The sequence below is a fragment of the Pyrus communis genome, chromosome 13 (genome assembly GCF_963583255.1).
Source record: "Pyrus communis chromosome 13, drPyrComm1.1, whole genome shotgun sequence".
NCBI lineage: Eukaryota > Viridiplantae > Streptophyta > Magnoliopsida > Rosales > Rosaceae > Pyrus > Pyrus communis.
Genome location: NC_084815.1, coordinates 19079492 through 19151580, shown reverse-complemented (window position 1 = coordinate 19151580; position 72089 = coordinate 19079492). Strand labels below are relative to the sequence as shown.

Sequence of the window (72089 nt, the reverse complement as noted above, 5' to 3'; positions counted from 1 at the left end):
CAACTCTTAATTAGAAGCAGCAAATACAATTTTCAAACTTTGAGTCATGTTGCCTTTTCAAGCTTTCAATCATGCACTAATGATTCTGGAAAAGCAGTTGTCTCATTGTTTCTTTGAAATATCAGATATTCAATATAACAATGTAAACCTTGCTAATTAATGTTGTTTAAGTACTGATTGTTTCCTCGCTCACCTTGCCATTACCCTAGCGAGCTTCCTCTTGCCGTGTCCACAGCCCACTTCGCCCAGCTCGATTCATCGTCTCAACCACCACCTCAACATCGATCATGTGACCTTCCAGGTTCAATCTCTGTCTTTAGAAATTCAGTTTTTCCTTTCTTTTGATTTATTTTTAAATTTTAAATGTTTTTGTTGATGATTTGGTTTATTGAATTTGACAAAATCAGGTGTTAGATCAAAGTGTACCTTCAACCCTCGAGAAGGTGATCTAGGTGAAGGTTGTAAAAACGAGCATTTGTAAGTCCTATCAATCTTCAATTTTTAGTTTTCTTGCTTTTATTTTAGTTTTTTTATCACTAAGTTTAACTATCAGTGCCCACTACTAATATCTTTGTTTGTTAATTAAAAAATGTGTCCATTCGAATTGCAAAATCTGGAACATTTATTGAAGGAATTCTGATTTCAGCTTTATGGACTTTACAAATCGGAAGCGGAAGAAACAATAAGAAGTTCAAAATGATGCATTTGGCTCCCATTTTTGAGGTTACTACCATGAGCAGGTACAACAGGCAACTGGTCTGCTTAAGAAAAAAGATTTTTTTTTTTCTTAATTTGATAAAAAGTTTGAATTTTAAATTATGGGTTGGATTTAGTTCTTCATTTAATTTGATGGTTTGAATTAAATGGAAGAAGTTTGCTTTCCTTAATGCATAAATTATTGATTGTTTTAGTTAAGATGCTAATTTTGCAGGTATTAACAAACCAGTTCAAGTTGTGCACTGGCTTTAAGCATGGCGGAGGCTGAGAATGTTGATGTGGTTGTGATTGTGGATGCTGACATGATTATCCGCAACCAGATTGTTCCTTAGGAATTTGGTGCTGAGAAAAGCAAGACTCTTGCATCATATTATGGGTATATTACTACTGCGCCTTTTTTCCTTTCATATAAATGATACTAGATATTGTTGGTATTCAAAGGAGTTTGCTAACTCAATACCAAAATATGTGGGTGATAAGTTTACAAACTCTATCACACCTCTCACTTTGCACTCTCAATAAAATTGGACAAGGAAAGAAATAGAGAAAGGAGGGAAGCAACAAGCTTTGGCAAAACACTTGGACTTTGATATATAAAAAAAGGTTTACAAACTGATGGAATAAGAAAGCTTACAAGCTTCTTCACAATTGGAAGTGGGATTCGGATGGGATAATTCTAAAGCCTAGCAAGGAGGCTTATTTATACAAGCAGAAAATGAATAAACAATAAGACAACACATGCAAACAGATCATGTGAACTTTGGACAGCTTGCACACAGCAGCTCACATCTCTGCTGTCTTTCAACACACTTTCAGCTAGCACATGGAGGAAACTTTAGTCTTTGTAGTTGCAGCATGTGTGGATACAACCTGTAAAGAAACTAGCAGCAACCTTTTACAGCCTGTTTTTATTTGAATTTCCAACACGCCCCCTCAAATCAAAACGCCTTCATGCCTAGCATTTCACGTAATAACCAGAATGATTCAACTGGTAGTGGCTTAGTGAAGATGTCAGCCACTTGTTCCTTTGTGTGACAATAGACAAGCTCAATTGTCTTTTGCTTCACATGGTCCCTTAGAAAATGGAACCTGGTATCAATGTGCTTGCTCCTTCCATGTTGAACAGGATTCTTTGCAAGTTTGATTACAAACACGTTATCCACATGAATCACAGTCGATTCCACTTGTGGATGACACACTGACTTCAACAGATTTCTTAACCAAATTGCCTCACACACGGTTGAGGCTACAGCAACGTACTCGGCTTCACACGATGACAAAGCAACAATTGATTGCTTCTTTGAAGTCCATGAGAAAGCTGTTGATCCTAGAAAAAACACATAGCCAGTTATGCTTTTCCTTTCATCTTGGTCACCTCCCCAATCACTATCTGAATAACCAAATAATTTTGCATCTTCACCAAAATTATAAAATAGACCATAGTTTAGAGTACCTCTTATGTACCTCAAAATTCTCTTGGCGGCCAGCCAATGAGACTCCCTTGGTGTTTCCATGTATCGACTCACGAGTCCAACACCATAAACTATATCAGGTCTTGTGATTGTAAGGTACCTTAGGCTTCCAACCAAGCTTTTGTACACAGTTGAGTTTACAAACTCACCTTCTCCTTCCTTAGACAGCTTCAATCCAGTTGCAACTGGAGTGTTGACAATATTGCACTTGTCCATATTGAATTTCTCCAATATATCTCTCATGTACTTTTGTTGAGAAATGTAGATACCATCACTTCCTTGCTTCACTTCAATGCCAAGAAAGTATGACATTAATCCATTGTCAGTCATCTCGAATTCACTGAACATGGATTGCTTGAACTCACAGAACATTGCTTCATTGTTTCCTGTAAACAACAAGTCATCTACATAGAGACAAATAATTAAGAACTCCCCTTTTGCACCATTCTTCATGTAAACTGAATGCTCGTATGGACATTTCTGAAATCCATTTTGGTGAAGGTAGTTGTCAATCCTTGAGTTCCAAGCTCGTGGTGCTTGCTTGAGGCCATACAAAGCCTTCTTCAAACGATACACCTTATCTTCTTTTCCCTGTACTTGGAAGCCTTCTGGTTGTTCCACGTACACTTCTTCCTCAAGAACTCCATTAAGGAAGGCTGACTTGACATCTAGTTGATAAATTTTCCATTTATGATGAGCGGCAAGAGAGATTAGTAATCTTACTGTGTCAAGTCTTGCAAGTGGAGCATAGACTTCATCATAGTCCACTCCATACTTCTGTTTGTAACCCTTTGCTACAAGCCTTGATTTGTATCGATCCACACTCCCATCTGCAGTGCGTTTGATCTTGTAAACCCACTTGACACCAATAGCCTTCTGATTTGGTGGGAGCTTTGTTAACTCCCAAGTGTCATTCTTCTCGATGGCATGGATCTCTTCTTCCATGGCTTTCTTCCAACGATCTTCTTCCACAACTTCATTGAATGAGAGAGGCTCGTGGTCTGCATACAAGCAGAAAAAGTTGGTTTCTTCTTCTTCTTCTTGTCCATATATCTCGGTGAGACTTCTTAGCCTTACTGGAGTTGAGAAGCTGCTTTCTTCACTAGATGTCGGACCACTCCTTGCAGTTCTGTGCAATGGAGTTGTTGTGGTTGTTTGAGCAGGTTGTTGCTCAACAGGTGGTACAACTTCTGGTTCTTCAAAATCAGTGGAAACGATCTTCTCTTTACTGACTTCTTTGTTGTTCCACTTCCATGCCTCTTCTTCACTGAAGATGACATCTCTACTAACCACTAATTTGCCAGTTAGTGGGTTGTAGAGCTTGTATGCCTTGGACTCTTCACTATAGCCCGCAAACACACACTTCTCACCTCTATCATCAAGTTTCCTCCTCTTGGCTTCTGGAACTTGAGCATATGCAACACACCCAAAAATTCTTAGGTGTGTAACATTCGGCTTGTATCCACTCCAAGCCTCTTGTGGTGTCATCCTCTTGACACTCTTTGTTGGACATCGATTCAACAAATAAATCGAACAAGCTACAGCTTCTGCCCATAACTCTTTTGGCAAATTCTTCTCCTTAAGCATGGACCTTGTCATGTCAAGGATGGTTCGATTCTTTCTTTCGGCTATCCCATTTTGCTGTGGGGTATAGGTAGCAGTAAGTTGATGCCTAATTCCTTGCTCCTTGCAGTATGCTTGGAAAGCATTGGAGGTGTACTCTCCACCTCTATCTGATCTCACAGCCACAAGCTTGTGGTTACTTTCAGCCTCTGTGAGTGCCTTGAACTCCTTGAAAATTTTTAGGGCAGCTGACTTCTCCTTGAGAAAATAGACCCAAGTCTTTCTACTGAAATCATCAATGAAGGTAATAAAATACCTATTACCTCCATAAGACATGGGATCCAATGGACCACATATATCTGTGTCCACCAACTGCAGTGGTGCCTTTGCTCTCCATGTATCACCAACAGGGAACGATAGTCGTGCTTGCTTGCCAAGCACACAACCTTCACATACTTGGCGTGTGGCTTCAATTTGGGGTAGACCACGAACCATTCCTCCACTTGACAGCAACTTTAGGCCATTGAAATGAAGATGGCCAAATCGAAGATGCCATTTCCATGACTCATCTTCCATTACACCGATGTTGCAGCTTCCAATCTTTGTGTTCAAATTCAACGGAAACATCCGGTTCTTTGACATTCGAACACGTGCAATAAGCTTTCTCCTTGCATTCCTAAGAGTGAGAAGCATGTTCTCCATATGTATAATGTACCCTTTCTGGAGCAGTTGACCAATGCTTAGAATGTTGCTCTTCATACCTGGTATGTAGTAGGTATCGGAGATGTATTCTTCTTTACCATCCTTCTGGATGATCTTGATCTTCCCTTTGCCTTCAACTGGCAACTTTGAGGAGTCACCAAGACTTACAGATCCATAGGCCCCATCTTTGAGTTCGGCAAAAAACTCATTCTTTCCACACATGTGATTGCTTGCACCAGAGTCCAAATACCAAACATCTTGTTGGCTACTGGAATCATGGTGTGCTAGCAAGACTGTAAGTTCTTCATCAGTATTTCCACTTGATTTTGCCATGTTGACATGCTCACCATTTTTATGTGAACATTCATTGGCATAATGTCCATATTGCTTACAGTTGTGACACTGGATATGCGCTTTTCCACTGCCCACGACCTCCATTTGGTTTGTCAATATTCAACTTTGACTCCAAAGCTTGCTCTAGCGTTGTGGGGTTTGCATTCTTCTGAATGCGTTGCTCGTGAACTAGGAGGGATCCTAGTAGCTCATCTGCGCTCATCACCTCCAAATCCTTGGATTCCTCAATGGCAGTCACCACATGCTCAAACTTAGATGTGAGTGACCGGAGTATCTTCTCCACAACTCATACTTCATCCAGTCTCTCGCCATTTCTCCTCATCTGATTTACTATCACAATGAGCCTTGAGTGATAGTCGGAGATGCACTCCCCTTCATTCATATGAGCAGTTTCAAAATCTGCTCGAAGTGACTGTAACCTCACTTTCTTGACTCGATCTACTCCTTTGTAGATTGTACTGAGTGTATCCCATACTTGCTTGCTCGTTGTTGCTTCTGCAACCTTCTCGAACGTTGAATCTTCCAAACCCTGGTATAGAAGATACAGCGCCTTTTGGTCCTTCTTTCGTAAGTCCTTGAGAGTGTTCCTTTGATCCGCAGTATATACGGCTTCTTGCTCGGCAGTGGGTACAACATACCCACTACTGACAACTTCCCATAGCTCATGTGATCCAAACAATGCTTTGAATTGGATGCACCATCTTTCATAATTTTCTTTCTTCAATGTGGGAACTTGGAGTTGCACTAAGTTGGACGCCATAACTGCTGCACCTGCCAGAATGGTATTCTGGCTCTGATACCAATTGTTGGTATTCAAAGGAGTTTGCTAACTCAATACCAAAATATGTGGGTGATAAGTTTACAAACTCTATCACACCTCTCACTTTGCACTCTCAATAAAATTGGACAAGGAAAGAAATAGAGAAAGGAGGGAAGCAACAAGCTTTGGCAAAACACTTGGACTTTGATATATAAAAAAAGGTTTACAAACTGATGGAATAAGAAAGCTTACAAGCTTCTTCACAATTGGAAGTGGGATTCGGATGGGATAATTCTAAAGCCTAGCAAGGAGGCTTATTTATACAAGCAGAAAATGAATAAACAATAAGACAACACATGCAAACAGATCATGTGAACTTTGGACAGCTTGCACACAGCAGCTCACATCTCTGCTGTCTTTCAACACACTTTCAGCTAGCACATGGAGGAAACTTTAGTCTTTGTAGTTGCAGCATGTGTGGATACAACCTATAAAGAAACTAGCAGCAATCTTTTACAGCCTGTTTTTATTTGAATTTCCAACAGATATTGGTTAAGCATATTATATCAGCCAAGAGCATTATGTCATGTAATTACCTATGATCGTTCGTGCCTTTAGCACGTGTATGTAGGCAATCTGTATATTATTAAATATGTGATACTAATCATTTTCTTTGTTTATTAGAGAATAAAAATGTAAGTGTACTAAACTGGAAGCTCAAATATTGAATAATATAATGAACACCCAAACACATGGTACAATTTGACACATTTTCGAGATTTTCTACATCTTCAACAATGTTTCAAACCCGCAGCAACATGCGATACAATTTGCTAGTATATAGCTAAAAGGCCCAAAGGGAGAAGATGGTTGTTGGAAAAGGGGGAGTTAGAAAATAGACGTGTCTTCAACTTCTGCCGTGAGAAGCACTTTCTTTACGGGCCAAGAGGTGAAGCACTTAGCAATACATAGTACGTTTGTTTCTGCTAAATTCGTATTAAAAGACCAAACAATCTCGACTGAAAAAAGAGGGAAATATTTACACAATGCTAATCATTGACAATTCCAGGAACTAGTGGTACAAAGGAAGCAAAGGTGCAAAGTTTGAGATGAAAAAGATGGTTAGATATCGTGAACGAAATGTGCAATATCGGACGAAACTCCCTGAACGAAATTTTGATCCAGCCTATCTTGCTGTCACACCACCATATCAGAAGAAATAAGTACAGGAAGAGTAAATAAATTCTGGTGATCACGGTTAACTAGGGCAGGGGTTTGTAAAGGAAAATGCAAGGGAGACCATGCTTTTAAAGAAGAAATTTAATCATTACCTGCCACATCATGCGGTCTACAAATTATGATTTAAGTAGAGGGCCTGCAGGAGCCAATTCCTAGTAGCTGCTAATCGTATACGTGAAACCATTTAGAGAAATAAAAGTAAGACTTAAAGAAAAAGTAAAGAGGGAATTGATTTTCTAGAATGTTTCTAATTACAAGATCATGATTCAAAACAGATGTTACTATGGACACACTTGTGTAAGCGTGTATAGATCTTAACAAAAGCATGTTACATGCATACCGAATACTGAAGCCAAAAGAAATGCTATCCAAACCCAAGGGCATCACCAATAGCTTTTGTCTCTGGTGTTTGCAGCAGATAGTAAGCCTACAAGGATTGCAAGTATCACCCGTTAAAACGCTGACAAAACCTTTTAATTTGTGTATCTACGTTCATTCAGGATTACTCGGGTTCTTTATTTTGGAACATTTTTTACACAACACAGGACAACAAAATTATCGCTATCTTAAGAAGGTAAGACGGAACAAGAAGCTCATTTACATGGAAAAAAAAAAACAGAAATGTAGCACTAAAACGAAAGACTTTCTGTTTTGAATTTTGAGATTTCTGTAGTCATAACATATCTTAATTCCCTTAAGTTATATATACAACCCTGCAATTAAGGCCTTTGGCATAGCCTCACCTCCTCCCCATGAACAATAAGGGATGAAGGAAGTTTCAGGGTTCCATGCCCCGTAGATGCAATATTGAAGAAACCTTGCAGTGCATTTTGCAATCATTTGAACATAATAAGAAATTAATTAATATCGTGTTCACATAAACCCACGGGGAATGTCAATGCTAACTGTTAACAATTTAAAGTGCTTGTACAAATTTTTAGTGATAAACTTGAATGTGGTTCCCCAGAATAGTTTATTAAGAGCACGGAAGCTTATCTGCATAAACAAAGTTTTATCTCGTACTAATTAGAAGAACATGCAAACAACGTAACAGATAGATCTAACTGCACTGTTTGTCAACGATGAACATGCATGTCCCTTCTTTCAAGCAACTAAAGCTTTTTACGAAATCTAGAATTCTGTGGTTGTCATGTGCAACACCAGAAGAGGGATCATGGGCTATAAGCAGGACGTGGAGTGTTTTGGAATGCATTTTACATTATGGTGCAGCTGGAAAAGTTTATCGTCATCTTCACTCTTCGTAAGAAGCAAAGAAATCAAATGCACTTTTTCAAGGACCCGGATGACAGTTGCCATTAGAGTTGCTCCTGAAACTCCGCCGAGAAGCGACCCTTCGCTTCCTGTTCTCGAAACTGCGATAAATAAAAAATAACACCATTGCTTAAAAACGTAAAGAAAACAAACAAAAGCATGTATTTTTGCAGAAGAAATTAAGTGCTTAAAGGAAAATGAGCGGCCGCTGAGGAGGAGGAAGCCGGAGTCATCTCCGCCAGCTAATTATGAAGTGCTCAAGAATCGACGACTGCATTTTAGGTTCGGCTTTGAAGCTTGTGTTGCTGACTACCAATTTGCCACTTGCGAAAGGGATCGGGGTTGGAAAATGCGGGAGAGTTGAATGTGGGAATTCTGCGACGGTGTTCGTACAAACAATTTCTAGGTAGCTGGGAGGACAGGGAGACTGGGGAACGGGGGGCGAAGAACGAGGGCGCCAATTTCACTTGGGGTTTGACAGAAGCCCAAAATTTGGTGCGAAGAGGGAATTCCCGGTTGGTAGTTTGATTTACAAGAATGACTTACATAGATCGTATAACATTATTAGATTAAGAAATGAGAGGCTTACATAGATCGTGTGGTATTATTAGATCAAGAAGTCAGGTGGCATAAACTCGTTCTATGTAAGTTATTTTCTTAATTGAATTATTGGTAGTCTCATTAACATAATAAAACGACTATAATGGTGTTGGGATTTATATCATTTTCTGCAACGAAAATGATAAAAAGTGTGGTCGAAAACTTTCAAGTGAGTATAATTTGTTTTATTACAATTAGTACTCTGAAATGTAGAAAGATTTGAATCCGAGACGCAATAAGTTCAAATAGAGGATTCTATCCAAAGTCATTTATATGTTAAGTTTATTGTACGTCAAAATGCATAATAATAATGTAAAACTTTAACCAAAGTACAAAATTCAAATGTGACTTTATTGATAAGATTGAAACTTATGTCTCTGTTTTTTACTTTTATATATCACCAATATTTTTTTTTTTTTTTCCATCATTGATTTTGTTAGTGTTGACCCTAAAAGTTACAAAGCCTACTTGTCGCGCATGCCAAGTAATGAGTTATCTACGTCCTTCTTGTGAATGCAGGCGTGCCAACTCCCAACGGAGCTTTGTCGGGTGAGTAGAATAGATGTAGTGGTGGTGTTGAATGCGTTGTTGACTTCTGCATGAGCGACTACGGGTAAGGAAGGAACACCTCTCAGCCTAGGTTCTAGGAACCTGAAGACAAGTTTGTTTAGTTCATTGCAAAGTTCAGGATCTCCTGCACCAGGTTTGGCTGCCTTAACTATATTCGTGAGAATATAGATACGCCGAATCAGTATCAGGCTATAGGGGCAAAAATCCTCAAAGGAGATGAACGTTGATGAGTTGATTTTATATTATATATTATTTCCTATTCTTGGTATATTTTGGTTATTATTTTGGTGAGATTTTGATGCTTTGTTATATGTTTTTAATGTAGGACATGCAAACTTGTTCTGAGTGTAAAGTAATCAAACGGTGGAATTTTTTAGTGATTCCAATTGGAGCGGGTTCGTGAATCTGTCAAGAAGGTTGTCTCAAAATTTCATAATTTTATCCTGAAACATCTGATCGTGGCGAATTACCAGTGTGCAGTGCTGGCAGATTGAGCTGCAAAGCTTATTTGCAACTTTTGGGCTGGAAGATTATGGATTTTGGACTCGAGCTCTTCTTGGAACTTGAAGAGGGGGTCCTAATCTTTAATTTGAGTCATTTTGGGCCTGTTTTGAAACCATGAAGGTCCATAAACGTGGCTATCTCTTTGCTGGGCAGATTTCCTAGTCTGAATAGGAATGTAATTCCCAATTATCTTTTTATTATTTTATTTCGTAGTTTTTATAAAACCTTTTCTATGAGGGTTTTAAATTGGAGTTGTATAAATAAGGCTTTTTAGCCATTAGGATTTGGGGTAGAAGGCACGCATTATTTTGGAGAACTTCAGAATTTTTACCTACATGGTGTTTTCAAACCTTTTTCTAGTTAATATATTTTCTTTAGTTTTTATAGTTGTTCGTAACTAATTTCCGTTTACTAGGGCGAAGCCACAAGCCTTAACATGAATATGTGATTTTATTAATTTGCTTATGAATGGATGCATGCTTGATTTGAATTATTAATCACCGTAATTAAACTATCTAATTGTCTTAGTGATTCGCGACCATTAGGGTTTTTAGACAAGTAATTTGATGCAATTTCTGTTGGAACATCACCCTCAAAATTGAAGAGGGCTTATTGTGATTAGTAATTGTAAGTCCACTTAAGGCGAACATCACGCTTTTGAGGGTTACATGGTTTTTCAAAGGGTTTTCATAAAGCTTAATGAGTCTTGCATGTTTATATTTGATCTAAACATCACAGACGGGTTGCATGTTAGATATACGTTTTCACTTGAACATCACGAGGAAAATATGTATTAGGAAAATCTAACCTTCAAAGCATGTGTGTAGAAATTCATAAGTAATTGGTAAAATTGCATAGGATTGTAAGGGGACGGCAGAACCCTAGGCTTTTACAATTTGGTTTTCAAAGCATTTTCCTTTGTTTTCTTTACTTTGCTAATTTCTTTAACCTTTTTAATTAAATTCATTTTTATTATTTTTAAATTCAAAATCAACTTTTACCAAACTTTGTTCTAAATAATTAATTAAGAATTAGTTTAAATATAAATTATTCATTCAATTCCTGTGGAAAACGACCTTGCTTGAGCTGCTATACTACGACAACCTTGTACTCTTGCAAGTATTTTGAAGTGTTTTTATCCTTACTTTTGTAGGCAGTAAAAATCCTATCAAGAAATTGGCACCGTCGCTAGGGATTGTTTTAAATAAATTGTGTTTATCATATTCTTAGTTAATTATTTTTGTATATATTCTTTTTATTTGTTGAATTTATTTTTATTTTTGTAGGTTACGTTTTGTTGATTTTGAGAGTTGTGCAAAGATGAGATTCGTGCCTCTTAGATTCGCACCACCACAAGGACTGCCTTTGCGAGAATCATTAACATCAAGGGAATTTTAGCAGAATTATATCACTACAAGGAACTCTCAAAGGCCTAGGTGTGATCCCTCTGCAGAATTTTACAATCCACGATGGACTGAACAGCCTAATTCTATTTGGATGGGTAATCAAGAGCCCTTTGAATAGCCAAGTGTGCCACAAAGATCTTCTCTAGATGACAAACTTGTTGAATTGGCAGAGCGTGTCAGGCAATTTGTTGACAGCATGCCAAATGCCAAGCCATCAATAAAGATAATGGAAGAGCAAGATGGACCACTTGCGTATCAATTCACAGAAAATGAGAACAATCCATATTCAAACTCTTACAATCAGTGGACAGAGCATCCTACTATGTGGGTAAGCAATCAACAAGCTTTTCAGTAGCCCTATGTGCCACAAAAACTTTCTTTGGAGGACCAGATTGCTAAGTTAGAGGAGTCCACCAGGTTGTTTATGGAGAGTACCCCAAAGTTGCAGAAAATAAATTCAATCAACAATCTGGCGCAGCAAATTGGGCAGCTCACGTATCAATTGGCAGAATAAGAGAACGATTCCGATTCAAATCTTCCTACTCAACCAATTGCTAACCATCAAGTTTTAGAGGAGTGCTCTGCATATCAAACATTGAGATGGGGGAAAACCAACGATACTACAATGGAAGAATCTGAAATTGAAGAACCACCAGCCAGTGACACATGCCCAATGGGGGAAATAATGCCTGGTGACCTTGAACTTGTTATTACCCAAGTTATTGTGCCACCTATGCCTTTTTCCTAAAGGTTGTAGCAGACCATGATGGATCAACACACTAAGATTCTATGCAGACACATGCAAAAGTGCACATTACTCTGCCGTAACGAGATGCGCCTGAGAAAGCTCCAAAGCAATTAGTAAATTGAAATTTACTTGAGGCTCCAAGGCAACCCGTTAAGCAGCAAGAATGCATGAATACTCTGACAAATCTGATTAAAGGACATCTGCTTACTGATTAGAAAATTTTAGCGACGATAACGGACAGTGCACCTGCACAGCCCATCAAAGTCAAAGAAATGCCAAACGAGTGTTGCAAATAGGCAAAGATCCATATGGGAAAGAGGAAGCTTATTGATAGCCAAGTTCCTCGTAGAAAATTTCAACCAGTGCGAAAACTATGGGTGTTAAATACACGATTTAAGTCAGTCATTATTATTTTTTATTAATTAGGTAATCTTTTTTAAATATTCTCCTAAAGAATATTCCTTTCTAATTTAAAATGCTCAATCAACATGAGCAAATTTGATCGACATTATCTCTTTTTGATTTTCCTAAAATTGTGGCATATGTTGGATATTTTTTAAAGGTTAATTAAGAAAGTTTCCTAAATTTTAGTAAATTAAAAATGTCTCTAATACCAAACCTAAATATACACTTACGTAGGTCAGTGAACCACAATGATTCGCTTGCCAGCTGTCTCCCTAAAAACACGGCCCACAGGCCGCCCAAAATGGTGGTGCAAAATTAAGTAATTAATTAATTTTAATAATTAATTTAATATTGTGTGAACCCACTAGCTATGGGTGGCGCGTGACACACACACGCTACCTTCTGGCGGTCCGATGCCGTTCTTTTGACCTCCGTTGGATTGAACTCCCTGAGATGAATCCAACATTGTAGCTAACATCCACAAAAGCCTAGTGTTGTACTCGTACTTGCTTAGGCCGAAAGTGGAAGAGATGAACCACTGTTCATCATCTTCTTCCAAAAAATCTGGAATTTCCAGATTTTTCACTCTCGCGAGGCCTGTTTACAGAGGCCATAACTTAGCGAATATGCATCCATTTTATGTACATTTTATGTCGTTAGAAATATTAGATTACCATCTACAATTAAGTCTTCTTTGGTGGATTCCAAAAACAACTCTAACCGCACGAAAAAGGGTAGCAAAAACCTCGAAAATTTTCGTTTTTTATCTATTACGAAACTAGTGTTTCAATTATCTCTCTAACCACTTGGTTTTTCTTTACCAAATTTTAAACATAGTCTCATATGAATGTAAAGAACATAACCCAAGTGTTAAAACCCAAAAAAAATAAGCATGGCAAAAGCGAAAATTTTAAAGACAAGCATTCATGGCATATTCATATATCTATATATATATATATATATATATATATATCTCATGCTTTCAAGGTTTTCATACATGGCATATTCATATATATCTCATGCTTTCATGCGAGGAGTGTGTGAGTGGCTCCGATACCACTGTTGGAAGACTATAAATAAATTCGAAAGGACGTGTGTACCTTTTTATGCATAAGCTTGAATCTCAATACGCCCCTACAAACATGAACAACTGCTCTGTCCCTCCTTGCATGTCTAGAACCTTGCAGGTCGTCGGGTTGGTTATGGTATGTCGAGTTGCCCCTTGGTTTTCGCCTCCCAAGACCTAGAGCCAAAAGTGATAGCTCTAAAGACCTAACTAGAATATTTGAATTGTGGAAAAGTTTGTGTTTCTTTTTTTTTTCTCTCTTCCCCAAAGCTTCCTTATATAGTGGTTGGGAAAAGTGTACAAAGACTGAAAAGCCCATCAAAATCCCAAGTATATTCTAATATGAATGTCTCTTGATTTTCATCTAATTATCACATAGATAATTAGGAGGTTAATATCCTCATGTGGGTAGAATATCCTTTGATATTTATTTATCCCATAATATAAATCCTACATAATGCTTATGGAGGAGTTTCTAATCCCCTCCAGATTACATTTATGGTCCACTCCTTCATAACTTGTCATTAATCTCTTATAACTTGCCTTTAAATTATAATTTTTTTTTTTTTTTACCAAACGATATTTACACTAAGGGTTTGGAGAATGGGTTAAGCCTCACAATAGGTTAACAATCAGCCACAAAATTTTTATCTCTTGGTCCTTTCTTTGTTTTGAAAAAGAACTTTGGCAACTTAAAATTTAAGAAATTATGGGTTGTTTGATAACCATATCGTTTTTTTATTTTGTTTTGTTTTTGGTTTTTAGTTTTTTTTTTAACTGAAAACAAGTTTGAAAATTACTTTCAGTTTTCAAAAAAATAAAAACTAAAAACTGAAAACCAAATTGTCAAAACTCAATAAAGTAGTTTTCACTTTTTAGTTTCAAGTAAAAAATAAAGAAAATAAAAATATAAAAAAAAAATTAAAAATTTTTTTTTAAAAAGGTGAAAACAAAAATTGAAATACAAATAGTTACCAAATGGCTCATTTGGGTTTTAGTTTTAAGTTTTCGTTTTCATTTTTTTAAAACTAAAAACCAAATAGTTTCCAATTTAATAAAAAAAAATGAGATGATTATTAAACAGACCCTTAGACTTGTACAATTCATTTCATCTACGTATTGATAATCTTATCTCATTGTCTTAATAAAAAAAAAAGTAAATTATTTATCTAAGTATTCATGTCCCCCTCCTCTAACAATCAAGGAATGGGGTAGGAAGTTGCTTTAGTTCGTGGTTACGTGATCACCATCAAACCCTAAAATTTATAATATAACATGCTTAAGAGGATTAGGAAACATATGACATAAACACTATATAAATATATCACAACCTCTAACTATTTCAATACAAAATGTCCACATACTTTCATAAATATATTGGTGTCGGGATGTAACCGATAACTACACCAAGAAAACGACGCCGTGCCTGCAGCATCATGTAATTTAAACCCAAAAATAATTAGCCAGACTAATTGTGATTTTTGTGTACCAGGTTCATCTAATTAACAAATCGGAATGGACGTGAAGAAAAAAAATAATAATAATGCAGTTGGTACGTATTTAATTTCTGCAGGGTCATCTGATAATATAATTAATAGTAGCAGTGTTTTGAGGAAGATTTCTAAGAAGAAGAAATTTTTCTTTGTGATCGGAATACGAATGGTAAATTACGTGTTTTTATATAAGTGGTGAGAAATTTTATTTTTTAAATTATTAATTTTTTAACACAAACATCTAATTATTTGTATGATAACATATGATGTATCATCTTTAGTTTCGTTCACACTAAAAAATTTCTTTTCAAGAGGAGCCAAGTCACCGATGAGTATGCAATGGTTGCAGGCCGCATTCAATTAAAAATATAAAATATAGAAGGAAGAAGAAAAAGGGTTGCGAGGATTAGGTTAGACGGCATGAGCAATCGAACGTGTGAATCAAACCAAAAGTTGTCACGCATGTGTGAATCACTGTTTATCATTGATGATATGGAAATTAAGTAGGACCGTATGAGCAACTGACTAACTTTAACACAACTCATAGGGCATAAGCACATTTGGCTCGTGGTTGAATGTTTGACTCATGTCAAACAAACATGAGCAACTGTTTCTGAAATTTATACATGTCTGTCTGGTTATCCATCGCTTATAAAGTATATTAGGTTAATGCATGGTCGCCTGTGTCTAGCACAAGAAATTCTCTAACACACTTATTTTAATTTTAATAGTGTCACCCTCCAACAAACATTTACCACCGTTCAAAAAATATAACTATCCATCCCATAAAAAATTGTTACATGTTAAATGCTAAGGAAATTTTTTTAAAGTGAAACTCTCTATGAACTTTCTGCCACTTTACAGTTTAAACATTAAGAAAACTAACGAAAAGTTCAAAAAAAACTTTAGTTTTAATGAAAAATAACAAATAATGATCGTTAAAAGCGAACAGTATCCGAAGTGTTTTGTTAAAACTCCCTTTAACATTAGTTCTTATGTCAATATTACAAAACATTGTGTAAAAAATCCATAAAGAACCCAATCTTAAAGAAAATCTCCTTAACTTTTCCCTTGTTACATATGAATAAGTGGCATAGGACAGATGCTAGTGCACACACAAACAAGTAAAACATCTATTTATCGTTCTTTCGCTTACGGAATGCAGTGGATGATGTGCCACAAGAATGTCAAATACTCTTGGCTTTACATTATTGGGTTCATGCTATTTTCTTATGAGAAAGAAGTCCCCACTTGTTATGGTTGATTTACATTGACTAAATTATTCAAATTTCGCTGTAATTATCATTCAATAACTTTATTCAGCCTGCAACGTGTATGAATAATTGAAAAGAAAAAATAAACATGTGACATTATTTTTTTTTTTAATGCGATGATTAATTTAAATTATACCCTAACTTTTGAAACAATATGAAGATAATCCACGATGAAGCTACTTTTTACCTAATGTGATATAAAAGTTTGTTTTAATTTAATTTTATGTTAGTGTGTGTTTTATCTTATTTTCCTAGACCTTTTTTTAATTGGATCCTACAACTTAATAATTAGTGAAAACAACGTTGTATATGATGACAAGTTATCTATTTGAGAAATGCTAAAGAACTCTTTCAAAGTGAGGCTTTTTATAAACTCTCTGTCACCTCATGTTTTTTATATAATGTTTTATAATGTTGGCACATGAATTGACGTCCAACTGTAAGGTAACAAAGAGTCCATAAAGGGTCTCCCTTTTGATAACGAAAAGAAACGACCAGAAATTGAAACGGTATGTAAAAGGGAAAAAAAATGTATGTGGACCATACCACTCAATATAAATACATGCAACTAATAAATTTGAAGACATTTTACAGATAATAAAATAAGAGTGTTATTATTTTCATCCCAGTGTTATATCTCTCCATCCACTTTTTAATTACAAGTTTGTTCATTTGCAAAATAATCAATAAAAACCTTAAAAGATATATAATAATAATAATCTCTATTAATTAATGAAACCCTCTTTGTCAACCAAAAGAGGGTGAAAATACTACTTAGTCTTCTATCACACAAAAAAATGATGGGCAAAAATGTAATTTCACAGTCCAAAATTTCCTGTTTTTTTATTGAAACCTCACCTACAGGTGATGTTAAAATACCTTCAATATTAATAAAATAATAAATAAAAAAAAAACCAAAAACAAAAACCTCCCACTCCCCCCACATTCTCTCTCTCCCTCTCTCCTTCTCATTTTCTAAAAAAAAATGTGTTCATACACACAAAGTGTGTAGACAAATGCTAGTAATAATAATAATAATAGGTTAAAAGGTACTAGGAGCCCCTAGACTTACATTATTGCAAAAGGAGTGGAACATATATAAGCCGAATTTGCAAAAAATTCATAAAAGATGAAGATAGTAGAATTTTGGACCAAAATACTGTAGAAGCCATTTCTAATTAAAGAGTAAGAAGCTAGCAATTGATGATAATTGGATATTGATAGTCATTATTAGAGTGCATAATCACACAGCCAAAGAGCATTTGACAAGTCATTTATTTGCTGATTGATTTGTTTGAGAAATAGCATTTCAATTTTTTAAACATAATAGTGGATGGGGAAATAGAATATTAGAGGTTATTTTAAAAATAATAGTTGATGACAAAATAACATTTCAAATTTTTAGCTCTTTATGGTGAGTGAGATGATAATGTGTGCGAGAAAATAGGACACTGGAGTCTTATAGCTATCTAAAATAAAATTATGGAAAGGGATCCTCTCCGAATCCCTTCCTCTTAATCTACAAAGTTTGGAGATCCGGACCATTGAAATTTGGTCTAACGGCTAAAGTTATTATACTTTTAAATTGGACCCCTGTTTGTAGTTATTTGATCAAATTTCAAATATTTGGATCCCTGAACTTGATGGATTAGGAGGAAGAAATCCGAAGTTGATCATTTTCCTAAAATTATAGCTTTTTTTGGTGAATTAAATGAGAGTATTTTGGTAGTTGGAATTAAATGATGACCTTGAAATGTGCAAAATGACTAGGATGACATGAAGCTCTCGCAAAACAAAACCTTGTGCACACGGCAAAACTCAGAAAACATTATAAACAAGGGAACTGGCAAGTAACAGTCGTACCATTTTGACTGGACCACATTATTAAATTCTGATAAGAAAAGAAAAGAAACGACCATAGAATTAAACAATATCGCTAACAATAATTGGATTATTTAAGAAAAAATTCAAACAAATCATCACATGGTGGTTTAATGGTTGGAGATGAATTATAAACCGGTATTTCATACGACATGTTCAGGTTTGATTCCTAATGCTAATAAATCACACGATAGTAAGAGAGGCTAAAATGCTTCGGTGAGTTGCACGATGATGGCTAGGAGAGGCTGAAATGCCTTTATGAGTTGCACGATGGTAGCCAGAAAGAGGCTGAAATGCCTCTGTGAGTCTTTCCCGATCTCTGAAGAGGTAGACTGTCATGATAAAGTCACCAGCTGGTCCATTTTTCTTTTTTTAAAAAGAAAAAAAAATGGGTAAAGTACAAAAAAAACTACCTCAACTATTGGTGTCATAACATTTTCATACCTCATATTTTTAAAATGACAATGTCATACCTCATCTTACGAATTTGTGCCAATGTCATACCTCTGTCAGTTTTTCTGTTAATTTTTCTGTTAAGTGCTGACGTGGCTAGATATTGGGGCCACTCACTAATCCAACTGGATTAAAATATAATTAAATATATTTTTTAATAATTAAAATATAAAAATATAAAAAGATAATTATTTTTTTATATAAAATTGTGGATCCACCCTCTCTCTCCTCTCTCTCTCGCCTTTCTTCTCTCTCTTTCTGGACACCCACCTTGCATCCCCAAAACCTTCCCACCCTTCCTACCCATCCCCCCCAACCTTCCTCCCCCTCACCCTTTCTTCCCCCCGCTCCCATCTTCTCTGCTCAACCTCTCCCTCCAAAAACTCTCCCATCTAGAGCCCTTCGACCTTTCTGTCTCCCACCTCTGCTTCGCCACTCTCCCACCCCGCCACCCCTCCCTTTCAATCACCTACCTTGCCGTCAACCACAACCTCTTATACGTCGCAGCGGGCCACGAGAAATGCCTCTAGATCTCTACTGCGTCGAGCCTGAAGATTTGGCAGGACTCAAATCTCCGCTGCGTCGAGTCGGTCAAGGCGCATGAGGATGCCGTGAATGCGTTGGTAGAGTCGAATGACGTGACGGTGTTTTGGGGATGGAAAGAAAAGAGAGAGGCGAGAGAGATGGGGGGAGAGAGAGATTTAATATAATTTTTTTTAAAATTTTTAATTATTAAAAAATATATTTAATTATATTTTAATCCAGTTGGATTAGTGAGTGGTCCCCATATTTAGCCACGTCAGCACTTAACAGAAAAACTGACGGAGGTATGACATTGACACAAATTCGTAAGATGAGGTATGACATTGTCATTTTAAAAAGATAAGATATGAAAGTGTCGTGACATCAATAACTGAGGTAGTTTTTTGTACTTTACCCAAAAAAAATTCAAATACTTCGTTCGTACAAGTGACTAATTCCACATCTTTTTTACAACTTACTATTCTTACTTTATTTTTATAGTTTAACATAATTCATATCCTAAGTCCGTAAGTTATATTGTTAGTCCATTGTGAAGCTAAGTCTACCCTCCCACTTCTTCACTGTAGATATTATCCTTTATTCAAAATAAACAATCCGCAAGTCATATAGCTGTCAAGAAGTAATGTCTTTGAATAACAGAGGTGATAAATTATCTTTCAAGCACTCTCTAAATATTAAATTGAGAGAAGGAAGAGGGGTTTAAACTCATGATGCAAAAAGTTAAACCGAAGACCTTATAGATTAGGGCAATCCATCACTTGCTAAATACTTTTTTCTTCTGCCAATAGTTATGAAATTCGGCCAAAAAAATATTCCTATTGTAGTTGTCTAAATGTTGTTGGTAAGGAAATGGGAAAATGGGGAGAGATTTTTAGTGTGTTTTTTAACACGACTTGGTACACTAAATGTAATAATACAATTTGTTAAAAATTAAAAATGAAAATTTAATTAATTATATCATGACATATGGTGTACCAGGCGGGTTATTTTCTCGGCACACTAAAATATTTCTCTTGCTTTTCAATTTATGAAATCAATCAATAAAAAAAGGCTAAGATCTTGATTTTGATTGGTGCGAGATCTAAATACACGCTCTTTTTCCTTTTCCTTTTTCAATTCCATATGTGGGAAAGTAGGAAGGAAGTTTGCCCATTTGTTTCTTTTATGTCTAGATCGAGATCACCCCTGCCAGATTGTGCCTCCTTCCATGGCCAAATCTCACCTCAAAGAAGAAGACGAAGTTGTTACAGAAAGACCACACGCTTACAGTTTTGTCTGCTGTTACTCCTACTTCTTCACCTCCATACTTTTGTTTTCCTCACTCTCCACTTTCTCCGAGGCTTCTCGCTCCATCCCAACCACCACCACCAGGTCCACCACCCTCCTTTCTCTCTCCTTCTCTTCCTCTCTCTCCTCCACCAACCCACCGTCAACCTCCCCTTTAAAACCATCTTCCCCCGTTGACACTTCCAAAACCCTCATCACATCTCTCACAATCTCCGCCGCCGCTGCCTTCCTCATTGTTTCAGTCATGGTGGTAATCAGATGTTTCGGATTCAGATCAAAACGCAAGCAAAATCGAATCGACGTCGAGAAGGAGGACCATATTGAAGAAAGTGGGGAGTTTAGCGTGAAGAAATTGAGGTGGGATTGGATAGAGAGATCTACTGATGGCTTCTCCAAGGTGATTGGAACTGGAGGGTTCAGCAATGTGTACTTGGCGCGAAACCCGGACCCTAATTCCAGTGATGGGTTCTGTGCGATTAAGGTCCACAACGGCAGCGAGCGGCTGAGCCGGGTTTTTAAGCAAGAACTCGATATTCTCCTCCGCCTTGAGCACCACCACATCGTCAAGCTTCTTGGCTACTCCGACAACCAAGGTCAGTCCATAAATTAAGGACATGTTCAGGATTGTGCTTAACATGGTTTTTGATAGTCAAACTTGTTTTCGATTGTATTCCCCCCCCCCCCCCCCCCAACACAAAAAGACAAAAAAATGTTTTTGAGTCATAAAAGCATTTTATGAAGGAGCACGTATCAGATGCTCGGATGCTCCTCATAAACCATGAATTGTATTTTCGTTAAGCAGTTGGTTTTTAATAAAATTTCAACGTGTATAATAAATTACTTCGAGCAAAACTGCTTAGAAGTGAGAATGTTTTCTAAGGAAGCAATCTCAGAGTCACTTTGCTAAATGTGTAATTTCTATTAAAATTTTTAAGGTTTATTTGGTATCCTATTTGAAAATTTTTAGAACTTCTCAAAACATTTCTTAAGAATTTTTCTTGAAAACAATTTTCTTTAGGAATCAAAAATTTGTTTGGTATGCGATTGAAAAATTTTAAATTTTACAACTTAAACTGGACAAAGAGATCCAAAAAGATGGGGTCGAAAGAAAAAGAGGAGAGAGGAGGACAGAAAGTAAAAGACAATTGGAGGAAAGAGAAAGAAATGAGAGAATCGGAAGAGATAGAGAGGAAAATGAGTGAAAGAAAGAACCGAGAGAATAAAGAGAGCGGATTCGAGGAAATATGAAAAAGGTTAAAAAAATTAAAAAAAAAAAAAAAGAGAAGGAGGAGTGAGAACGAAGAAAAGAGAGATATATTTGGAGTGAGGGAGAATGGAGAGAAAAGAAAGAAATGAGTTTTAAGTTTAAAAATTCTAAAAACTCATTTTTTGTGTTTTTAGATAATAGATTATATTTTTTGAGTTAATCTTGAGTTCAGTTTTTTAAAATAGTTGTACCAAACAAATTTTTAAAGCCTAAAATTTGAAAATTATTTTTGAATTTAAAAGATTGGATTCAAGTTGTGTATTAAAAAAGCTCTTAGTGATTACTTCTTGAGAAAACTTGCTTGTTAAATAAGCATCTAGTGTATCCTCCACTCAGCAACACGTTAAACATTTTTGTGTCAGATGGGTTGTAGTAGAGTACAATTTTCTTGATATTAATTTGTGATTTATTCTTATTTTCTTTGTGGGTTCAATCCAATTTATTCAAATAATAATATTTTGTATTTTTTTATGTGAAACAGAGGAGGGTGCTCTGGTTTTCGAGTACGTCGCCAACGGAAATCTCCAAGAGAAGCTCCACGGCGGAGACGCCACCTCAGCGCTGCCATGGAAGAACCGAATGGCAATCGCCTTCCAAATCGCACAAGCATTAGAATACCTCCACGAGAAATGCGCCCTCCAAATCGTTCACAAGGACATCAAAGCCTCAAATATCTTGCTCGACGAAAATCTCAACTGCAAGCTCTGCGATTTCGGGTCGGCGAAGATGGGGTTTTCCTCGACGGTCCAACCGCCGTCGTCGATGAGAAATCACGTCTTGACGATGATGGGCTCGCCGGGTTACACGGACCCGCACTACCTCCGAACAGGAATCGCTTCGAAGAAAAACGACGTATACAGCTTCGGCGTTTTGATCTTGGAGCTCGTGACCGGAATGGAGGCATTTTGCTCCGAAAAAGGGCAGTTCTTGACGACGTTGGTGGGGCCCAGGTTGAGGTACGGCGGTTGTGACGCAGCGGAGGTGGCCGAGTTGGTGGACCCGCGGTTGGGCGCTGCGGGGTTTGACGTCGAAGAGGCCAAGACCATGCTTGGTATTTCGGCAACGTGCTTGCGTCAGTCACCGACACTGAGGCCTTCGGCTACTCAAGTGTTGGAGACCATTCGGGAGAAAGTTTCGTCTGTTTCGTTTCTACAGTCAGTGTCTGATGACCCCAAAGAAATTGTATACTAGTTGATTGCTTGATTGATCCCAGCCGTTGATTTGGACGACCTTGTTGAATTGATTGTATAGAAAAGATGTAAAAGAAAGCTGGTTTAATAATGATTTTGATGTAAATTTGTACTGTGTCAAAAAGTTTTAGCAACAAAGAGAAAATTACACACAAAATAATGAGTAACCCTATTCAAAAGCATCTTCATCAAAACTCCACAAATCCTCGATAACTTGTTCAATGATTCGTAATTGAAATGAAAGGAATTAAATTAGGAGAATTGAAATGAATAAAGGTTGGAAGGGGCTGGAGTCAAAATCTTATTCTAGTTGAAGTTGTTTATTCTATTTGTTTGAAATCAGAGTAAAAATGCTACTAATTTGTAGAACAAAGTGTCACTTGCATTTATAGAACAACATTTGTAAAATCTTTTGAAGATGCTTTTAACGCACACATAGTAACATACTTTTTAATACATGTGAGTCTAACATACAATTGTTGGATTTACTTCTGTTCGAAAGCGTCAGCTTTGTGTGCCAAAAAAATAATTGTAAAATTATATGAGCAACATTCATGTGACGTCCAGTGTGAGCAATATCCATCCTCCACAAGATTATACACTATCTCATTATCTTTAAAGTTCACGTGTTTATATTCTCGAAAATCACTTTATAATTTGCATTTTCATTTTCCATTAAATTAAAAATCATTGTATCATAAAATTTGAATTTAAGACCAGGTTATCCAGTTCGAATTTTAGGCCATGATAACTCTCAACTCATCGAATATTCAGTGACACAATTTTTCTCTATAACATAAAAGGGATTGAGATGCATGAAAACAAAAAATTGCAAGTAACTGTTTGAGCCTTAAATAACAATTTGGGTTGAGAATGGGTTAACCCAAGCTGGAAAGTTATAATCCTCAGCTCAGTAAAGATCCTTTACGCCACTGGGCTTTTAGCCCAAGAAATGGTTGATTCAATCAAGTCCTTATGTAAATACGAGTGTGTGAGGATTCATATTATATATGGCTCGGTTGTGTCCTAGGCAAACTGCAATTGTTAATGGTCAGAATAAAGCCATGATTAAATACGAATTATCCCAAGGATCATAATTTATTCCTGATGAGATAAAAATGAAGTAAATACATAATGGGGTCAAGTTTAGAATCCTAGTTCGAACAAAATGAAGTAAATTCTCGTTGAGATTAGACCGAATCAGTTCCAAATGCAGCCTGCAATCACAAATCAAAAACCTAATTAGATAAGTAAAGAAAAATAATAAGAATTAAAAATTGCAATTTTTTTTTCTTTCTGATTTATTTTATTTATTTTTGTAATTAAGAATAAAAGCAGGAAAATAAATTAAACGAAATAAAAAGAAAAGAGTTAGAAAAAAAATTTGGTTGCTTCCCAAAAAAAGCGCTTTAGTTAACGTCTAGAGCTAGACGGATCGGAAGGAAATTGGGAATCGCGTCACTTGTTATTTCAAAGTTAACCACTCTTTAATAACGTCATAGAGCAATGTGCTTCCAAATTTAATGGTTGAATTCTTCTTATACGCCCTTCTTTTTTAATGATTTTTTGTAAAGAACTAGGTTCCTTTCGAACAATGTTTATTTCTCCATTGAGTTAGACTAGGGTTCACTAATGGTCACCTCTTATTTGATGTGGTGTCGAGGAAAAATCTTTATGGAGACACTTTAGGTGTCAAAGAGGTTCAGTTTTTAAAAGCTTCGCGCTGCCACCCTTCCTGGATTTGACCTGGCAGCATTTACGGAGGCCCATATGTCGAGCCCATTGTCTAAAAGCCCTAATCATTGTGCACTCAATTGGATGTTGCATGAAAAATGGATAAGCTTAAAACATAATAATGTTTAAATAAGATTTATTTCAAAAATAATTAGAAAATATGATCTTGACTCTTAGAATTGAATGGTAATTACGAGCGACTTAGCGGATTTTTCAATTTCAACCTAGGAGAAAAAGTGAAATATTGTCTAATGAGTTTTTGAAATAAATAAATGTAAGATGTGTAATTAATAATGTCAAAATTATTTCACCCTTGTAGAAAGAAATGGTGCCAAAAATGTTGTTGCTGATTTGATTAAAGGAGAAAAGTTGGTTGGAACCAACTATGATATTTGGCATAGGAAGATCCAATATTTTCTCAATGAACAAGAGATCTTGGAACCTTTCGAGGTTTCGATGGATGAGCCTGATCTTGAGAGAGATGGAACCACTGTGCATGCGGTTAGAGTAAGGTCTTATGAATCTTGGTTCAAGAAAGATCGAAATGTGCGCTTTACTATGTTAAGCAGCATGCATGATGATCTTATTGGTGAGTATGAAGGGTACTCGATCGCCAAGGACATGTGGGACCAGTTGAAATTTTCTTTTGGTGGAACCTCAACTACTAGGCTAAGAAGTCTAGTCTTGAAGTTTTAGATTTACAGGATGGATCTCAAGCACTCTGTACTTGAACATCTTAGGAAGATGTCCAGCATGATACAAGGTTTGAAAGCTACTTGGAGTACCCTCACCGATGAACAGCAAGTCCAAGCTGTGATTAGGTCCCTCCCAAACTCGTTGGATGCCCTTAAACAGATTATGATGCATAATGATCATATTAAGAACTTTCATGACATCTCGCGTCATGTTGAACTAGAAGGTGAGTGTCGAGTGGTGACCCAGAGTACTGCCCTTTTGACTCAAGGTGGGTCCAGAAATGGTAACCAATTCAAAGTAAATGGTAAGACCAAGTTTGAGAAAAAGAATGCAAAGCTTGCTCCTAATTCTAATAAGATCAAGGCCCACAGAGGTAAACGTGGCATGAAAGACAAATCTTAGTCAACGTTCTTTAACTGTAAAAAGAATGGACACTTTGCTTGTAATTGCATTGAGCCGAATAGAAAGGTAATCCCTAACCCTAAATCTGTCATTGTTTGTGTATGTTCGCATATACATGTTGCCCACATGTCTGACAATTGGATTGTAGACACAGGAGCAACCAAGCATGTGACGCGAGATAAAAGGGGGTTCGAAAATTATCAACGCTTTCCAACAAAGTCACACTAGGTGTATGTGGGTGAAGGAAGTCGTACAGAAGCTTTGGGAGTTGGTTCATATCGACTTCAACTAAGCACTGAGTTTCAACTACTTCTGCATGATGTCTTGCACGCCCCTAGAATACAATTTAATTTACTTTCAGTTACTGCACTTTTATATGAAGGACATTGTTTTTACTTAAGCCTGTCTAGACTTGTGATCTATTTGGATCAAGTTGAAATTGGATATGGTTCAATAAAGAACGATTTTGTTTGCTTGGATTTGATTGATTCTTGTTCTTCTACTTCTTTAGTAATTGTTATTAAACATGTTAATTCTGAAACATGGCATGGTAGACTAGGGTATATAGGGCAAGAAGATTGACAAGATTAGTTAGAGAATGCCTGTTGGGGTCACTCATTAATGTCAATCTGCCTGCATGTAAGCCTTGTTTAGCTGGCAAAAAGCAGTTAGAAAGCCTTTGGGAAAGGTTGTTCGAGCTACTCAACCATTAAAGTTAATCCACTCTAACATCTGTGAACCAATGAGTGTGAAGGCCCATCATGGCGCCTCTTATTTTCTGACTTTGATTGACAATTACATGTGATATGGCTAAGTGTACTTGATTGCTCATTGCTACAAAGCTTTAGATTGTTTCAAATGCTTCATAGCTGAGGTTGAGAATCCAAAAGGGAAGACTGTAAAGCTCATTGCATTGATCGTGGATGCGAGTATTTGTCTGACCAATTCAAGGTTTTTTGTGAAAGTAAGGGGATACGTAAACAATTTTCTGTTCCTTACACGCCATAACAAAATAGGTCTATGATGGCGCAGGCAAATCGCTCCATATCTTTCTGAGGTGGTGCATTATTGATTATGACATGTATACTTAACTATGTGCCTTCAAAGACGGTTACCTCAACCCCATATGAACTTTGGAATGATGTAAAACCCAATATGGGTAATTTGCGTCCTTAGGGTTGTGCTGGATTTGTTCATAATCAATCACATAAGTTTGGAAAGTTGGGTCCTATAGCAAATAAACATATCTTTATAAGATATTGTGAAAACTCAAAAGGTTATGTGATGTATGGTGAACATTCAGATAGAGGGATAACCGAGATTGATTCACATGATGTGGAATTCATAGAGAATGATTTCCCAAAACTTGGCGATACTGTAAAAAACCTTGATCTCTATGAGTTGGAGAAGGATGACTTCCCAAAACTTGGTGATACTGTCAAGAACTCGTAACACTTCAAGTGAAGGAGGGGAATTGATTTCCAATCTGATGGTCACTGAATATGATGTAGAAGAACTTGATCCGAGTGGGAGTACACAACTCAATGAGAGTAATGTATCCATAAACACTCAAGAGAATACGCCCAATAATGGGAGTGTACCCTTTGAAATTCAAGGTCACATAGTTCGAAGATGCAAGAGAGGCCATATTCCCAAACGTCATTTTGAGGTTGATGGGGATGCCTACATTTGCATACCTTCAGAGGAAGATGAACCTTCTTCTTACAAAGAAGTGTTGTCTTCAACAGCCAAAAAAAGTAGATAACTGCAATGGAGGAAAAGATGAGCTCCATGGATAAAAATACTACTTGGGAGTTAGTTGACCTTCCGCTTAGGCGCAAAACCATTGGAAACAAGTGGGTTTTAAAAATCAAACGCAAGGCAGATGGTTCAATTGACAAATATAAGGCACGCCTTGTGGTGAAAGGATACATTCAGCAATTGGGTGTAGACTATGAAGATACATTCTCCCATGTGGTGAGGTTTGCCTTTATTGGCCTCATTTTAGCTATTGTTGCTCAACTAGATTTGGAACTTTACCAAATGGATGTTAATACAACATTTCTTAATGGAGAACTAGATGAGGAGATATACATGGATCAACCTCTAGGCTTCGAAGCCAAGGGACAAGAGTACAAAGTTTGCCACCTAAAATGTTCCATATATGGCCTCAAGCAAGTGTCTAGACAGTGGATCATTAGATTTCATAATTCAATCACTTCATTTGGTTTTGAGATGATTGATGAAGACCACTGTGTGTATCTTAAGAAATCTGGGAAAAGTATTCTCATACTTTCTTTGTATGTTGACGACATCCTAATAGTGGGAAATGACAAAACCTCCATAGAAACCCCGAAAACGTGGTTGTCATCCCATTTTGAGATGACAGATATGGGTGAAGCACATTATGTGCTCGGAGTTAAGATCATGAGATATCGCTCAAGGAAACTTCTAAGTTTGTCTTAAAAGACTTACATTAAGAAGGTACTTGAACGATTTAAGATAGAGAACTCTAAACCCATAGACACTCCTATGGAAAGAGGCACGATATTGTCCTTATAACAGTGTCCAAAGACTAAGAAAGAGAAAGAACAAATGAAAAACGTCCCCTATGCCTCTGAAGTAGGAAGTTTGATGTACGCAATGCTTTGCACGCGTCTGGACATTTGCCATGCCATGGGCATGGTAAGCCACTATCAAAGTAATCCTAGACAAGCTCATTGGCAAGCCGTCAAGAGGATTATGAGATACCTGCAAGAACAAAAGATTTAGCCCTATGTTACCAAGGAGGGGATCTAAAGTTGAGAGGATATAATGATGCAGACTGGGCAAGCAATAGAGATGAATGCAAGTCCACCTCAGGTTATGCTTTTGTCGTTGGAGGTGGAATTTTTTCTTGGTGTAGCAAGAAGCAAAATTGTATTGCTTTGTCCACAACGGAGTCAGAATATATTGCCCTTAGATCAGTTGTTCAATAAGCTGTTTGGCTTATGAAGTTTCTACGACATATGAGAGTTATGGCTTATGCTCAAGAAGCTATACTTGTCTACTGTGATAGTACTTCGGCCTTAGAATACACTAAAGATCATAAGTATCATGGCAAATCTAAGCACATAGATACATGATATCATTTCTTTAGGAACAAGGTTACTAAGGGTGAAGTAGTGTTGAAACATAACTCGACCAACAATATCACCGATCCCATGACTAAACCCATAGTTAGAAATTCGTTTTTGACTAATGTAAATAATATGGATTTATGTAGGGTTTGATGTGTTTTTCTTTGTATTTGACATTATTATTGAATAAAAAGGCATTGAAGTTTTTCATTTCATATTTATTTGTTTTTGAAATGATTGTTTACACATCTTTACGAGTGTCACCAACTAGAATTCGTTTTTCACACAAACGATTCACCCTGGTGATGAGATAACGAGTAGGATGAGACATTTGTGTCCTCAACGCATTGGGCTGCAAAACCGAACACGTGTATGTTGAACGTACCAATATGCACAAGGTAAACCGTCGCCTTAGAAATGTCTAAGATGAGACTTAACAGAAGTCGAACATGAGATTGGTTTCATGTTGAAGCTTGTCAAGCTGGATATAAGTATCTAAGTGGGCATCGAGAAGGCGACTAGGCTAGAAGATTCAGGTTAGACGCTTGTGTAGTGACTAGACTAAGATCCATATGGTGTATGTCCAATAGACATGTGACACACTCATTGAAATGAGGATACACCATTGCATACAAATCATATTGTATGTGCTATAATCGACTGATAGTGGGAGTGATGAATTGATCCCTATTTCAATCATTGTGTGAACCACAATGAATCTATACAATTCCACCTTTATGCCCTTTGAACTAAAGTCTACATTAGAAAGATGAAGTTTAATGAACACTACTTTAGCACGTTTTTCTAAGACGGTGAAGTTAGCTAATGTCCCAAGAAGCATGTTTAGGCAAGCAGTTAAATCAAATTAGACTGACATGAGAGCTTAAGGAAGACAATTCGAAGATAACACCATGTCATGTGATTCACTAGCTGTGCGGCGTCTTTTGATATTTGTTATCAAACATAAGACATGGATACATGGTACTTGTGAGACATAACATTGTTTTTAACAAGGGATAAAAAATGTCAAGTCTGGTGTGTGACGAACAGTTTGAGGCATAAAGTGATGAACTTCCGAGTGATGCATTGTTAGTTTAATGATAGCTTAATGGCAATGCTCCTGGTTATGTACGTTCTTTCTCATGAGGTTGCGCGTCCCATTTCCTGTATGAGAAGAAAGTGAACTAAGTGTGTTGATTGAGACCATGCCACACCTTATGTGGGTGAGTGGGAGATGTAGGATTTATCTTATGGGATAGATAAATATCAACGGATATTCCACCCACATGAGGATATTAATCTCCTAATTATCTATGTGATAATTAGATGAAAATCAAGAGATATTCATATTAGACTATACTTGGGATTTTCATTTTTCATGGGCTTTAAAGTCTTTGTACACTCTTCCCAACCACTATATAAGGAGGCTTTGGGGAAGCGAGATAAAAAATAAGAAACACAAGCTTTTCCATAGTTCAAATATTCTAGTTAGGTCTTTAGAGCTATCACTTTCGGCTTTAGGTCTTGGGAGGCAAAAATCAAGGGGCAACTCAATATATCGTAGCCAACCCGACAACCTGCGAGGTTCTAGACGTGTATGAAGGGTCAGAGCAGTTGTTCGTGTTTGTAGGAGCGTGTTGAAATTCAAGCTTCCGCATAAAAGGTACATACGTCCTTTCGAATTTATTTATAGTCTTCCAATACATTACAAGAGCATGTGAAAGAGATTTGCCAATGATACCTCCCAAGTAAGGATTAGCAAATCCCTTTTACATGCCTTTGTTATTCTCATGAAGAGGTTTCCTCTTCCTCTCTATATAACATTTCGTATTCCATTCCTTCATAACTTGTCTCAATCCCTTGAGACTTGAAAAATCTTCATTCAAACATAGTGTATTCTCATTCCAATATATTTCGATGAAAAGCTTTAGCTTTGTTAACAAAAATTTATAAGGGATCATATGAACTGTTGAACTTGATAGCTGGAATGTAGCTTAGATCATATCTAATGGGAGGCCTAGGGTGTGTTTGTTGTACCATACTATCTCAGATTGGATTAGTTTCAGGGACTAAATTGGAATAGCTTGGATTGGACTAACCACGATAGAATAATATGAAGAGTTTAGTACAGTGCCGGATTAAACTATAGACTAAAATATTTTCAGGGCCAAAATTATTATTTTACCATTTTTAGTTCTTTTTTTTTTTTTTTTTTTTTTTTGCCATGTCTTCAATTTCGTCTCGCACTGCAAAACAAAACAAAAAAAAAAGGAAGAATTCACAAATTGCTTTACTTCAAGTCCCTTCACCCTTCTAACTAAAAACTCAGAACAAAATTCATACAGTGCTCTTACTTCTTCAACTGCAGACCCCTCACTTTTCTCTATTGATTTTTTAATTTTTTTTTCTCTCAGTTTGGTTGTTGAAATTGGAAAAACTTATTATTTCTTCTCATGCAAATTGTAGATCGAGATTTGGGAAAGGCAGGATAGCGGCAATTAAGATGGAAGGGTTCTGGATGGTAATCGGATTCTAAGATTTTAGGCAGTGGTGTGGCTACAATAAATGAAGAAAGCCTGCTGAAGACGGTTGGGAAGATAAGAGGGAAGTGACATAATCCAAGCTAATATTAAGCCTTCAATTGGGATTAGATAACGACACTTAGCGAGGCCAAGCTAGCATCATTTAACTTAATCCTTTGCTGCACCAAACATCGGATTATAGTTCTACTTAGTCCTGTCCTTCTTAAGGGGGTGTAACAAATGAGCATTTATAGCCTAGGCAAATTGATAATCTTGCCTCAAAATTGAAAAACTAATTTCTAGCCCAACAAAATTTGCCTAGTCAAATTGAAGCCTAGGCACTTTGCAAGACCAAACTAGTCCTAACCTAAGCATTGGGCAGTTGGAGTCCACTTAAAATTTTAGAATCCTAGCCTCTAACCCTTCACCACTAGAACCAAAAAAAATATTGGTAGGTAATATTATCATTTTAAGGGGCTATATTTTGCCTCTAGTTTCCAGCCCTTGCCTACATCCATTACACCATCACCACTACCAATACCACCACAACCTAGGAACTAATCACTCTTAGATGCCCATCACCATCTCCTCCTCCCCCACCATTCATTGGCCCTGCCTCTATGAAGTCAAAAGGAGTTCAACATCTCTATATAATCAAAGCTATTCGAAAATTAGTTGCTTATATGAATGGTGGTTCCTATGACCCCTCATATTTGGTTTTCAATTCTAGGTGGGACAGTGAACAAGTTCGCGATAGAGCTAAAAGATTCATATACTCTTCTCTGCTCGGCGTTAAAAATCGAGAAGTAAACAAGACATTGCCTTTATGAGTGTACCGCACAAAGATGTCACAATTGTAGTATCCAATTCAATCACGCACTACCATAAATTTGACTTGGGATACTAACATAGTAAAATAGAAATTGCAAGGAAGTTCATCTATGCTTAGGTTAAAGGGGGGGGGGGGGTAGGGAAACAAAAAAAAAGCCCAAAATTTGTGTCCAATTCTTTTCCAAGAGTGTATTTTGGAGGTGGGAATTTTGGGTTTGTGGGTGGGAATTTGCGTATGCTCTCCTTCCCTAGGATGGATAAGGTAAAAGGGGAGAGGAGCCCATCTGAAGACCAGCAGCAAAGGCCAACCCATATGGGCCCAGTTAGCAGCCTAAGGTGGAGAGATTGGTTGCAGATAAGCGCATAAGCAGCAAGGTTTCTATGCCCCAGATTAGTGCACCGTTGGCATCCAATGGTTGTTGTGCCTCCTAGGTTATGGTCTAGTGTGGTGTGTCTAGCTACATCCTTTTTAAATCCAACAACTCAAACTCAATTTAATCAATTTTAATGGTAATTTGACCAAAAAAAAAAAGAAAAGAATTTTAATGGTAATTAAAAAAAGGTGCAAATTTAAATCCAACAATCAAAATAATGTTTTTAGTTAATACCAAAACTCCTCCAAAACTTTATAAAGACACATCCATTTGTTCACTAATCCATAAAAAAATATATATAAAAAAAAAAGAAAACAATTTTCTCAACAATTTTTTTTTGAATTTTTTTACGTCAAAATGTTCGAAAAAATAAAAAAAGATAAATTATACAAAAATTAATTACAAAATTATTAGCAATAAAAAATCAACCGAATACAAAAATTTAACAAATTATAAAGTTGGGAGTCAGAATTATAGGTCCTTTACCGTTGGCAGAAAAAACTATCTAACCTCATACGTACAAGTGAATAGTTGAAAATACGAGGCTAAGTTTTGGGATTTTAGCCCCTGAGATTAGAGATAGCCTTACAAACACCCTCAAACACATTTATAACTTGGGAGTGTTCTTCAGGTTCTTGAATTGGGAGAGCTCATTAGGACAAAGCATATTGTGGAGCAAAAAATAATCAAGAATATTATTGAGGTGACATGTGGACTTTTGGGTTAAAAAGATAAAATTACTCTCAAGGCACACTGTGATTCTCACGCGCATGCAGCAGACAATAACAGCTCAATCAAAGAAGAGTCAAAGGTGATCAAAATGGTATTTATTCAAATCCCTTTCGTCACTCCTTATCAAATCCTTATTCAAAATGTAACTCTCAAATTTCCTATGTAATTTAGGATTAATGGCCATGTTAAATGCAATATATTATTTCACATAATATCTTGCAATTATTCACCCGACTACACCATATATGGTTGGCCACTCCCCTATAAATAGCCCTATTATCCCACTAAAAAGCTAAGTCATTTGCTACCCTCAAACTCCAAAACACAATCTTTTCATAATTGTAACTTTGATATCGGAGATTTTTTAGCCAAAGCCCCCCATTCATCGTGGGCGCGTGAGGCTTTTGACCATAATTTTAGGTGTTATTATTTTGCAGGTACATTTTCGTCAAAAGAGAAGACGGCTGAAATTTGCATCCAAAAATTGGTGCTTTCATTGAGAGTTTAATTCACATGCTCGGAGAAGACTTTCGCATTCAAAGTTTCTCATTTCTCGTTCATTTGTAGATTTTTTCGCACGTTCTTATTCCTAAATTTTTTTACAAAGTTCTTCGAATAAACGTAAAAGAGAAGTACAATGATGAGAAATTCGGAAACCACGACAAACGGAGCTTCTTACGTTTAAAGATATGAACCAAATGATGAAGGACTCGATGTAGCCCCATCACGATGATCCACGAGGCTCAACGCAACGACAAGATGAGCGGTACCACCCCCACGGGGCACCACAATGGCTATGCCAACGACAGCCACCACGACAGCAGCCACTGTGGCAGCCTACGGCGAGACCTAAGCCCACGGTGAAGACGTCACCTTGCAACCACAAGTCCAGGCCCATGCCACCTTGCAGCAGCGAGCCCAAGCCTGCGACACAAAGGAGCCCAGCAAGCAGCCCAGGCCCAGACGTCAACAACTGCATCCTGGCATGCCTAGGCCTACACCACAGAGCAACGCCAAACCCAGGCCCATGCTGCACAGCAGCAGGCTCAATGTTATCGTGCCAAGTATCAGTACTCTATTGCCAAACATCGAGCAGAACAGAAATGAGATGGCCACAAACTTAGATATGGCAGAAGAGGAGCGCGAGAAAGTCATCACCCACATCACAGCTTACCAGCAGCAGCTCATCTCCAGCTATAACAAAAGGGCTAAGATCCAGCAGTTCCAACCTGAAGATCTAGTCTTAAGAAAGACCTTCATCACTGCTAGCAAAGAAGCCTCCAAAAAGATCGATCCTATTTGGGAAGGTCTATACAAGATCAGCAGAGCAGGTGGCAAGGGTAGCTACACATTCGCCACCATAAACGACAAAGAGATCGAATAACAATGGAATGCCTACAATCTAAGGAAGTACAATACGTGACATCCCGCTACATTAAAGCCCAAAAACTCAAGTAGCTCAACGAGCACCACCTCACAAGCTAAGGATTATCCAATTGTTATGTAGCACCTACCTTATAGCTAAGTTTTCGTTCGTTTTACTCATGCATTTTAAAGGAAGATCGCGCCCTTTTTAGGAACTTACCGCAAAAATTGCACCCTCTAGGGACCAACCATGTTATCCAGTGCAAAAGGGTAAACTAATTCCCTGGCACCTGTATGGGTATGCTCTTTGATCCGATAGGATAAACTATACATTCTGAATATCCAGACATAGATGAGTTGGGCTGCCTTGGTGTAACTAGGTGTATAATGGCTTGCACCGGGATTCCTAGAAGTAGCCACAATGGTCTTTTTCAAGCCTTAGCTAACTCAAGGATTTTTGGTCTTTGGCCTAATTCTCAAGGAACCGGGCCTCAGAGACAGATGAGGCATATTACGCAGTATGCCTTATGGATGGCTACGCTGGAGTTGCTATTGAGTGCACTAAGATAGCCTACGGTTTCCAGAAGACTGCCTACGGCTTACCCTTCGAGCAGTAAACTGCACTAAACTTATACAACCGCACATTTTTGTGAAAGGTTAAATAGTTAACGTGCATATACGAAGCCCTACCCACTGCTGACATGCTACGCAGTCGATAAGCTTCATATCTGCCAAGCACTAAATGATCATTCAGATTTACACTAATTCCTAAAATGTTGTGATACTTGCTATATAGCCCATATAATTGGTTATATAAAGAGCAAGGAGTTCTCTTGAACCTTTGCCTACAAAATTCCATATAACTGTGTACTTTTGATACGACAAGTTAATGAATTTCATGCCCCATAAATCTTTAGTATGTTGTGATGCAGGCCATACAGCTCAAAGGATTGAAGAAAGCCAAAGTTAATAGCCAAGTTGTCACGCGGACTCGTCTACGTTTGTAAGTAAGGCGTTCGGCTACCAACTATATGGCTAACAACTTTACAAATGTTTTACACCAAAACTTACGGCTATATAGGCTACGCGGGCATGTTCTTATAGAAAAGCAGCATCTCTGCCGTTGGTCTAAAGGTCAAAGGTTGGGTGTAAACAAAAATAAGTGAAGATGAAGAAAAGCGAAGGAAGCAAGTTTATTAATTTTTCTAGCAAAATTGATAAACAAATAGCAAAGGTTGATAGAGTTCAAGCAAAACAAAAAAGCAACAAGGAAAACAAAGAAAATCCTAAAGGCTACCTAAAACATTACTCTTCATCAGCTTGGACACCCCATGACTACTAGTCACCATACTTTCAGCAGCCACCACAGTCTCAGCAGCAGCATCATCTAGCGCTTCACCCTCGGTTACCCCAACCTGGGCACCAACTTCTCTGACTACTTCACCAATGAAAGCCTTAAAAGTAAAGGCAAGTAAGTCTTTTGGAGAAATAAAGAAGGGGTCAAAGTCCTTCCCAGCAAACTCAAAGTCAGACGACCTACCAAAAAGGTGATCTACATAGCTCAACTTGTAGAAATTGGCCTGACAATGGACAAACGAAGCCTCAAGCATGCCTTCTTACCTTTCAGCCGCTCGTTTTCCTTGAGCAAACCAACACAGACACACTGCAACCTATCCATTTTTTTCTTCAGATTTTCATTGGTCTTCAACACACCTTGGAGTTTCAACACTTGGGTTCAAGCCTATTGATGATCTTCTAGAAGTGGATCACTTGATTATAAGCAGCAATCAAGTCTTCATCCTTTGCGTAGGAAGCAGAACGAAGCTCAAAAATGGCACACTCAAGATCTTGAATTTGAGGTATGTAACGACCAATCTCCTTCTCTACACTTTCATACTTAACATGGATCACATCAAGCCTAGTCTTCAAGTCAACAATCTCCTAGTAAGCAGTCTCAAGTTGCAGATAAGTGGGGGAAGAGATATTGGACCCCTTCGAAGCGACGTGCTCAGACTCTAACTTTTTTATCTTCTCGGCAAAAGAATAAGCCTCATCTACCATAGTTGTTACCACCTCCTTGGCAGCCTTGGTATCCCTTTAGCACACAGATCTCAACAGACTCTCTAGAAATAGGCTTGGTGGAATTCTCACAACTGCCTACACAAACAATCTCATCTTTCTCAGCAGGTGAACCAGTCTCAACAGCATGAGGAGTAGGCATTGGCACCACTTTAGTAGCAGAGTCCACCTCATCACTTTTCATAGTAGCAAGCTTCTCTAAAGGTGAACCGAACTTAGCTCCTAACGGATGTCTTGGTATAAACTTCGGCACTAGGGGTAGGATGAAACCTCTATGCTGAGCAATCCTATCAGTGATCGTATTAGCCATTTTTGGCATGGCAAGTGTCACAGGCTCAAATCTAGCAACCTCATCTTTCTTCTTCTTGGAAAAAGTCAAGTCAATCATAAGTTTTTCGGCAGCAAGCGGACCCTCACGAGCAGTGGAGGAAGCCTTCATCATTTTCTCAATTGATATCTCTTGAGCAAGCAAGGAAGATCTTTTCATTCCACCTTCATTCATAGCAGGCTCTACAACAACAATCAGACTAGTCAATGCATCTGCCTTGATCCTCTTTATCTCATCCCTGAAGGGCAGTACACATTTATCCCAGCAAAGAGTACTAAGCAGCCAATGCCATTCACGGTGCTCAACAGGGATACCTAAAGCAACATGTACCTTCTTCGTATCTGGAGAAGTCTTGGGAGTATAGCCAAATTCTGAATCTACATAAATAGAGAAGGATAATCAATAAATCAGAAAGCAGCTTAGCGAAAGTACAAAGTAGCCTAGAGACTAAGAAGTTTACTTACCAGTGATGAAAGTCATCGGAATACACAGCTCAGGGAAAGAATCAGACTCTTACTCTTCACTTATCTCCAAAGTCTCATTGGCCCAGTCATGATCTCCCTTGCTCGAATTATCAAAAATCCTATGGCGGGATCGCATCTGCCTAACTCCATCAATGCAGCATATGTTAAAGAAGTACCAGAACTTATTGACAGTTAGATCTAAGTCAAAAATTGGCTCAAATTGAGGAATCTCATCATCACAAGGACCGTATTTGGAAAACACTGTGCGGGGGCACACTTCATGGAGCAAAACACTTCTTGAAAGAAACATGATATAGGAAAAGTAAATGCCAGCACGAAGTAGTAGGGGTGAAACTTGATAGCTTTCCGAGACGCACTACATGGCTCATGGTTGTTACCCTTCTTGACACACTTCACACGCATCCCAGACGAAATGACATGCCTATATGCTTTTTAAACGAGTCATAGGAATTAATTTTGAAGTGAGCAGCCTTGAAGCAGCCCACTTTACTCAAAGACCCTCATTGACGATACAACGGCGGTACACCATCGTCACTATTGTGGCTTGAAGAAGACGTGTTCGAAGAAATTCTACAAAAACGCAAGGAAGAATTGTTAGACAGCTGCAAAAAAAAAAATGTGCATCAGGCCCCACGACCTAAGGATAAAATTCAAGGGAGCCCAACCCGCGATGGCTCCCATTTCCCTTTCTGCTCTCGGCCCAATGGCTCACAGCCCAAAACCAATAGAAAGCGGGGCAGTGGCCCCTGCACCTCATTCCTCAATATTTGCACAGGCCCAAGCCCAACAACCTAGACCTTGTGCCTTAACGCCCACCAGCCTTAGCCCAAGCCAAGTGGGCCCTAGCACATGCTATCTGAACCTAGCTCACCTCGCTGATAACCCAAGTCGAGCCCCAGCTCACCTCCGCGGCCCACGGCGTTGCAACCAACCTTCGGCCCATGCCGAGCCCCCACCGCACTAAGCCACCCACGACAGCAACACCGTGGCCTTTGCAGTCACCTTTTTCACACATCCTCGACCCCTGTCTAGCCAAATTTCAAGCCCTGAGGCTCCAAAAAATTAAGAAGACAAGGAATTTTTTTTTTTTTTTTTCGGTCTTTGGTGAGTTATGAAGACGAAGAAACAATGAAAGACGGTCCTTTGCACGGGCAAGTGAAGAAGATTGCTATGGGAGGGGAACAAATATCCTCTAGCTTTCTCTCTCCTGTATGGTAGAATAAATTGCTCTCTAAAGTTGATTTAATCATTTACTTAAGGTAGACTTAAATAGACTTTGGAAGTGATTTATTTTCTTTTCCTAGAAGGATCTAGTTGCCAATTAAAGTGGGAATCTACATCAAAATAGGAAGCAATCTTATGTTTCCTAAAGCAAAGGAAGATCTCTACACCTGATGCCCTTTCTTGGGAGCAGCCCAACAGATGTGGGGACATTTGTGAAGCCAAAAAATAATCAAGAAAATTATTGAGGTGACACATGGACTTTTGGGTTAAAATGACAAAATTACCCTTGAGGCAAATCGGGATTCCCACGCGCATGCAAAGGACAATAACGGCTCAATCAAAGAAGAGTCAAAGGTGATCAAAATGGTATTTATTCAAATCTTTCTCATCACTCTTCATCAAATCCTTATTCAAAAGATAATTCCCAAATTTTCTATGTAATTTAGGATTAATTGCCATGTTAATTATAAGATATTATTTCACATAATCTCTTGCAATTATTCACCCAATTGCACTATATATGGCCGGCCACTATTCTCCAAATAGGGGTAGCCACTCCCTTATAAATAGCCATATTATCCCACTAAATAGTTAAGTCATTTGCTACCCACAAACTCCAAAACACATTCTTTTCATAATTCTAACTTTATCATCGGAGATTCTTTGGCCAAGCCCCCCATTCATCATGAACGCATGAGGCTTTTGATCATAATCTTAGGTGTTATTATTTTGCAGGTGCATTTTCATCAAATGAGAAGATGGCTAAAATTTGCATCCACACATATTACAAAATAGAGTGGGATCTAAAAACACTTGCTTGGCTTTGTCACACATCACGTGCTTGTGCAGTGACTTGATACTGAAACATTAGGGTGCATTTTTGCTCACCACCTTAAGAGCAAGTCCAACGTATCAAGGCCCCCCTAGGGCAACTTCCTATTGAATAGCCTCTAGTGAGCAGTAACTGCCTTTAATGAACAGTAATTGTCTTTTGCATCTCCACCCCTAAACTGAATAGTCATGGCAATAGGTAATAAAATATTAGTATTTTTTATTTTATAAAATAATAAAAATTAATTTTATTTGTAATTTCGGATATGATTTTTAATCTGTCTCGTTAGATCACGTGTCATTAAATAAGAAATTGCAACCCAAAGTATTTGAGAAAATATAAAATTGTGGTGTAAGTTGGAAGATAATGATAACATATTTATAGAAAAATTAAATCTTTTTATTTTATTTTATTTTATTGGATTTTTTATTAATTTTTTGGATTTTTAATTAATTAGTTATTAATTTTATATAGTGACTGACATCAGCCGGCCCTCAGGCTGTCGGGCCACAGATTTGAGTCGGGCCTCTCATTCGGCCCCCCCCTCAGCCCAATCGCTCGCATGGGCTGGAGTAAGGAGCTGGGGCTATTGGGTATGAAATGTCGCCAGTCCATCGGGCTAGAGCTCCCTCTAGAGCTGCTCTAAACTATAATGCATGCTCACCATACATCTAAAATTATGTCATGTGCCAATTTACTTAATTTTAGTTAATTTTTATTTAAAAATTATATTTTACTTTTAAAAAAGTATATGAAAAGAAAGTCTGATAGTCACAAAACCTCGGTTCTATAACCACCCATCCCAATGGCCTGAACTTGCTGGCGTCAGCTAGAAATCTTCGGTATAGACGACGGGAACGTGACTAGTAAAGAGTCAAGATAGCTAACGGCGCTAAGGTCGTGACCGCCACTGAAAAGGAAGGAGTTTGAAGTTTTTGACGATTAACCGTCCCAATACCGCCGCTATTTTGTGAAGAAGATGACTGGAAAAATCATCATCACTACTACGACTACTTGGGCTTGCGATGGCCATGGTTAGAGAGAAAAGAAAAGTTTAACTCTTCGTCTAGTATGTGCCTTCTTGATTTTATGGCCATTTTTTCTGTTGCATATGGTCAAATGGAGAAGAAGATGAGTTGAATGCAAGGATTTATTAGATGTGTTGAGCTTTACAGATTAGGTAGGGTGGGGGAAAATAGAGAGATACAGATAGAAAGGTGAGAAGCGTGGAGAAAAGATAAGGAGTATTTTAGTTTTTTTAATCTTTACTAGCATTTGCCTACATACTTTGTGTGTATGAACATATTTTTTTAGAAAATGAGAAAGAGGGAGGGAGAGAAGTGAGAACGTATGGAGAGTGAGAGGTTTTTGTTTGTGGTTTATTTTTATTTTTAAATATTAGAAGTATTTTACCATCATATGTAGGTGGGGTTTCAATAAAAAATAGTAAAATTTGGATATGTGAAATTACATTATTGCCCATCATTTTTTGTGTGTGATAGAAATTTAATTTGTCTTTTTACCCTCTTTTGATTGACAAAAAGAGTTTTATTAATTAATAAAGATTATAATTAAAAAAGAATATTTAATATGAACGTTAATCAAAATTAGTTAAAATGACACGTGAAATATGTAAGATGTACAGTAAACATCTGTAATTTATAATGTTGAGCGAAAATTCACCGTGTATAAAAGAGGAAAAAGAATGTGAAGCAATTGTTTCATTTAAAATGAAAAAATGGAGGGAGAAAAATCCGAAATCGTGCTCAATTCAAAATTCAAATAACGGTTGACATTGACGTTTATTATTCCGCGCGGCCGCCCGACTATCCTTAAACGCAAAAGAGACGACCCCCAACGGCTGCGGGAAAACTATACCGGTCGGAACTACCCCTGACAATCCCGCTACGTGGCGTAGGTTTTAGCAGGGCTTTTTCCCCGTCGCCGCGCGCCGCACGCCGCACACGTGTCTTGATTCCCAACCCACGGCACACACGTACCGCCACGATATTCCGCCTTTACACACCAACCACCATAACGTCTCTTTTTTTTCCAAATATTTTACGCTTTCCATTTTGCTGCGTTTCCATTGGCCGTTACAGAATTCAAAAGCGTCAAAATTTATTTTAAAAATAAATAAATTAAAACCAATAAATCCTAAAGCCCCACACGCTCACTCTTCGCACTCCGAAATCCCCAAATGTCCCAAATCCGAAATCCGAATCCGAATTCGAAATCCCGGATTGTTGTTTAGGGGTTTTGATTCGGTGGCGGTCGGCGCACGGAAATGAACATTGGGGGCGATGACGACGTCGTCAACAATAAACCCCAACAACGCCAATCCCAGATCGCCCAAAGCTCCGCGTTACCGTCAGAGCCACGTGGGCACCGCCGTCATCGCCGTCGCGGCCCTCTTGATCTCCACCACCGCTTGGCTTTCCCTCGTCTTTTCCGCCACCCCGCACTCCCTCCCCGCCCCACAGTCCTTCACTCGCTCCCGAAACCGCACCATTTCGCGACGGGTTGGACACTCTGAGGAGCTCACTCTAAACGACATCGTTTTCGGAATTGCCGGGTCGGCCCAACTCTGGAAGCAGCGGAAGGAGTACGTCCGGCTCTGGTGGCGCCCGAACGACATGCGCGGCCACGTATGGCTGGAAGAGAAGCTACCGGAAAACGACGTCGATCGGTTGTTGCCGCCGATCATGGTCTCCGAGGACATCTCGCGGTTTCGGTACACGAACCCGACGGGTCACCCGTCGGGGCTTCGAATCTCCCGGATAATCTCCGAGTGCTTCCGCCTTGGCCTCCCCAATGTCCGGTGGTTCGTCCTAGCCGACGACGACACCATCATCAACGTCGATAACCTCGTCGCCGTGCTGGGCAAGTACGACTCGTCGGAGATGGTTTATGTGGGAAGCCCGTCGGAGAGTCACTCTGCCAACACTTATTTTAGCCACTCTATGGCGTTTGGCGGCGGCGGCATTGCAATTAGCCACCCTTTGGCGGAAGCCCTATCCGGAATGCAGGACAAGTGTCTCGAGAGGTACCCGAAGCTCTATGGAAGCGACGATCGTCTCCATGCCTGCATTACTGAGCTTGGGATTCCATTAACCAGAGAACCTGGCTTCCATCAGGTAATCTCAGATATAAATCCATATATCTTTCTATTTTAAAGAGCATTGCTTACTTGCACATGTGTGTTAGGCTAGTTGGTCTGGGGGCAGTGTGCCCGCCATGTTGCACCTTAGTTCGAATCCCCCTCGCTGTAGATTAGAGTAGTCTAGATTATCCCTTGCTGTAGATTATAGTAGTTTAGATTATCGCATTATCAAAAACAGAATATTGTTAATTGGTGAGATGGGTTTGTTGTGGCAGTGTGATATTAGCTACTAGTTCTACAAACAAACACCTATATGTATGAATGGATGGATCATTTTGTTTCCGTGACCATTGCTTGATTGGTGAAACATGTTTTGTTCTTGTATTGTTTCACAAGAGTGTTTCGTATATATCTTTCTTTTTATTAGAGCATTGCTTAACTAGTGAAATGGATTTGTGTATGGCAGTATGACATTAGGGGTAATGCGCACGGTCTTTTATCTTCGCATCCTATAGCACCGTTTGTGTCCATTCACCATGTTGAAGCTGTTGACCCTTTTTATCCCGGCTTCACCTCTCTGCAAAGTTTGAAGCTTTTCACACAGGCAATGAGACTCCAACCTACCAGCTTTTTGCAGCGGTCCATTTGCTATGATCATCGACACCGTCTCACATTTTCTGTCTCGCTTGGTTATGTGGTTGAAGTCTTCCCAAACATTGTGCTCCCTCATGACCTCGAGCGCTCAGAGCAGACTTATTCTGCTTGGAACGGGATAAGTCACAGGAATGAATTTGATTTTGATACCAAAGACCCTTATAGGTCTGTTTGTAAGAAGCCTATTTTATTCTTCTTGAAAGATATTAGGAAACAGGGGGATGCTACATTGGGATCATATATGCGGAGCAAAGCAAAAGATGATTTCAAGAGAAAGGTTTTCTGCTTTTCCCGATTTCGACTTTTGCGCAGTCTGCGAAAAGTTAAAGTTTTGGGCTATCCACCCACCGAGAAATGGCATTTGGTGAGTTTCTTCACTCAGCTACTTTTGCCATATGCAATGAAACTGATTTCTGACTTGCCTTTTCCAGTTTTTATGATATAATGAATATCTCTTACCACAGGTACCGCAGCGGTTATGTTGCAAACTGAACCAAACAAGTGAGGAAGTTGTCAGTTTAACAGTGGGACAGTGTGGTAAAGGACCTTTCAGCTCGATTACTGATACTAAATAACTGGTTTCTTGGATGGTGTTAGCGGGGTAGACTCTGAATCGATCTGGATTTCGGAAATGAGCATCACTTGCTGTTATCAGTTCGGCTGACCTCTAGAAAATTGAAAGTATGTGCTTGCAGATTGAGAGTGCTTCATTGTAAAAGAACAGTTGAAGACGAGCATGCAAACCTTTGGATCGGGGAGTACATTCTTTGCCTTCGATTTTGTTCAGAAGGTGAGATTTTAGCTGTAGTTAGTCGTTCAAAACTAGTACAAAGTTTCTTGAATCAGTGTTCCGAAATGATGTAATGAATTTGAGGTGGGTTGGGATCGTTGGGCCCAAATTGGGGTGTGTTAGGGTGATGGGCTCAGGCTGAGGTAATTTTGGATTGTAGGCCCAAAACTGGGCCCAAATTGTTGCTGAATCTTTCACTGAGTCGCGCAGAGAGCCCAGACCTTCACAGCCGCGGCGGAGGAAACAAAAACTAATAAACTTAGGCCCTTAAGTAAAATTTGGAAGGTTAGTGTCGTACCAACCTAACGATGTGTATTGGCCCTTAGCTATGGCACGTAATCGGGTGTTTTACTGTTTTGGGTACCTCCCACGTATCACTTTCGAAGTTTGCCCCTCCCGCTTAGGGCCGCCAACCCTACCTTTAGTCTCCTTTGTGAGCCGGAAACAAAAAAAAGGATGATCGTCTTAAAAGGGAAAAATCTTCGGTTAAGCTGTTTTGTGCGTAAACACACTCGTAAACGGGTGTGACGCGCTTAAACAAGAAATATGAGTTCAATTGGTCCTTATGTTGAGCAAGAAAAAAATCCCTAGGGATATTAGAGGTTTTTTTTTTTTTAGTACTTTGATATTTTTACACAGAGGAGAAGTTCGGTTACCATACAATGGGTAGTCTAATTTGATATCGAATTCGTCATCCACGAGATTCGAATCTAAGATCTCTCATTTTCAAGTGAAAATGAATATTACCAAACCGTAGTACTGAGTGGCCCTAGGGATATTAGAGTTTGTTTTTTTTGAAAACCATATTAGAGTTTGTTTGGTATCCTATTAAAAAAAATTCATTATTTCTCTAAACATTTCTTGAAAATAATTTTCTTTAAAACTCAAAAACTTGTTTGGTATGAAATTTAATATTTTTTTGTAAATCTCAAAACTTAAACTAGACAAAAAGATATAAAGAGAGGGAGTTGCAGAAGAGGGAGAACGAGGAAAGAGTAGGAAAAAAAAGAAAGAAATGATCAAAGGAGAGAGAAAGAGAGAGATGATCAAATGAGATAGAGAGGAGGAGAGAGAATGAAGAAGCTGGAATTTTTGTTTTTGGGGGGGGGGGGGGAGAAGAAGAAAACAAATGAGTGACCTTTGAGTTTAAAAATTCACTTTTGGTGTTTCTAGAGAATAAACTAGTTTTTTTTTTTTAAGTTAGTCTTAAGTTCACTTTTTGAAAATAATCCTACTAAACAAGTTTTTAAGGCCTAAAATTTGAAAATGACTTTTGAGTTGAAAAAGTTGGATTCAAGTACAGTACCAAACAGACCTATGGTGATTTCCATATCTATTTTCATTTTCTAAATGCATTTTTTTTCTTGATTTCCAGCATTTACTAAGGAGTGTCCTTTACTAGAACATGGGCATTTGAATTATTTCAATTTACTCCCTCAAGTTTACTAATCAAAAGAAGTAGGGCTTCCATCTTCAAATTCGTAATTCAATACCTAAAAGAATCATATAGATCATATCAACAAGAAGCGTAGAGTTGATTTCATTCTCGTCCATTCTTCATTCGAAATACGTAAACATAGAGAAACACTTGCCACGCATAGTTGCTTTGGTCAATATCATACAGTTTTCTTTATGATCAAAGAATAAAGCAAAACACAAGACACTACTGTTTGTCTGAGGGTAGGTCAGTGTAAAAACAAGAAGAAGATGGGATGCGAGGAGGAGGAGAGCATGTTAGGGTCCAGCTCACAGGTGAGAAGTAAAATCGATCAATATGGAAATAAAAAAACCTAGAGAGAGAGAGAGAGAGTAGGAGAGAGAGAATGGGGGTTTATTAAAAAAAACAAAGGAAAACCATAAGTGGTTAAAAATAAAAAGTGGGGGAGAAAAAAGAAAGAAAGAAAGAAAGAAAGGGAAGGAGGAGGAGAAGCAAGTGGCATGTGCAGTGATCGGCAGTTAGGGGTTTCAGAAATCCGGGAGAAACGCCACGCACGTTCCTCCCCTTCCCCTCACGTAATGGGCCCCTTTCTACAGCTGTGCCAATCTGTTCTGGTCTCCCCCTCCCCTCCCTCTCATAACCTAATTGCTAAATGCCTCTCTCTCTCTCTCTCTCTCTCTCTCTCTCTCTCTCTCCCCCCAACCCAAACTCCTTTCCTTTCTCATCATCATGCCTTCACTCACTTGGCCACCCCATTTTCTACTTTTCCCATTTATAAATTTCACATTTTTTGTATATTTTATTTGGATGATCGGTGATGCCAATTGACAGTTTAATAGCGTAAATAGTAAATCAGTAACTTACAATTTCTCTCATTGTCAACTCCAAAACCCTACATGGTTTATCTTTTCCATTCTCCCACATTGTCTTTTTCTGTTAACAGTTCCATCTCATAATTAACATACTAGTATGATGTTGACTTATGACCTCTATAATTGATAGTATGATCACATAACATGTTAGATTAAATGGTAACTTACGACCTTTTTCATTGTTAGTGTCGGCTTCAAAACCCTAACATAGTCTTTTATCCACATAATTTCTTTCATGGGCCACATTTTCTTTTTTCCGTTGACAGTTTGAAAGCATAACATATTAGAATAGATGAGAAGTTACGACCTCTCACTCGTTGTCGGCTCTAAAACCCTAACTCCCTCTTTTATCCACATGGGTTTCTTTCATGCACCCACATTGTGTTGTTTTTCTATTGCACAATTTAATTGGTGATTGTATGGTGTGGAACAAAGAATGCTAATACTACATTTTAATAGTGCGACTTCCCTTTTCTTGCATGGGCATCCTCCATGTTCGAATCCAGCCATCTAACAACATATTCATGTTAGCAACATGATGGTTACCATGTGATAGCAACCGAGTTAATTCCTTACCTATTCATTAGGGAAAACACACAGAAAAAAAGGGGAAAAAGGTTCCCTTCTAAACTTGTGCAAATTATTTACCAAAAAGAATCGCATACAACGAAGCAAAAACTTGTTGGACAAATAGTATCACAGAATAAGATCCCTTAGGGTTAACAAATTAATGTATTCACATTGACATTATACATATATATAGAGAGAGAGAGAGAGAGAGAATCAGAACTTCATTTTATTTTATTTTTTGTAAAAATATGGATTAGTTATGAGCTCACTTTACATTGAACTTCAATGATGCAAATCGTCTATTTTTTTTTTAATTTCATTCTTATATTAATTTTACAAAAAATCAATTCAATTCAAAACCATTTATCTATTTAATTGTCATGATGAAATTCCAATATGTTTTAGAATGTACTGTATGTCAATTTCTGTAAACTCAATTAGATGACTCAAACATTTCCAAAATTTCTTTGGCTGATATTTTGTAAGAATAATCTATGGAGTGAAACTTGAAAAATAAACAGTTCAGATCGTTGAAGTTTATATGGAATATGCCCCATAACTAGTCTCCATTTGTATTAAAAAAATTGGGATTTCTTTGGATAAAGAGCCTATATGTATGTGTGTGTGTGTATACATATATATTCTCTTCCTTAATTAAGTACTATGCACAACTGTACGTTAGGCAGTCTTAATTATTTCCTGGCTGGCTCCTTAAACCTAGTAGTATCTGCGATTTGTTGTAATTAACATATAATTATAGTAAATACATAATGCATGCATGCATATATATGTACCTGTATATAATTATATTATGGTGACTTAGAAAAAGCATGATTGCCACAATGATATACATTAGGCTTGAGGAGCATCATGACAGTTTGAGAGCGCGTAACGTGCCCCCCACAATGTGTTAATGCGATCAAAAGTTGGATATTCAAACGCAATGGTTACTAGTCCAATAAGAAATTATTGCATCATACTGTGGTATAACAAATTTACATGTTATAATTTATATATACTTATTAATATTTATTTCCTAAACTATATAGATGTTCATTTACTCATATCATAATACATACAGACATGTTTGATAGATGATTGATTTGGGTAAGACTATTCACTATATTGATGGCGTTTTAAAGGAAGAAATGGATGATAAATTCGTCATTTTGTCTAAGTTGAAGGTTACAAATGAAGAAAAGATATCCATACTAATCCCCACAACAAAGGTAGGATTAAAAGCGCCAACTATTCTTCATGAGTAACCTTTAACTTGGACAAGTAAGGAATTTGCCATTCGTTTCTTCCTTTAAAATACCTTAATATAGTGAATAGTTCTATCCAAATCAATCATCTCCATCAAATGAAGCCCAACTGATTAACAATAACTTACAACTCAAGTGATTAATAGCTTTTACAGAAGCACTTAGAATCCTAAGTTTGATTTCCGTCCTTCCACCATCGCTTGCATAGAAAGAAAAAACAAGCATACTGATTATATCACGCGACGCTGTTTCAGTATCATCCCACTATAATTTTTCTTGAGGTGAGGGCATTGTTTGTGTGAATGGGAAAAGTATAAAGAAGGAAAGAATAAGCTTACAACAGGAGTTATTTGCTGTCAATTAGTGTTAGTTTTAAGCAAATCATCAATGGCCGCTGGCATTGTTGGTGTAAAATAGATCTCTCTCTCTCTCTCTCTCTATCTCTTTCTAGCTTTAATATCTATATATATATATAAAATAAATATGCAGGTTTATATGATAAATTCCATCAGCCTCCATAGGGCTCCAATCACATGGGACTTACAAGCATGTCAGATGGGAGATGGGACCGACAACAACTTTGTTTAAACTAAAGGAATTGGAAACTAAAGTCATCATCTGACAGCATCACAGGTCGTCCTCCCTCCAGGTTAATTCAAAGTTTCGATGTGGGATTAAAATATCCAATTTTTCCCTCTTTATATCATTAATCACCAAATAGTCCCCTTAATTAATAATTAGATAATTAATTATCTATATAATATTGGTTTTGAGCGAGAAGAGGAGGAGCGTGGAGTATCATTTAAATTGCTAGCTACAAATAAATGTTAAAAAAACCACAGATCGATCTCAGAGTACTTATAATTAGGTTGAGTTTAAAGTTTAAACCATGGTTAAGTGTGATGACTGATGAGTGAGTGCAGATCATATTCTGATTCCCGTCCTAATTGGTGTGCTTCAACAATTTTAGTTTGTTTCAGCTCAAAATTAGGGTGTCAATTTTGGATGTGAAGAAACAAGTAGGAAAAAAAAAAGAAAAGGTTATATCTATCTTAGATAGACGGTTGAATTATAGAATGCTATCTTTAGAGGGACCCGGGTGGTTTCGGGATCATCCGAAAACCGGTAGAAGATCCTTTGAAGTACCTCTCGATTCTCTTGGAAGGTGGTGGTGGAGACGTGACCAGGACCTCTTCGGTCCCATAGATGTGCAGAGGCTGATCTGCAAAGAAGCTACGACGATGGTGGTGATGCCTTGCAACCATGGTTTGTTTGTTGTAGATTTGCTTAAGTAAAGAAGCTGGGAAGAAGATGAGACGAGCTGCTCTAATTTTTCCAACAAAAATATGACTGTTTTTTGCTTTAGTAAAACGTTGCGTTTTATTCAACAGACTCATTAAAATGTACAAAGAAATAAAGGGAGAATCCATATACTACAATATTTCAAGAAAGGAGCCCACTCCTTTGGTTTTCAATTCTCTTTCCACCACAAACTCTCCCTCTCCCTTTCACATACACACAGCTAAGTTTCAGACGGAAAGTAAAATTTGGCTGCCCACCTATTCGGTTTTGGTTCTATTTCGTCTTAAATAATCTTGAATTGACGTACTAAGACCACCCAAAGTTAAAATTCTGGATCCATCATAGGCTACCGTCAATTGTCCCTGCGCGAGGTTTAGCTATTGGTTTCTTATGAGTTTCGTGGGTGTGTGGACGTGAAACTGTATGGATTAGAGAGAGTGAGAGCACAACTTGAGGGGAAGGAGAGCAAAGTTTCTGGTGCTCCCAAGCTACATAGTAAAGTAAAAGCAAAGTCCAATTTTGCAAGGGCATTGCCCACAGAGAGGGATTGTTGGGTCAATTCAGTAGGAAATTATTGTGATGGCAAAGCAAAGATGGCCTTGATTTTTATTCCTAAAGATGGATGTGAGAGTTGCCTAGCTTATGCTCCATTGCTCTTTGGTCCATTCACTTTGAATTTTCTTTCCTTTCTTCTCTTTTATTCAATCCGTATTATAAATTTATAATAGAAAATTGTTATTTGCATTTCAAAATAATTATTATATGCTATTAGTTTGATGGAAAAAGTTTAGGGAGAAATTAGTTACTCTCTCTCACCACCAACGTTAGGGTTTATCCACAAATTCGAGCTGGAAGACTTACGCGTAGCACCTTAATAATTATAAAATAATACAACATAATTCTTATATTTTTATATTTGGAATCAAAATATTGATGCCTTTTTTTCTTCTTCTTCCACAATACACATACCCAAATGTTACACTTAAATCTGAGTTTTAACATTTGATTACGTGCATCATACAGTAAAATAGTGAAATAAGAACTCATATTTGAATTTTAACATTTAATTTTGTGCATTGGAGATGATTGGTGTCAAAACTTTACTAGTTGAAATACTATTTTTTCTTATTACCGTGAGGTCCGTCTTAGACTCAAATCTTATAACTAAACCTAATTATAAATTTTAATACAAATCAAAATTCATATATGAATTTTAACTTTCTAGTGCAGTAGAAAAAAAAGTTATATTTGGACTCAAATACAACATTTGAGTCTAAATTTCTAGAGCAATGGAGAAATTATATATGCTAAGGTGCACCTCAATTAGGGAATGTATCAACAAAATCATTTTAGTATATAGAATAAATTTATGGTGTAAATTGTCTTTAAATGGCTTATATTCATTTGTTACATTCTCTCAATTCTTTAGCGGACGTTCAACTGTTAAACTCAATAATACATATCTTACATTGATGGGCTATAATTTTTAGTGTCACGAATGTTGTCTATGTTGTGTGTCTTAAATATATTCTTTACACAACGATATTAGAGAGAGATTTAAACTAAGTCATACAATCAATCAACTATAATTATATTTCAAACTCGTTATTATTTATGAAAATCAAATTTGATATTTCAACTTACATGTAAAAATAATAACGATCAACCATAATATGTATCGAACTATCCATCCATTAAAGTTAAACTTACTTGAAACTTACAAATACAGAAGAATAACGTTAGACTTTAATAGTAGTGTGATAATTCATTCTTAAAGTTTAAGAAAATGGAGAGTAAAATATAGTGGTAAATGGTTTTGACAATTATTAGCAGCAAAGTGAGAGCCGCTGACAACACAGCATCTCTTATAATTTTCTCTCTCCTCTCTCACGCACTCTCTCTCTCTCTCTCTCTTAATCATCATCAGCACCCTCATAATCTTCATCTCTCCATTCATTCACTTCTCTCTCTCGGTCTTCTGTTTCTCTTTCTTCGCTTATCTGTCGCCCCCCACAACCCATCCAGTCTTTCTGTCTTTTCTTTTCTCTGTCTGTCATCTCTTGCAGGCAGCAGAAGCAGCAGCAGTATTGCAGTGGGATGGGGATGATGATGATGATGATTATACCCTCCTCCTCCTCTTCCTCCTCTTTTTTTCCTTAATTATTATTCCTTTTTTCTTTAATATTCTTTTCTGTTGTTGGATTTTTAAGTAAACAAGGGAATAAAAATCAAATCTCTAGTGTGTGTGAAGTCCTGCACTAACTCATAGGAAAATTCACTTTCTGCCTTTCATCTTTCTAGTTGTCTAATCTAATCCCCCCACCCTCCTTCCTTTTGCCCCTCCTCCTTAGCTCCTCCTCCCCCTCCTCTCTCTCTCTCTCTCTCTCTCTCTCTCTCTCTCTCTCTCACCCAAGAGGAAGATCTGCCTCCCCCGCTGCTTAATGTACCCAATCAATTTCCCTGCGTACAGAATCGGCGGTGAAGAATTGGAAGAAAGACGACATCTTTGAGGTGCGTTGAGGAATTGAGAAGTACCCATTTTCTCAATTCGCGAGATTATGCAGCAACCAGCAGCTGGAGGAGCTGGAGGGTCCCAAACCCATTACGGAGGAGCTGGAGAGATGAGTGCTGCTGAACCTGCGGCGGCGGAGCAAGGCCAGCTGGTGGTGGAAGCGGCGTCCCCAATCAGCAGCAGGCCGCCAGCTTCCGCGGCGGTGAATTTGGACGAGCTCATGACTCTGTCCGGCGCGGCGGCTGCAGCTGAAGATGCTCTCGCGGATCGAGGTGGCGGTGGTGGGTCCAGCGGGAACAGATGGCCGCGTCAGGAGACCCTGGCGCTTCTCAAAATCAGGTCCGATATGGATGTGGCCTTCCGTGACGCCACCCTCAAAGGCCCCTTGTGGGAAGATGTCTCCAGGTAATTAACAAAAACAAAAACAATCAAATCAAATCAAAATTCATGCTAATTTTTATTCTTTTTCACTTTATTGAATTTTAGGTTTCGAAATTCATTCATTTTTCGATTTGCCAAGTCATCTTCTTCACCATTTTGGCATTCCCAATATTGATTATTGATGGGTATTTTCACAAAATTTTTTTTTCCTTGATAAAAAAAAGAAAGAGAGGAAGAAATTAATGAATTAATTATTTTTCTGCATATATATATATATAAATACATAGATACAGAGGGAGCCAGGCAGCCAGCCGCACATGGTAGATGGGGCTTCTTTCTCTTTCTATCACGATTCACGAGTCGAGCATCTTTCCTTTCTTTCTCTCTTTCTTTTCTTTTTCTTCTTGTTGGTATTTAGAGCGGCTCAGATCCACTGCATCACTTGTACCCAATCCCTCCCTCCTTCCTTTATTTTTGTCCCTCCCCCTTTAAATTCAATTTTTATCACACCAATTTTTTAAAATCCCAATAAGATTTCCTTTATTTCCCCCCAAAATATAAAAAATTAGCAACATTTTCCTCTTTTTCTCTCCATTTTTTCCTTTTTAATTAATAAAATGCTAATGCTTCTAAATTTCGACTATATACAGCTAATCTTATATAATTAATTAATTGCATAGGAGATAGAGACCACCCTCTCCCCTCCATTTTTTTTCCTCCATTAACCCTCCCTCGAGTCCTAGTTTGGAAGATGATGATTTATTCTATTTTATTGGGTTTAATTCAAATTTTTAAATTTAAAAAATTGGTTAATTATTTATAATAAAAATATGGATTTGTTACATTGTGCAGGAAACTAGCGGAATTGGGGTACCAAAGAAATGCCAAGAAATGCAAGGAGAAATTCGAAAACGTTCACAAATATTACAAGCGGACAAAAGAAGGCCGCGCGGGGCGCCAAGACGGCAAAAGCTACAAGTTTTTCAGCGAGCTGGAGGCTCTGCATGGCACCGCCGCAGCTACGACAGCTAACGTGTCAGCCTCTCCGGCAGTGCACGTCGCGTCTCCGAATCCGGTTTCTGTCGGGTTCGGATCTGTCACTAACCCCATGCCCATCTCATCGTTCAGAATGCCACAGCAACAGCAACCACCTCCCGCCACTGCAATTCCAATAATACCCTCGTCCCAGCCTACAGCCACTCCGATGGACTTTAACTTCTCCTCCAACAGCTCGTCGACTTCCCCGGGAACTGACGACGAGGACGACGATGATGACGTGGAAGGAGAGCGCTCGAGTCGGAAGCGAAAAAGGGGGAGTGCTAGTACTAGTACCGGAATTAGTGGCGGCGGTAGTACCCGAAAAATGATGAACTTTTTCGAGGTTCTGATGAAGCAAGTGATGCAAAAGCAAGAGAGCATGCAGCAGAGGTTTCTAGAAGTGATAGAGAAGAGGGAGCAGGACAGGACTATCAGGGAGGAGGCGTGGAAACGTCAGGAGATGGCCCGGTTAACTCGCGAGCAGGAGCTCATGAGTCAAGAGCGGGCCATCTCTGCTTCAAGAGATGCCGCCATTATCTCTTTCCTGCAGAAAATTACTGGTCAGACTATTCAGTTGCCTCCGCCGGTCAATGTCCACGCCGCTCCCCCACCACCTGTGCCTCCGTCGGTGTCGGTTGTCACGCCTTTACCACAGACAACGCCACAGCCGACGACACAGACATATCAAACACCGCAACAGCAACAACCTCAGCCACCGCAACAAATGCAACAAGTTCGTCATGTTCAGCAGCCTCAAAATGTTCAACCGGTGATGGCTGTACCGGAACAGCAGGTACCTCCGACAGCGCAGGAGAATATTGCTAGCGGTGGAGGAGGAGGGAGCTCCGAGCCTGCATCATCTTCGAGATGGCCCAAGGCAGAAGTACTGGCGCTGATAAAGTTGAGGAGCGGGCTTGAGTCAAGGTACCAAGATGCAGGGCCGAAAGGCCCACTTTGGGAGGAAATCTCCGCCGGCATGGGGCGGATCGGGTACAATAGGAGTTCCAAGAGGTGCAAGGAGAAATGGGAGAACATCAACAAGTACTTCAAGAAGGTGAAGGAGAGCAACAAGAAGCGGCCCGAGGATGCGAAAACGTGTCCATATTTTCACGAACTAGATGCCCTTTACCGGAAAAGGGTGCTTGGCGGTGGGTCTACGGGCGGCAGCAGCAGCTCGTTGGGAAATATGCTAGAACAACCACCTCAACAGGAGCAAGTAGTGGCCGGATCAGAAAACAAGAATGCAGATGATAGCACGAATGTGGAAACAAATTTGAGAGCTAACCTCTTTGGAGAGGGAACAGCAGAGGCTGCCAAGAAGGTAAAGTTTTTCCATATATTTCTAGTCAATAATATTTGCTAATGCTAGGGTCTTGAGAGACTAGAGTCATCAAATTTGTTGACAAAATTCGTTACGCGTCTGTCAGTATCTTACTTGTTCAAAACAAATATGATCCAAAATTTTATCTCCGCATTATTTGGCGTACAAATTTTTGGGGAATAAATTAGTAATGTATGCATAGATACATACTGATTATTGGTTTTGCATTTGAAGCCAGAAGACATTGTGAAGGAGTTGATGGAGGTGCATGATCACCAACAAGTCCTCCAACAAGGGCACCCACAACATTTTGGAGTAGATGAATGCAATAGGATGGAGGAAGTGGATAGCGATAATCTTATGGATCAAGAGGAGGAGGACATGGAAGACGATGAAGAAACGGAGCAAGAGCGGAAGATGGCTTACAAGATAGAGTTTCAGAAGCAGAATACAGGCCCTTCGTCCAACGGCGGAGGCAATGGTGCACCTTCTTTCCTCGCCATGGTTCAGTGAGAAATGTGCATGGCCAAATCTCTGTACAATATGTACGTATCTCAATCTAGCTCAAGTAAGATTATACCTCACATGAGCAAAAGTTGAAACCCTCAAAAAATTAGTTCTTCCATTTTCTTTTTTTTTTTTTTTTTTTTTTCCTTTTCTTGTTTTCTTAAATTAATTTCTTTCATTCTCCTTTTTTCATCACCACCCCATTTCATCATCTTCTGATTTTTGTTGTCCTCTTGATCTTCTTCTTCTTCTACTGCTTCTCGGGTAGTCGTCGTCGTCGTCATCATCAGTTTTTTTCCAATTTATTGATTTATTGGTGAATAAAAAAACCGTTTGAAAAACGGGGAGGGGGATTGGATTAAGACACAAGAAATAAGCTTGCTCTAAATTTACGTAGCAGCAGTCATATATCGTTACAGAGAAAAACAAAACTGAGCCCTGGAAATATAGAGAGGGAGAGAAAAAGGACAGTTGCACAAGGCAGATCAGCAGAGATGATTCACCATTATTCTTTTTCTTTTTTTTTCACTTTTATTTTATTTATATTGTTCTTGTTAATTGATTAATTAAACTTTTGTGTTTCTTTTGTAAACTTTGCTTGGTTTGAATGAATGAACAAGCTGGGCTCTCTCTAAAATTCATATTCCCTATTCAAATTGTGCAATAAATCTTTTTCCTTTTCTTTTTCCCTTTTGTTGAAGGAGCAACTTGCATGTTCCAGAGTCACCACGCCGTTTTGTGTTATGAATATAGTATTATGTGGACTTAAATTGCATATATTATTGTATGATTGACATAAAACGTTGGATAAAATTGTCAATATTTATGTGGATGGTATTGATAGCTTGACAGACAAGTGCATACGAAGATCAACTAATGATAGTAACTTTACTGTGAAGTCTCTGTCTATGTGTTAGACCTAAACGCTAATATGAATACCAAATAGCGATGAAAGTTTATTTGGGAGTTGCGTCTTCCTCCTCAAGTGCTCTCTTTTCTTTGACTTGTGTTGCTAGACAAATTACTGACCAATGCTCAACGAGTTAGACGGGGGTTGGCTATACGGCAGATATGATGGTGATTTTGACTCAATTATTCACGTCTTTAGAGACTGCTCCTTTTGCTGCTAAGGTTCGGAGAAGTTTCCCTGTTCTTGATCAATTTTTTACTGGTTCATGAACTACTAATTGGTTCCAAAATAATATCTCTCCCAAAATATTAGTTTTGATGATTTGCAATGGAGACATTTTTTTGCATCGCTCGCTGGTTCTTGTGACACTGGCGAAGCAAAAGTATTTTGAGCATGATTTTGCTCTCCCTAATGATTCCAAATTTGTTATTATTTACTTGGAAATTGGCTTCGGGTGAAGATGGTTTCCCCTGCTACTTTCATGAAATAATGAAATTAAGAAGATTATGGTAGAATCGGATTCTGCATTTGCCTTTCGGACTTATGCTCGGTTGTTAACCCAAAAAAAAAAAAAAAAATCCTCCTTATTTATGTTTTTCATTTCAATTTTGGTCAACTTTGTGATTTTCCATAAATGTATAACTGGATCCAAAAATGAAAAAGTTATAGATAAACACCAGCACAGTGATGAAGGCAAGTGGATAATTCATTTATCGTAGTAATCTGCAGCTACAACTCTGCGCGCGTCACTGATGCCAGCTGGCTTTCACTTTTATTTAGAGACTTTCTCTAAGAAATATGGGGCTTTCAGAGCTTTGGCGTACCGTGTGGTGGTGGTGAGTTAGGCATTTACCTTGCTTTTCACCACGTCAATATATATATATATATATAAAGAACTGTTATTAACATTTTTAAAATTTTATTTTACATTTTTTATAAATGTATTTTTATTTCTAATTATAAAAAATTTAGAACACAAAACTACATTTTTGAAAAGCTAATAACAATTCTTTATGTGTGTGTGTATATATATATATATAAGAAGCTTTTAAGGAAAGAGATTCTTTGTTTTTTATAAAAATAGGAATTAGTTGTAGGTTCCACATCACATCGGATTTTAACAATCCGAACCATCTATTTCTTAAGTTGCACCTCATAGATCATCTTTACAAAATATTAGTCAAATCAAAAATATTTAAGACATCTAATTGTGTTCAAAGAAATGAACGAATACTTTGTTATATAAGAAACAATGAAATTTGATCTTGATAATTAAATAGGCAAATGGCTTCGGATTGAATTGAATTTTTGCAAGGATGATCTATGAATCGAAACTTACAAAATAGACGGTTCGGATCATTGAAATTCGATGTAGAGTGGGCCTCACACCTAATCCCCATTTTTTCAAAAAATTATGATCCCTTTGCATAAAGGGTCTGTGTGTGTGTGTGTGTATATATAAAAGATAACAGACAAGGCTTGTTACAATATTTCAAGTTAATTATGCATATAATTATATATTTTAATTTAATTATGTAACAATATCTGATTAGTTTGATAAATACAATCACATATCGAATATAAACATATAAACATATAACTGTGATAATATTTTAAGTAAATTTACGCACTATCATGTATTTTAATTTTTATTACAAAACAAATGCATGATTGAATATTTGTCGGTAAATACATCCAAGTCTCTTATTATTGCCAGTTATTATTGTGCTGTATGAATATATAATAATGTGTTCCAAAAAGGGTTGACTTGCTTATATAATTATTTTGGGTTGGTTAGAACTTATCAATCTTTGATTTGCTTGTTTCCATCTGTAGTCAATAACATGTTTTCACCAAAAATTATAAGGTAAGGATCCGGAGACATACATTTTTGACAAACGTTTTTTAACTATCTAACCGTTTATTTTTTTTTTATCTCACCTCAAAAATCATGTCTACCAAAATCACTCAAATCCAAAACCAAATGATCATTAGATTGAAGTTAGTGTTTCTTTGTAGATCGTATTCATTAATTTTATTCACTACAAATAGATGTCTTAAGGGTTTTGGATTTGCCTAATTTTTTGCAAAGATAATCTATAAATGATGTACTAAAATATAGATGGTATTGTTGAAATACATTACACAGTGGTCCATACAAAATAAATATCAAAATGTGTGTCAAAAGTGTATGTCTTGGAATTTGACCCAAAATTTTAAACTTATTAGACCATTTTCTTTTTGGTGCCAAATATATGTCAAAAAATCCAAAACTACACAAATTTGTCTTAAACCCCTAGATATGTTTTCAAACAAAAATTTACCTTCAGTAGTGACAACCCAACATCCAGGCTAATTCGATAAGAAGCAAACTTGCAGTTTCTATCTGAATATTAATTTACCTTCTCTCCTCTAATGCAAAGCAGTTCTTAATTGTATCTCGTGATTAGGTTTTTCAATTTTAATGTAGTTTATAAAGATCATAACAAGTTTATACATTGTTGAATTTAATGGTTAAATGTGCGTCGAAGAATTCCAAGAAGTTTTGCAGGTTTGAGTCACTCAATAGACAATGTACACTTCTCAAATTAATCTCACGATTAATGATTAGCGCATTTTTTTTTTTTTTTCTGTTTCAAATCTTGCCCAATATTCTTCTGCATGTTACTGTATTTATTTCCTATCTCAAAATGCCACATAGTTTTGCTTACAAGCCTTCGAATCTTTTCACCCACTTCACGTGTTTGTATGAGTTGGAAAAAAAAAACTTATATATATAACACATGTCTCTAATAGTTAATTACAAATAATTAGGTTTTTAAAATACAGCACATGGAACAAAGAGGAATGTACTTGATTGGTGTTAGTGGAAAGATTAATTAAACATCTAATTTAACCACGAGCTGCTGGCCCAGTGGTAAATGATGGATTGCGATGCTTCCTTCAAACTAAAAACTGGAGGTCTCGGGTTCGAAACCCGTTGCTGGTGTGGAAGCCAGACTTGTGGCCAGTGAGAGGTTGAAATGCATTTGTGAGTCTTTTCGGCCCCTGAAAATTGTGGATAACCATGGCTTTATTGGAAAAAGTAAATATTTAGGAGAAAAGGAATGTAAATATTTTTGTAATTACTAGAGTCATTGTTTAGGAAAGGTATTATGTCCTTTATTTGTTTCCTTTTATAACAAGGATTGTATGTACCTTTTATTTAGAATTATGGAATATAGAAAAGTTATCCCATAAAATTCTATTTGGCACCAGAGCCAACTGTAACCCTAATCCCACCACCGTGCTGCTTGTGTCGTGAGAAGGAAAGCTGCTTGGTTATTTTTGCTGCATCTTTGCCGCAGAAAAACTAACTGCAATGCAGTGGGCTGTGTACTGCTACGGCTTGTGTGTGTGTGTTCTTTGTGGTGTACCGTGACGTGATCAATGACGGGGGACAAAGGTGAGTTAAGGCTGAAGTTGGAGGGCAAAGCATATGGCTCTATCCACGGCTCAGTTGTGAATCTAGTTGTTATTCAGAGTGATGCTTTGGCCGTACCAAGTACTGTAAAGCTGAATGGGTCAAACTATCCTTTGTGGTCCAAGGCATAGGAGATGTATATCGCTGGACGTGGCAAGAAAGGGTTCGTGACAGGGAGCGTCAAGGAGACCAAGGAGAATAGTGCTGAGTATGAAGCTTAGGAGACAAGGAACGCAATTGTGAAAAGGGTGGTTGATTAATTCCATGGTTCTTACCATCGTGGGATTTTTCATTCATCTTCGTACAACTAAGAAGTATGGGAAGAGGTTGCTCGAATGTATTATGATGGGTCTGATATTTCTCAGATTTATGATTTGAAGGTGAAGTCATTTCGACTTTGCTAGGAAGGAAGACCTATCGGTGTATACTATGCTGATCTCAAAGCGGTTTGGCAAGAATTGGATCAAAGAAGACCAATCAAGATGGAGTGTGTTGTTGGCTTAAAGACATTTCGAGAAGAAATTCAATTGGATCGTGTGCATGCCTTCCTAGCAGGGCTTGGTGATATTTTTGACAAAGTGCGTAGTGATATTTTGAGAACTCAACCATTACCGTCTGTGGAAGAGGTGTTCTCCGTTGTTAGGCGAGAAGCACAACGCCATGCAACTATGATGGGAAGTAGTGGCGTGGGGAACCAAGGAGGAGCTCCTCCAGTAGTTATGATATCACGACCACCTTCTGGTACCCGGTTTTTAAACCCATCTCCAACGGCCAATTCTCAGCCATTCACTTAGGAAAACAAAGATGATCTGAAGTGAACTTTTTGTGGTCAAACCCGTCATACAGAGGACACATGTTTTCAGAAACATGAAGTACCCGAATGGTTCCCTAAATTGAAGAAGAAATTACGTGCCAAGGAACAAGCCGCTAATGGAGCAAGTGGAAGCCGAGCATCCATTGCCACTACCACCAAGGATGTCGTGCCCTCCTCAAGTGATTCAAGTCAAAGCTTGTTGACCAAGACCACCCCTAGTGAAACCCCGGCCACTCCAGGTAGTATGAGGCGTGTTCTTTTAGCCTCTGATATAAAACATCATACAGGTTGGATTCTAGACTCGGGTGCAACTGATCATATGACTTTTGATAAGAATTTATTTTCTAGTATGACAACAAGTCCACAGAAGTGTATAGCAACTGCTAACGGAACAACAACACCAGTTTTGGGGGCCGGCACAGTGCACCTCACTTCGGCCCTTCCCCTTCATCACTGCTTGCTTGTTCCCTCGTTATCTCATAATTTGTTATCTATTCCTCAAGTTACTAAGCAATTAGATTGTGTTGTACTTATGCATCCACTGTTTTGTTGCTTCAGGATATTCAGGCCAAGGAGATAATTGGGCATGGCACTAAGAGAAAGGGGTTATATTATGTGGATGACATCATTCCTGGCAGAGCCAATACGGTTCGAGCATCCCGTACTAATAATTTACAAGAAGTGTGGTTATTGCATCGTCGCTTAGGACATGCTTCCTTTGGTTATTTAAGGCGTATGTTGCCTAGTTTATTTCATGAAATAAAAGAATCAGACTTACATTGTGAAGTATGTATTTTCGCGAAGAGTCATCGCACTTCGTTTCCTCCTAGTATGAATAAAAGATTGTTTCCTTTTGATCTTGTGCATTCAGATGTTTGGGGTCCCTCTCCTATTAGTACTACATCTAGGGTTAAATGGTTTATTACTTTTGTTGATGATTGCACTCGTATGATGTGGATTTATGTGATGAAAAATAAAAATGATGTGAGTATGGTGTTTCGATCTTTTTCTCAAATGGTAGTAACACAATATTCCTCTGTTATTAAAGTTCTCCGCTCTGATAATGAAGGAGAGTATATTGGTTCCGAGTTGTCCTGTTTCCTTCAGGATCAAGGAACTCTACATGAGACTACTTGTCCTCATACCCCACAACAAAATAGGGTTGCTGAGAGAAATAACCGTCATATCCTGGAGACTGTCCGTGCTTTGCTCATTGGTGCATCCGTACCTAAACGGTTCTGACCTGATGTCATCACCTATGATGTGTATGTTATTAATCGTTTGCCTTCCCGGGTTGTGGACTTTAGAACAGCTCTTCAAGTATTAACCAATTTAGTACCCATCGTATCAAGTAATCATCTTACTCCTCGTGTATTCAAGTGTGTAGCTTATATCCATATCCACAAGGTTCATCGGAGTAAGTTAGATCCGTGTGCTCACCGGTGCGTTTTTCTGGGATTTGCTCCTCAACAAAAAGGGTACAAGTGCTACCATCCTGAAACTCGCCATATGTAAGTGACCATGGATGTTACTTTTTCCGAATCCGAGTTCTTTTATGCTTCGTTTTCAACACTTTTTGATCACCAGGGGGAGACTATTAGTGATCTTGGGTGGTTGGAAATATGTAGCTTAGGGGGAGCATTTGGTGATAAAAATATTAATGGAGACTCTCGGCAAGGAAGTGCCAAGAATGTGGATAATGGGTCTCAGCAAGAAGCCAAGTGTGATGCAGGAAATGGTGCTGCCGAGTGTGATGAAAGGGTTCCCCAGGAAATTGCCGAGTGTGATGCAGGGGCTCAATAGGAAAGTGCCGAACCAGGTATGCCACTACAACAGCAAGTAGTGGCCGAATCCACAACCCCCTCTCTCTCGAACCACATAGTGCCACCCAATGTGTCTTCTCTGAATATTCCTGGGCTAAGTACTACTAATGCTCATGTAACTAATCAAGATAATATTATGAGTACATATCAGTTGCCGCCAAGGAAAAATCGTGGTGTTCCTCCTGACAGGTTTTCTCCTGAAGGGAAAATGAAGTACCCAATAGCTAACCATGTGTCATGCTCAAGCCTTGCGCCGTAACGTCAAGCCTGGGTTAACAATGTGGAAGCAATCCAAGTACCAACCCGAGTTGAGGAGGCATTGAGGGATTCTAAATGGGCTGCTGCAATGGATGAGGAAATGATGGCACTACATAAAAATGATACATGGGAGATAATGGAGCTACCCAAAGGAAAGAAGCCAGTTGGGTGTAGATGGGTCTTTACAGTTAAATACAAGGCAGATGGATCGGTAGATAGATATAAAACATGGTTAGTAGCAAAGGGTTATACTCAAATTTATGGTATTGATTATCAGGAGACATTTTCTCCAATAGCAAAGATGAATACGGTATGTGTTCTGATTTCTTTAGCTGCAAACTTAAATTGGCCACTAAAACAGTTTGATGTGAAAAATGTCTTTCTTCATGGGTACTTGGAAGAAGAGGTATATATGGATCTTCCTCCGGGGTACAATGCCAGAGGGAAGACCGAAGTGTGTAGATTGCTAAAGTCACTCTATGGACTTAAGCAATCACCTCGTGCATGGTTTGATAGATTTACTCAGGTTATGAGGAGGATTGGGTATTATCAAAGCCATTCGGATCATACATTATTTGTAAAGCGGGGAAGTGGTAAAGTGACTGCTTTAATCATTTATGTAGATGACATGATAATAACTGGTGATGATTTAGAAGAGATGGTGAAGCTTGAACAAAACCTAGCTGCAGAGTTCGAGATGAAGAGTTTGGGAGACTTAAAAAATTTTCTTGGCGTGGAAGTCGCTCGATCATCTAAAGGTATTTTCTTGTCTCAGTGTAAATATGTTCTAGATTTATTAAAGGAAACAGGCATGCTAGGGTGTAAGCCTGTGGACACTCCTATCGTAGAGAAACATTATTTGGGGATTTATCCAGATCAGGAACCGGTTGATAAAGGTAGATATCAAAGACTGGTGGGGAGATTGATTTATTTATCTCACTAGATATTACGTATGCGGTAAGTGTGGTCAGTCAATTCATGCACTCACCAAGTGTGGATCATATGGCGGCAGTAATGAGAATCTTAGCATACTTGAAGTCTGCTCCGGGTAAAGGAATTTTGTATGAATGTCATGGACATATGAGGATCGAGGGGTTTACAGACGCTGATCGGGCAGGTGATGTGACTGATAGAAGATCTACATCTGGGTATTTTACATTTGTTGGAGGTAATTTGGTTACTTGGCGAAGTAAGAAGCAAAATGTGGTATCAAGATCTTCTGCTAAAGCTGAATATCGAGGAATGGCACATGGTGTGTGCGAGATGCTTTGGTTGCGAACGTTACTTTGGAGTCTTGGTTTCAAACAAAAGGAGGCAATAAAGTTGTATTGTGATAATAAGTCCGCTAGAGAGATAGCCGAGAATCCGGTACAGCATGACGGGACTAAGTATGTTGAAGTTGAAAGACATTTTATCAAAGAAAAGCTGGAGAAGAAGATTGTGTCAATACCATTTGTGAACTCAGATGAACAACTTGCAGATGTTCTTACCCATGCCGTATGTAGTAGAAGGTTTGGTGATTCACTTGTCAAGTTGGGCATACTTGAGGGGGAGTATTGGAAAAAGTAAATATTTAGGAGAAAAGAAATGTAAATATATTTGTAATTACTAGTCATTGTTTAGGAAAGGCATTATGTCCTTTATTTGTTTCCTTTTGTAACAAAGATGCTATGTACCTTTTATTCAGAATTATGGAATACATAAAAGTTATCCCGTAAAATTCTATTGGCTTACCACCAATTGTCCCATTTTTTAAGAAAAAAAAAAATTTAAACATCTAATTTGACGAAGGTCCCAGGCTGTACTATTTCTCTTTCTGCAACAAGTATTAAAGGTTCAACAAACCAGGGAAGAATTTGTAACAATTAAAATTGATAAATACATGCATCTTAATTTATTTGTTGCTTTTAGTAAAAAGAAGCAAAAAGAAACAAAACATGTGTCAAAATGAACGTCTTAATGGTTTTTTTTTCGTAAAGATGATCTATAAATGATTAACTAAAATATAGACATGTTGCTATACTCATCTCCCCACCTACCAAAAAAAGTTAAAAAAATTAAAATGTTATTTTCTCACTCACTATTATTCCCAAAATAGCCTCTAATATATATATCTAAATTCTTTTTGAAGTTTCCACAATAATAAATACTAGAGACCCAAACCTCCACTCAAGCTTCCCTTCTCAATTTTTATTCCGGTTAGAATTCCACACTATATTCATTTCCCAAATCTCCCCGATTGCAACTCTCCTTCCTTCCCTCTCTCCAAATCCCCAACGCAACACCCTTCCCAATTGATAAACAAATGTACAGAAAAATCACTATAGAATATATATATATATATATATATATATATATATAAAGACAGTTATAAATAGTAGACATGAACTTCCATTGACTTGATTCTTTTTATTCTTTCTTGGTTTTCAAGTTAATTACATGAGTGATGGGGCCCTTTGTTCATAAGACATGTACACATGATTATTAAAATTATCAAAGTATTCATATCCGGATGTAATTTGCATTGTTTGATCAATGTTGTATTATTACCGAGGACCGTAGCTCAAGTTGTTGAAAGCATTCTCTTTTATTTGAGATGTTGCCAGTTGAAAATGATGCGAAAATCTCAGATTTATCTAGGAAAGTTATTTCTGTATACCTTTTTTCACTTCATGCACACCTCCTGTTTGTTTTTTGTTAGGAGTGTACATAATTCATTTGCCATTATTCATACACTTTGAGATATATTTAGAAAAGTAATTTCTGCACACCTATTTTTTTTTATCTGCACACTTGTGTTTATTTCCGGAAAAGGATCCTCGCCAAATCCTTTTCCTGAGGATCCTAAGAATCTCGTAATCATGATCTTTTATCGTACATCGTGCCGGTCAGTTTTCGTTACGTACTATTTATATTTAATTTTAAATTTTAAAATTTGAAATGATTTCTGATCGCACGATGTACGATAAAAGATTACGATCATGGGATTCCTAAGATCTCCAAGGAAAAAGATCCAGCAAGGATCATTTTCCCTTATTTCCATGTAGGCGTGTACGGAAATCATTCCACATTGTTTACACTTTATTCCTTGTATTTCGTAATCAAAGCATTGTAGTGATGGTGTCTTTTCTAAGTTCCATTTCAGGATGAAAAGGCTGTGTGATGAGACTCCTTCCTTTTGCATCACGTGTACTCCCTAGCGTCTAGTACGTGGCTGAAAACCAAACCCTTTTTTTCATGCACTAGTTTTCACTTTTCCGCTTTCACTGTCTCTCCAATTATATGCCAATACTAACGCCAATGACAATCGTCTCTCTAATTACATGTTAGCAATCTCTCTCTAATTATATGCGACAATTGTTCACATGCATGCGACCAACAGAAGATGATGTTGCACATGCATGAAATGGCCGATGAGCACATTCGTGACTTGACTTTCAACTGTAGATGCATATAAATCCCATATACCGAACATTTTTGTGTACAAAAAATTAACTCAAGACCAGACCAGACTCGTAAAGTAATCAATTCTACATTCATAAAAAGCTCAAAACGAAAGGCAATTTTCGCTACCAGTGTTGAAACAACTTTTAGTAAACAGAAAAAAATTACAAAAATGAGTTCCTATGATGCTCCAGGGAGATTAATCCTACCGATTGGGGTCGGCCCTTCCTTACTACAGATCCTGCTTGCTCTTACTTCTTTTCATCTTTGCCTTAAACCTCGACTTCACCATAAGCGTCTGTACCGTATTTACAAAGTTCCCAACTGCCATTAAAACCAACAGCACGCCGCAAAAACTCACCTGCCAAAAATATTTTTCCCGTCACATATGGTTCCACTTTTGAGTAAACTACACCAAGTTCTCTTGATGTTTCGTGAAGATGTAATGTTAGCCCTTCTGTTTTTGAAAATTACAGGGGGCTCATCAAACTGTCTAATTTCTGAAGACAACATGATGCTCTTTCAATTTTGTTCTTGTTCACATAAATCAGAGAAAGCTTTCGGTAAAAATTACCTGCCATTCCGAAACAACGCCAATAAAAGCAGTTGTGAGCAACTGTATTCCGACATATGCCTCAAAACCCTAAAACAACAAGCACAAACAATTATTCAGTTATTATTGCATTCAAGTCACTGGATAGAATTAAAAAATGGAGCAGACTTGGTCTGCATTGCATTTCATTGAAAGAACGAATCACTACTTACGCAACTTTTCCCACCCACCCATTTGCACATCATACATAACCTATTTCAGTTTATCTGTGGTGTACCAGTCCAATCTCTATCTTGCACGAAGGCAAGCATAAGTGATGCAACCTATCATTTTGTGCTGCAACTTAAAAGAAAACTACTCAATCGAAACTCTACAGACTATGATTTTTCTTCACCAATTCGTTCTGCTGCATATCATGCAAACTCCTATGACGCATGATTAAGTCAATGCAGTCAGTTAACAAGGTTGTATTTAGCATGGTTAAATCATATATCTACCAACTGCCCATGAGCTTTAGCTCAAGTGGGATTGGGATAAGGTGGGGTAGCGGTAGATCCTTAGTTCAAATTCTGCCATATGTAAAAACTAATCAGGTTGTCCAATCACCTGTAAAACAAATAGTATTGGACATAGAATCCACAATTGACCATCTACGCCTGCTGTTTCTCCCCAGACCACATCCATTCTTTTGGCCTGAAATTGCAAAACAAATATATAAAACACCAGAATCAGGCTTAAATTTTGTAATCAAACAATTTATCTTTTTAATGGAACCTTTCCCAATGCAATTCGAGTATAGAGTCTCTGGCGTTGATATCTATTTTGTAAAAGCATAGCAACTCCTTGCATCATAGCCCATTGTAGGAAAAGTTGCACACCTCTCTGGACAAGATTTAACAAAATCATTAACGGTGCCAAAGCTATTAACACTAACACACAATAAAACAAAAAAGTTACCTGCTTTTGGGAACAATTTGGTTGTCCTTTAATCTCCCATGTGAGACTAACAAGGGCCATAAACACAGCACAATAGTGATGGTATATCCACCTGCACAAGCATATCAGTATAAGAAATTCGTTTGTTCAGTTACAATGCCAATTAACTAACCAAAATAGATGCATGAATGACCATTTTGACAACATATGGGTTTGTCGTGAATTAAGCTCCACCAGAAGAATCAATGCATGGGATGACAAAAGGAATCATATCCGAGTTAACGTGGTAAGTTGTGAAAAATTATAGTACCAAGTCATAAGATTGACTATGAATTACAATTGCAAATAACGTTTCCTTGGTTTATGTACCTTCAACCCAAATCACAAAAGTGGGCACAAGAAATTTCTGTGATAAGTTATGAAAAATAATAGTACTAAGTCATCAGATTGACCATGAATAACAATTATAGACAAAGTTTCCTTGGTTTTATCCACCTTCACACCTCAATAAATGATACCTCAAAAAAATGAAACTTTTACGTTACTTAGGAAAAGAGAGAACAGATATTACAATTACTCTGAAATTATACATGGATCCTAAACATTCCGTACGTGATTACAAGTACTAGTTGAACCAACACAATTTGGAACCAATATATATAAACAAACACCTGCATGCGCACACAGAACTTGACTTAATTCAGCTTCATTATTGTAAAGAAACTACAGATGTTATCGACCCAAGTTGAGCATACGAGGTCACAAACTTGGTTATTTTATCTTGTAAACCAGTGTAGAGGATTAACAGCCAGGGAAAAGGAAAAAATGTCGGAGGAAAGATGCTATGCATTTACCATGGACGAATATCACTTCCATTTACTCTCAGTATGTTTTCTCGCAGGGCCAAACCAGTGTAGAGGAATAACAGCCATGCCTTGATCAGCATAAAATCAAGTCAAATCCATTATGAAATCATCCATATAGACACAAATTTCAGCACATTCAAATCATACGATATGAAACACGTGATCTCAATGTACCTGGTAAGCCTGAACTGGAAACGCTGGCAAACATCCATCCCAAATCCAAGATCTTAGTATAAGTAGTGTTGCTGGAAAAATAAGGAATAGCAGGGCAGTTCTATCCTGCTCCATAGTAATATCATTGTATGTAAGCTGCTCAAACTATTTTTGCTTGACACTCTTTGTAGTCAAGATGGAGAAAGTAGCTATATGAGATAAAGAGTAACGAAGCAGCATGAGGGAAAGCATACTATATGAGTCAATTCTACTCTCAGGGAGCAGATCTCAACGAAAACAAGAAGGCATAATTACAAAAAGGGGGCAAGTAAAACATTTATGACCTTGAGGTTATGTTGATTAGCATAAATCACTAAGATGAATGATAAGAATTTCCAAGCACACTTATTTATCTCTGATGGAAGAATAAGTAGTCAATTTAACCTCAAGGGCCTTCTAGTTGTATTGAAACGTATACCTATTGCAATTCAAGATAGCTTGTTAGTGAGAGGAAATTAAAAAAAAAAAAAAGACAAAAAAGTCATGGAATGAAGGAATAAACCCCGGTTATCCTGAAATCATAGAGATCGTTTATGTCACTTGTGTCATTCAAAGGGCTATTAAAAAAGGGAAACAAAAACCATCCTTTGAAAAATAATTCAAGAAAGAGACAAAGTGGTCTTTTTTTGTACGTGAAACCACTTAAGCATGAATAAGTCTTAGGTTCTTCCTAGGCCCTATTGACTGTAATTAGTTGGCTCAGTTGGTAACCATGAACTAAAGGCATGATCCCAATAACTGATTCTTCACTTAGCATATTTAAAGTAAGGAATACTATTGTTACCTCCAATGCAAGATGAATATATTCCACCAGTTTTCAAAACATTGTGTACATTTAGCTCACGATATATGTTCTATACCAGAATAAAAAGCAAATTGGGAGAAAAGCGTAAAGCAATAAGACGTATTACGTACTCTGTAAGCGTTGTATTCCTCTTTAACCTTGAGTTGGATATCTTTGCTAGAGGAACGCACATTGATAGGACCGAGAAACATCCTTAGAAACCCTCCTCCTGCGTAAATTTTAACCCTTTAACATACATACAACGGCTCAATCCAATCAATTAACACAAAACTAAAGCAAAAACCTCAGATTAAATGATCAATGAGGCAGTTAATGAAAAGGGTACCCTGAGATTTCCCAGGAAGAAACGAAGCGGCCTCGCCATCCACCAACACACATGTGGCCCTCTGCAAATCTTCTTCCAGCTGCCAGTAACATATCCATCCAAAACACCCATAAATTCCAAACATTCCATTGCAATTTCATGAAAAATTACAATCCCAGAAAGCAAAATCACAAAATGGGCGATGAATGGATCCAGGAAATAAGCTAAATCAGCAATTTCAGCAGTTGGATTTACATGCACAGACATGCAGAAGCAGCAGAAGGATACAAAAACCAGAAAAGGGGTCGAAAGAACTTACCTTTTCTGCTAACTTGGGATCCAAGGCCTTGCTGGAAAGCAGTGAATAAAGCTGGGAGCGGAGGCGGCGGATGGAGGAATCGAGAGATTGGGCGCGCTGGCGGAGGGATTGCTCGTCGGTGGCGGCTCTGGATACAAAGGAAGCAGCTTTGTCCTGCAGCTCCTTCACCTCCTCCACCGCCTTGGCCACTTGTGCTCGTATCTCCTCGTCACTGCCGGAAGAAGAAGAAGTGTTCCTCTTGGCATCCCCCATCGCCAAAATCTTCTTCCTTTTCTGCTTCAATCGACTGCGTTCGATGCAATTTGATCCTTTCAATCGAAACAATCAATCTCCTCCTCCAGCTTCCGCGGTCCACCCAAAATGTTTATATAGTTTTTATGGAGTTTTTGGGTTTGGGGAACATGACCGTCACAAATACACACGCACGAACCCACACCGGTGGTAGCCAACAAACTAGAAGCCCAGCGGAGGTTGTAGATGCAAACACTGTTTTTTTATTTTTTATTATTATTATTATTATTCTTTTTTGTTCTTTATTTTAACCATTTTGTTTTTATTCTTTTTTTCACTCTCTTCCTCTCTTATTCCATCCAGTAAAAAAAAAAAAAAAAACTCAACTCCCTTCGTGGATATGCACAAAGGTTTTAAGAATAATTTTAGATTGTTTTTGAACTTTTTTGTTTGAGAGATATTTTTGTCCAAAATTTTTTGGTGAAGTCGGTGACCCCAAAAAGGCCTCCTGGCTTTATATGTAGAGAGATTTTACGATTTTAATCCGTATGTGTTATTTGACATGATTTATGAGATGAAACATCATTTAGTGTTCTTATCTTAAACATACAACAGGTTATTGATCATAAGTCACATGTATCATATGACTCGTATGTTTTAAATAGTTTTATTATACAACAATGTATGATATATTTGGCAAATTAAATGATAAAATGTCTTTATATACTTTAAAAAAGATAAACTGAACTCATCTCATCTAATGATTAAAAAACAAATGTGTATTATACATTGTTTGGTGCATGAATTTCCAATTTTCAATGTATTTTCACTTTAATAAATGGGGGAAATTTTGGGATTTAAATAAGGCATCGGATTCACATCATTTTGTGATTGGAGCTATTTGTTTGATTTCTTCCTCCTGCATAAGTTGTGTTATTTATTAAATTATTAGATCTATGTTTGCTTGAATTTTGATCCTAGTGACATCTAAGTCAAGTGTCACTCTCAGACCAGGCTAAGCAGAACCCTCTCAGCATGTGGACCTCCACCACCATATGTGATTGTTTTTTTTTTTTTTTTTTTTTTTTTTTTTTTTTGTTGTTGGAAGAACCCATATGTGATTGTTTGGATCCATCATCTACTAATATAGCTTGAAGCCTTGAACACGGGAAGTCGAACAGAATCTTGAATAAATGAATAAATATTACTTCAACTACAAGTCTTGTAAGTTACATATTTAAAGGGAGAAATTAGAATCCCTTGCATTTTGCAATACATTTTAGATCAAACATTGATTTCTTTCTACGATTTGATTATGAGGTTTTAACCAATTGCCACATCAACAATTTTCTATTTTTTAAACTACATATAATTTGTTTTAAAAGCATTTGTGGAGCCAAAAATAATCAAGAAAAATATGGAGGCAACACATGAATTCTTGGATAAAAAAAGACAAAATTACCCTCAAGGCACACCGGAACTCCCACGCACAAGAAGTAGACAATAACGGCTCAATCAAGGCCAAAGATGATCAAAATAGGTATTTATTCAAAACATATTTCATCAATCCTCATCAAATCCTCCCCACAAGGTAACCTCTATTTATTCTTTTCAAATTAGGATTAATTACCAAAATTAATTGGTTAATTTTCTAATTAATTTCTTAATTGATTGCAATATATTATTTAGCAAAAAACCACCATAAATGGCCGGACCCCTTTTCTCCAAATAGGGGGCCAGCCACACCCCTATAAATAGCCCTCATTTCTCCCAAAAACCTAAGTCCAATTCTCTTCTAAAATTCTCCAAAATTTCTCTAAACACATTCTCTCTCAAATTCTAAATTTGGCATCGGAGGTTCTTCGGCCAAAGCTCCCTCATTCATCGTGGGTGCGTGAGGCTCTTGGC

The 72089-nt window shown here is 37.8% G+C and overlaps 4 protein-coding genes and 1 long non-coding RNA gene across 6 annotated transcripts in view; 4 read left to right on the top strand and 1 right to left on the bottom strand.

Moving 5' to 3' along the window:
* Nucleotides 1–1139, top strand: part of LOC137713767 (uncharacterized) — a 2028-nt gene extending 889 nt beyond the window's left edge. The window contains exons 4-6 of the long non-coding RNA XR_011065333.1: nt 210–477; nt 647–740; nt 932–1139. This is a non-coding gene — a long non-coding RNA (uncharacterized lncRNA). The remainder of the gene's footprint in view (nt 1–209; nt 478–646; nt 741–931) is intronic.
* Nucleotides 1140–20173: 19034 nt separating this feature from the next.
* Nucleotides 20174–22835, top strand: LOC137711916 (probable receptor-like protein kinase At4g10390). The gene is made up of 2 exons (XM_068451068.1): nt 20174–20902; nt 22058–22835. Exons 1-2 carry the CDS (start codon nt 20230–20232, stop codon nt 22765–22767), a joined length of 1383 nt encoding a protein of 460 aa, XP_068307169.1. The 5' UTR covers nt 20174–20229; the 3' UTR covers nt 22768–22835.
* Nucleotides 22836–41678: 18843 nt separating this feature from the next.
* LOC137713793 (uncharacterized) lies at nt 41679–44007 on the top strand. Its single transcript, XM_068453147.1, has 3 exons — nt 41679–42626; nt 43059–43610; nt 43711–44007. Exons 1-3 carry the CDS (start codon nt 41793–41795, stop codon nt 43819–43821), a joined length of 1497 nt encoding a protein of 498 aa, XP_068309248.1. The 5' UTR covers nt 41679–41792; the 3' UTR covers nt 43822–44007.
* Nucleotides 44008–51384: 7377 nt separating this feature from the next.
* LOC137712821 (trihelix transcription factor GTL1-like) lies at nt 51385–55898 on the top strand. 2 transcript variants are annotated; one of them, XM_068451993.1, is made up of 3 exons: nt 51385–52400; nt 53229–54735; nt 54974–55121. In XM_068451993.1, exons 1-3 carry the CDS (start codon nt 52042–52044, stop codon nt 54983–54985), a joined length of 1878 nt encoding a protein of 625 aa, XP_068308094.1. In that variant the 5' UTR covers nt 51385–52041; the 3' UTR covers nt 54986–55121. The 2 variants fall into 2 exon arrangements, with proteins under 2 accessions (XP_068308094.1, XP_068308093.1); XM_068451992.1 differs by having other exon boundaries at nt 51388–52400; nt 54970–55898.
* Nucleotides 55899–65945: 10047 nt separating this feature from the next.
* Nucleotides 65946–70422, bottom strand: LOC137712869 (uncharacterized). The gene is made up of 10 exons (XM_068452047.1): nt 69951–70422; nt 69653–69731; nt 69438–69535; nt 68484–68588; nt 68298–68377; nt 67465–67555; nt 67282–67389; nt 67114–67200; nt 66529–66597; nt 65946–66315 (listed from the first exon to the last, which is right to left on the bottom strand). Exons 1-10 carry the CDS (start codon nt 70200–70202, stop codon nt 66187–66189), a joined length of 1098 nt encoding a protein of 365 aa, XP_068308148.1. The 5' UTR covers nt 70203–70422; the 3' UTR covers nt 65946–66186.
* Between the last annotated feature and the right edge of the window lie 1667 nt (nt 70423–72089).

Excerpts from the sequence above, each read along its gene's own strand:
- LOC137711916 (XM_068451068.1), top strand. The coding sequence starts at position 20,230 with ATGGCCAAATCTCACCTCAAAGAAGAAGACGAAGTTGTTACAGAAAGA. Across the intron at positions 20,903-22,057 it reads TGGCTACTCCGACAACCAAG|AGGAGGGTGCTCTGGTTTTC; the intron begins GTCAGTCCATAA and ends TATGTGAAACAG.
- LOC137712821 (XM_068451992.1), top strand. The coding sequence starts at position 52,042 with ATGCAGCAACCAGCAGCTGGAGGAGCTGGAGGGTCCCAAACCCATTAC. Across the intron at positions 52,401-53,228 it reads TTGTGGGAAGATGTCTCCAG|GAAACTAGCGGAATTGGGGT; the intron begins GTAATTAACAAA and ends TACATTGTGCAG. Across the intron at positions 54,736-54,969 it reads CAGCAGAGGCTGCCAAGAAG|CCAGAAGACATTGTGAAGGA; the intron begins GTAAAGTTTTTC and ends TTGCATTTGAAG.
- LOC137712869 (XM_068452047.1), bottom strand. The coding sequence starts at position 70,202 with ATGGGGGATGCCAAGAGGAACACTTCTTCTTCTTCCGGCAGTGACGAG. Across the intron at positions 69,536-69,652 it reads TCTTCCTGGGAAATCTCAGG|GAGGAGGGTTTCTAAGGATG; the intron begins GTACCCTTTTCA and ends AAATTTACGCAG. Across the intron at positions 66,316-66,528 it reads GCGTTGTTTCGGAATGGCAG|GTGAGTTTTTGCGGCGTGCT; the intron begins GTAATTTTTACC and ends TATTTTTGGCAG.
- LOC137713793 (XM_068453147.1), top strand. The coding sequence starts at position 41,793 with ATGACGACGTCGTCAACAATAAACCCCAACAACGCCAATCCCAGATCG. Across the intron at positions 42,627-43,058 it reads GAGAACCTGGCTTCCATCAG|TATGACATTAGGGGTAATGC; the intron begins GTAATCTCAGAT and ends TGTGTATGGCAG. Across the intron at positions 43,611-43,710 it reads CCACCGAGAAATGGCATTTG|GTACCGCAGCGGTTATGTTG; the intron begins GTGAGTTTCTTC and ends CTCTTACCACAG.